Source organism: Bufo gargarizans, chromosome 2 (assembly GCF_014858855.1).
Source record: "Bufo gargarizans isolate SCDJY-AF-19 chromosome 2, ASM1485885v1, whole genome shotgun sequence".
NCBI classification, from domain to species: Eukaryota; Metazoa; Chordata; class Amphibia; order Anura; family Bufonidae; genus Bufo; species Bufo gargarizans.
In genome coordinates this window covers 61,067,268-61,139,356 of record NC_058081.1, presented here as the reverse complement: position 1 = coordinate 61,139,356, position 72,089 = coordinate 61,067,268, and the positions used below count along the sequence as shown (strand labels likewise).

At 43.6% G+C, this 72,089-nt stretch overlaps 2 pseudogenes; both read left to right on the top strand.

Moving 5' to 3' along the window:
* Positions 1-36,542: 36,542 nt before the first annotated feature.
* On the top strand, positions 36,543-39,028 carry LOC122925628 (annotated as a pseudogene).
* Positions 39,029-53,979: 14,951 nt separating this feature from the next.
* LOC122929420 lies at positions 53,980-68,470 on the top strand (annotated as a pseudogene).
* Positions 68,471-72,089: the final 3,619 nt, after the last annotated feature.

Sequence of the window (72,089 nt, the reverse complement as noted above, 5' to 3'; positions counted from 1 at the left end):
CAGTAGTAAATATATCTCCTTGGTCTATCCTCTCCTAGCCAGTTTCTTAGACTCAGACTTGGGGGTCCGAGTCTGTATTCATTTTGGGGTATAAAAAGGGGGTTCTCTGCTTTACCTGTGTGTGTTATTAAAATGTATTAGGTCAGAGATATATCAATGGGCAGGCCTATGTTAAAGGATTTTGTTTGCCGCTTATCACACCACTTCTCATCGCTTACCAGATGCCATCGTTAAAATTTAGGCAAGCATGCTATAGAGGGGTTATACAGTGTAAAGATATTGATGACCTATCCTCAGGATAGGTCATCTATACCCGATCAGTGGGGTTCTGACTCCCGGAATCTCGTTTGTAGAGGCGACAGTGTAGTTACTACTACTTGTCCCGTTCAAGTCAGTGGGATGAGGCCATCAATATACAGTTGCAAGAAAAAGTATGTGAACCCTTTGGAATGATGTGGATTTCTGCACAAATTGGTCATAAAATGTGATCTGATCTTCATCTAAGTCACAACAATAGACAATCACAGTCTGCTTAAACTAAAAACACACAAATAATTAAATGTTACCATGTTTTTATTGAACACACCATGTAAACATTCACAGTGCAGGTGGAAAAAGTATGTGAACCCTTGGATTTAATAACTGGTTAAACCTCCTTTGGCAGCAATAACTTCAACCAAACGTTTCCTGTAGTTGCAGATCAGACGCGCACAACGGTCAGGAGTAATTCTTGACCATTCCTCTTTACAGAACTGTTTCAGTTCAGCAATACTATTGGGATGTCTGGTGTGAATCACTTTCTTGAGGTCATGCCACCCAATCTCAATCGGGTTGAGGTCAGGACTCTGACTGGGCCACTCCAGAAGATGTATTTTCTTCTGTTTAAGCCATTCTGTTGTTGATTTACTTCTATGCTTTGGGTCGTTGTCCTGTTGCAACAGCCATCTTCTGTTGAGCTTCAGCTGGTGGACAGATGGCCTTAGGTTCTCCTGCAAAATGTCTTGATAAATTTGGGAATTCATTTTTTCTTTCGACGATAGCAATCCGTCCAGGCCCTGATGCAGCAAAGCAGCCCCAAACCATGATGCCCCCACCACCATACTTCACAGTTGGGATGAGGTTTTGATGTTGGTGTGCTGTGCCTCTTTTTCTCCACACATAGTGTTGTGTAGTTCTTTCAAACAACTCAACTTTAGTTTCATCTGTCCACAGAATATTTTGCCAGTACTGCTGTGGAACATCTCTTGTGCAAACTGTAAACGTGCAGCAATGTTTTTTTTGGACAGCGGTGGCTTCCTCTGTGGTATCCTCCCATAAAATCCATTCTTGTTTTGTGTTTTACGTATCGTAGATTCGCTAACAGGGGTTGTTAGCATATGCCAGAGACTTTTGTAAGTCTTTAGCTGACACTCTAGGATTCTTCTTCACCTCATTGAGCAGTCTGCGCTGTGCTCTTGCAGTCATCTTTACAGGACGGCCACTCCTAGGGAGAGTAGCAGCAGTGCATAACTTTCTCTATTTATAGACAATTTGTCTTACCGTGGACTGATTAACAGCAAGGCTTTTGGAGATACTTTTATAACCCTTTCCAGCTTTATGCAAGTCAACAATTCTTAATCATAGGTATTCTGAGAGCGCTTTTGTGCGAGGCATCATTCACATCAGGCAATGCTTCTTGTGAAAAGCAAACCCAGAACTGGTGTGTGTTTTTTATAGGGCAGGGCAGCTGTAACCGACACCTCCAATCTCATCTCATTTATTGGACTCCAGCTGGCTGACACCTCACTCCATTAGCTCTTGGAGATGTCATTAGTCTAGGGGTTCACATACTTTTCCCACCTGCACTGTGAATGTTTACATGGTGTGTTCAATAAAAACATGGTAACATTTAATTCTTTGTGTGTTATTAGTTTAAGCAGACTGTGATTGTCTATTGTTGTGACTTAGATGAAGATCAGATCACATTTTATGACCAATTTGTGCAGAAATCCATATCATTCCAAAGGGTTCACATACTTTTTCTTGCAACTGTATGATAAACCCTGATTTTGATGGCAGGAACCTTCTGTAAGCTTCAAGGATCCTTTACCCCTGTTTTCAATAAAGCTCTGCTATGTTTCACTGGTCTCCATGGCAATGGAGGATTCTGGGTAATTTGAATCATTGTCATGCAGCAGATGTTAGTGGTCACCAGATCAAACATGAAACCACAGATTGTGATTGCAAACCTTCTTCATAATAACCCTCAGGCCTCTCCCAAAGATTGCGGCTTTTTTTTTTTTTTGTGAATTCAAATGTTTTTCCAAAATGATGGGCTGCACAAAGAAAATTGACCCATTCACTTCCAAATATGGCTGCTAGTGTCATCACTGTAGATGAAGTCAGAAGCAAATGGATATGTTTATCTCTGATGATTATGTTTTTTAACATACTGAAAAATTTAGTACTATTATTTTCTGCATTAATGTAATTATCCCATATTATTTGTAATATCATGTAGAAAATAAACATAGGTTTAAAAGGGGTTCTTTCAAGAAAACCCCAATCCGCCACCAAGGTCACATAATAGGCCGGGCACACAGATCACATGTTCTGAAGGCCTCCACTACTCAGGACCGGTGCAACAATATAGGCGAACTAGGCGTTCGCCTAGGGCGCCGGCCTGACTGGGGCTGCAGCCCTGGGCGAGCGGCTCTTGAGCCGCCCCCAGCGCAGTTACAGGGGGGCCAGCAGGTGGAGGTTTTTCTTAAATATGGCAGAGCAGGCATCTGCTTACCCTGATAGCAGGTGCCTGCTCTGCCAGTAAATTACCGGAGGAGAGGAGGCGGGCAGCAAGGAAGGCTGTTCTAGCAGCTCCCCACTCCTCCCTCGTGCGCCCTCTGTGATGCCGGAATATGACGTCATTCCAGCACCGGCATACTAAACGGCGCGCTGGAGGACTGAGGAGCTGCACCACACTGGACACCAGGGAGGAGAGTGTTTAAGTGTTTGACTGAGTGAGTGTCTGCCTGTGTATTTATGTCAGTGAGTGAGTGTATGTCTGTCTTTCTGTCAGTAAATGTATGTGTGTCTGTCATTGAGTGTCTGTGTGTGTATGTCAGTGAGTGAGTGTATGTCAGTGAGTGTGGGTGTCTGTCGGTCAGTAAGTGTCTGTATGTTTGTCAGTGAGTATATGTGTGTGTTTGTCTGCCAATGAGTGAGTGTCTGTCAGTGAGTTTCTGTATGTGTGTGTGTGTGTTTCAGTGGGTAGGTGTATGTCTGTCAGTGAGTGTCTGTCAGTGAGTGTGTGTCTGTATGTCAGTGAGTGTACGTGTGTCTGTCAGTGAGTATGTCTGTCAGTGAGTTTCTGTGTACGTCATTCAGTGAGTGTCTGAGTGTGTGTCTGTCTGTGAGTGTATGTGTGTCTGTCAGTGAGTGTATGTGTGTCTGTCAATATGTGTATGTCATTCAGTGAGTGTCTGAGTGCGTGTCTGTCTGTCAGTGAGTGTATGTGTCACCGCCAGATCTCTGAGAAGTTCTGATAGACGTTCTTCAGTACCTCCTGCATGATGTTCTTTTGTTTTGCTTTCGCTTTGACATCTCTCCTCCCTCTCCCAGCTGTCATCAATTAGCAGTGTTTGCCTCCCTATATATCTCCTCCCATACTGCCTCACTTTGCAATTTTTACTCTTCCTGGATTGTGTTCTCTGCTTGAAGTTGCTACAGCTGGTTCTTCAGATAACTATTTCTGTATTTGTTGTTTTCCTGTTGGCTTGATTCAAGGTGACCCTGACTCCCTCCATATTAAGTGCAGGGAGCCGGTGGTCGTGTCCCCTCACTATTATAGGGTTTGCAAGTGTCACTCGGTCTAGGTACGTGGACATACAACTTTCTATCATTGAGATCTTTGCATGGGCTGAGAAGACAGGGAGAGCTTCAAGGCTTTAAAGGGAGTCTGTCACCAGATTATAGACCGCTTACATAGCGCTCTAGCATAGCAGTCTATGATTCTAATGGTACCTTTGATGTGTGCTTCTGAAGTTCCCCTAAGGCAAAAACGGACTTTTATTCAAGGGATCGCAAGTGCCCAGGGCGGGGTTCACCTTGTTGGAGCCCAGGCTGTTCTGCCTCTTTTCGCCATATCCCCGCCCCAGCCTCTTCCTCTGCCCGCCCCGCTTTTCCTTTGCGTCCTCTTTCTCTGCAGCCGGATCCCGCGCCTGCGCTATCCATTGCTTGACCGGGGCATGCGGCATCGCAGTAGCTACTACGCATGCGCCGGCCAACGGCGAGAAACAGCGGCGAGGAGGCGGACCAGATACACCCACAATGGGCATCGCAGTGCGCATGCCCCGGCCAAGCAATGGATAGCGCAGGCGCGGGATTCGGCTGCAGAGAAGGAGGACGCAAAGGAAGAGCGGGGCGGGCAGAGGAAGAGGCTGGGGCGGGGATATGGCGAAAAGAGGCAGAACAGCCTGGGCTCCAACAAGGTGAACCCCGCCCTGGGCACTTGCGATCCCTTGAATAAAAGTCCGTTTTTGCCTTGGGGGAACTTCAGAAGCACACATCAAAGGTACCATTAGAATCATAGACTGCTATGCTAGAGCGCTATGTAAGCGGTCTATAAGGTCACAATCTGGTGACAGACTCCCTTTAAAGGGCTTCTGTCACCCCACTAAACCTTTTTTTTTTTTTGCTTACTTATAATCCCTACACTGCGATTTATGCCTACATAATCTAATTAATAATTTTGGTCCAGTAGATTTTGTTTAAAACATGCTTTGAAAATATGCAAATTACCTTGCTACCAGCAAGTATGGCGGCTACTTGCTGGTAGCAGCCACATCCTCCGATCCTAAAGACGTCTGTCAGTGAGTGTATGTGTGTCTGTCAGTGAGTTTTTGTGTGAGTGTCTGAGTGCATGTCTGTCAGTGAGTGAGTGACATGAGGGGGTGGCAAAATGGATCTTTGCCTAGGGCGGCAAAAATCCTTGCACTGGCCCTGCCACTACTTATGGACCTACAAAGGATCCTCCGTCACCCATTATCTTTTATGGCCATGTGTAGATTCTAATCACATGCTTAACCAAATCTCCGGAATGTCTTGAAGTCTTGAAAAAGGGTATGCTCTACTTGGCCCCTGGGAGTGGAGGAATTGGGGAGAGGTGAGTAACTGAACATCTGGTCTAAAGTCTATAAAGGGGAAGGACAGGTCTGGGGGTCTGTAAACAGAGTAGAGTCTTCCGTAATGTACAGGTGACTTCCAGAAAAAAGGAGGAGATCTCCAGCAATGGCCGGACTGAAGGGGGGCAGAGCCCTTGAGGGGAGGCCCACATGACGGGGGGTTTGGTTTAGGGAGCCCCGGAAGGTATAGGATTGGTGGGAAGGGGGAGAAGTGGGTTGGTTAGGGGACCGTGAGGGAGTGGATTGGATAGTATAAGCAAGGGGGTAAAATACAGGAGGGAGGGAGAAGAAGGTAGCCATTTTGGTATAAGAGAGAAGCTCCCACCCACCCTACCTATTTTGGGGAGATTTGAGATGGGGTGGACGTGTGTGTATCAATGGGGTTGTGCATGTCATGGCGGCTGTGGCGTGGGGGGGGTCCTTGGAGTTGGTTAGATTGGAACTTGAGGACATTGGGAGGGCTCCATGGTTGGGGCTGGACTCCCATGGTGGGCGAGCTGTTGTGGTGGATCGAGGGGGCCATTCTGTGGTGCTTCTGAGCTGGGGTAACGGCTGGAAGCAAAATGGCTCACCCCGGTTCGGCAGCTCGGGTTTTTGGGGCTTCAAGGTTAGGTTGTTCTTGGTTGGGAAGTTATGGTTATTTATGTTATTAAACAGCTGCTGTGGCCAATACATTTCCAGTTGCTTGTCAGTCTTATTTGGGGCTTATGGGGGATAAAGTGTATAAGGGGAGGAGAGACGTATTGGTGGTTATTGGTTGAGGTTAATAATGGGATGTGTAAGTAGGAGAAGGGGCGAGCGGCATATAACCAATACCCCCATCATGCAAATCTCCTGGATAACCCACATACTCCTCTCCATCTTCCTGCACTTCCTTCTGCTCCTGGGTGCTGCTGCAGATAATATCCTGACATTGTCAGTGGTGGCCCCTGGGAGTACAGAGAGATGCAAGAATGGGGAGAGGTGAGAACTTGTACATCTGGTCTGAGATTTGTAAAGAGAAGGGGTCTGGTCTTGGGTCTGTAAAGATAAATGGTTTGTAAATGGGGGAGTGTCTGGTCTTGGGTCTGTAAAGAGAAGGAGTCTGGTCTGGAGTCTGTAAATGGGGGAAGAGTCTGGTCTGGGTCTGTTAAGAGGAGAGGTTTGTAAGTGGAGAGGAGAGTCTGGTCTGGGGTTTGTAAAGAGAAGGGGTCTGGGGTCTGTAAACAGGAGGAGACTCATGTCTGGGGCATGTAAATGGGGGAGAGTCTGGTCTGGGGTTTGTAAATAGGGGGAGAGTCTGGTCTGGGGTTTGTAAAGAGAAGGGGTCTGGTCTTGGGTCTGTAAATGGGGAGAGTCTGGTCTAGGGTCTGTAAAAAGAAAGGGTCTGTATATGGGGTGGGGAGAATTGAAGGAGTGTTGGTCTGGTTTAGTGTGTGGCCTGTATTTATTTTGGGCTGTGCCGAGGAAGGTCATTTGGTTTTTAAATGCTGTAGGTTTTGGGCATGTCCTACATAAATGCGTGGACATTTTATTCCCCTCTTCAGAACCTCCCTGATGTTCTTTTCAAAAGTTAGCAGTTATCCCTATGCATCCAAGAAGACGCTAGGAGTTGCCATATATGAGAGTGACTCTATTATAGTATAAGTATGTTGCTGGCTGCACTGTCTCCATAATCTGTAGACTACAGAGACACACAAATGCATGGCGACTTCTCTTATATGTAACTATAAGAAGAGTCAGATCGAGTCTGGAACAAATAGTGGGGAAATGTGAGCTCCCTCCATGTTTTTTCTCCACCAGCCTTAAACCAGCTCTGCAGCCACACAATAACCGATCAAATTAATGAACCACAAGTAATACATAAGTACAAATCCAGGGCTCCATGTACAAATCAATGGGGCCAATAAAGTAGTAACAGAAATTTAAATCTATAATGGGACAGCAGCTGCACACATGATCCCCATAGAAGACATTCTGTCCACCCCACCACCAAATACTGTACTTCTGGCAGTGTGCATGCTGTATCTGGCTTCTTAAAGGGCTGGCATGTGCCAAGGCAAGCCGTGTTCAGGCTGAACATCTTGGGTTATCTGGGAATCAGGGCCTTCTTTTTGCCTGAGGAATAGAGTCATTTGGTTGCAGTAAGTAGCTACAGTCATGTGAAAAAATTAGGACACCCTTTGAAAGCATGTGGTTTTTTGTAACATTTTTAATAAAAGGTTATTTCATCTCCGTTTCAACAATACAGAGAGATTAAAGTAATCCAACTAAACAAAGAAAACTGAAGAAAAGTCTTTTCAAGATCTTCTGTAAATGTCATTCTACAAAAATGCCTATTCTAACTGAGGAAAAAGATAGGACACCCTCACATGTATTCCCTCTTAAATTGGCTCAGATCTCACACAGGTATATCACACCAGGTGCACATAATTAGTAGATCGTTACTCTGCATGTTGAATGAGGCTTGCCCTATTTAAACCTCAGACATTTAGTTTGGTGTGCTCCTGACTGTTGAAGTGAGAGTGAGCACCATGGTGAGAGCAAAAGAGCTGTCAGAGGACTTCAGAAAAAAGATTGTAGCAGCCTATGAGTCTGGGAAGGGATTTAAAAAGATCTCAAAAGATTTTGAAATCAGCCATTCCACTGTCCGGAAGATAGTCTACAAGTGGAGGGCTTTCAAAACAACTGCCAACATGCCCAGGACTGGTCGCCCCAGCAAGTTCACCCCAAGAGCAGACCGCAAGATGCTAAAAGAGGTCTCCAAAAACCCTAAAGTGTCATCTCGAGAACTACAGCAGGCTCTGGCTACTGTTGATGTAGAAGTACATGCCTCTACAATCAGAAAGAGACTGTACAAGTTTAACTTGCATGGGAGGTGTGCAAGGAGGAAACCTTTGCTTTCCAAGAGAAACATCGAGGCCAGACTGACATTTGCCAGAGATAAAGTTGACAAAGACCAGGACTTCTGGAATAATGTTCTTTGGACAGATGAGTCCAAAATTGAATTATTTGGACACAACAGCAGAGGACATGTTTGGCGTAAACCAAACACAGCATTCCAAGAAAAGAACCTCATACCAACTGTGAAGCATGGAGGTGGAAGTGTCATGGTTTGGGCCTGCTTTGCTGCAGCAGGACCTGGTCAGCTCACCATCATAGAATCCACGATGAATTCTACTGTGTATCAGAAGGTGCTTGAAGAACATGTGAGACCATCAGTTAGAAAATTAAAGCTGAAGCGGAACTGGACCATGCAACATGACAATGACCCAAAACATACTAGTAAATCAACCAAAGATTGGCTGAAAAAGAAGAAATGGAGAGTCCTGGAATGGCCAAGTCAAAGTCCAGATTTGAATCCCATTGAGATGCTGTGGGGTGACTTGAAAAGGGCTGTACGTGCAAGAAACCCCTCAAACATCTCACAGCTGAAAAAGTTCTGCATTGAGGAGTGGGGTAAAATTTCCTCAGACCGATGTCGAAGACTGGTAGATGGCTACAAGAACCGTCTCACTGCAGTTATTTCAGCCAAAGGAGGTAACACTCGCTATTAGGGGCAAGGGTGTCCTATCTTTTTCCTCAGTTAGAATAGGCATTTTTGTAGAATGACATTTACAGAAGATCTTGAAAAGACTTTTCTTCAGTTTTCTTTGTTTAGTTGGATTACTTTAATCTCTCTGTATTGTTGAAACGGAGATGAAATAACCTTTTATTAAAAATGTTACAAAAAACCACATGCTTTCAAAGGGTGTCCTAATTTTTTCACATGACTGTAAATTACATTTGTCTCAGGTCCCCATCATCTGCTACCAAGGGTGGCTATTTCGGGAGAGCGAACCTGAAAATTCTCTCCAGGAAAGTCCAAACCTTTTATTTGTGGTGAAGTGATTGGCCCTGATTCATCTGGGTGCTATAATAAATATGTGACACATCTCAGAGTTTTCTTCAAGATGTTCCCTTCTAATAAGTAACCTGTGATCACTGCTAAGAATCCAAAGTTCAGATGCCTAAAATAGAGGGATCAGCAAAATAACCTAGAAGATTTCTACAGGATAAGCAGTTTTGGGGGTTTATTTAGGCAATGAATTGCTCTTAATATAGGGGACTGCTCCTATGGACTAGTGTTGATCGAATATCGGCACTTCGAGAATTCGCGAAGACGTAGAATATAGTGCTATATATTGGTAATCGCGAGTATTCTAGATTTTTCTTTCATCAGTAACCTCCCTTCCTGCTTGTGGGCCAATGTGAAGGCTGCAATATCTTTGTCTGAGCATAGCAACATCCCTAGCAACCAATAGGAAAGTTGCCTGCCCCTTACTATATAAGAACCTCCCCAGCAGCCATTTTCTACAGTTTTTTGCAGTTCTGAGAGAGACAGCAGTGTCATTACTGTGCTCTGTGCTTTCATCTGGATCCTATTCCTTATCCAATTACATTAGTTAGTTAGCTCATATATATAATGCCGATAGTTAGTGTGTGATAGTCAGATAGTGATATAGTGTAGCTGATAGGAATTACTGTGCACACATCTGTGTTACATACATGCTACAGACATAGTGCTAAGACACAATACTTAGTGCAGCAATCAGTAATATCTAATCAGACCTGATAAAATGTGAAGCTTTTTTATTTTATGCACTTATATAGCTTTACTATATTCCGCAGAGCTTTACAGACATTAGCATCCAACTGTCCCCAATGGGGCTCACAATCTAAGGTCCCTATCAGTCTGTCTTTGGATTGTGGGAGGAAACCCACACAAACACGGGGAGAACATACAAACTCCATGCAGATGTTGTCCTTGGTCGGAATCGAACCTACAACCTCAGCGCTGCAAGGCACCAGTGCTAACCACTGAGCCACCATGCTGACCATGTTGCATGTATTGCGCCAAAAATATGCGCATCATTAGTGCCGATTTGCGCAATCGCGAAAATAATGACTGTAGATCACGAATTCTAGAATTCGCTAATTTATTGTGAAAAATTTGTGAAATAACGCAAAAACAAATATTACCTATTCGGCTCATCACTACTATGGACCACATACATGTGTACTAAATACTGTGAGGACATGGAAAATAAAGTAGCATGGTGTCTCCCTCTAGTGGCAGACTTGCAATATTACACTCCAGGTTTCTGCAACAGAACTTTTCTGCTTATTATTCTAAAGAGTTCCAAAAATAACCCTGGAATGACACCTCCAATTTACAGGTACTTCAGATAAAATATTAGGAACCTGTATAAATATAAACCCCCTAATAAATATCTGTGATCTTATGTCATGCATTTCATTGCTCCCCTTTTATATACCATATATACACTGAACAAAAATATAAACGCAACACTTTTGGTTTTGCTCCCATTTTGCATGGGCTGAACTGAAAGATCTGAAACATTTTCTGCATACACAAAAGATCCATTCCTCTCAAATATTGTTCACAAATCTGTCTAAATCGATGTCAGTGAGCACTTCTCCTTTGCCGAGATGATACATCCCACCTCACAGGTGTGGCATATCAAGGTGATGATTAGACGGCATGAATATTGCACAGGTGTAGAGAAAAAAGACAATGCAACAGCACTCTGCAAACCAGATCAAGTACAATAATGCCATAGTCACAAAAAATATTATAGTGCTAATGCTACGCTTATTTATAAAGTGAGATGCTTGGCAAATGCATTTTGTATAAAACCATCTGAGCCCGTCTGCCGAACGTCAAGGTGATCTCTGTAAGACAGGAACCTAACACTAAATACTACCTGTTATGCACCTTAATGGCCGCCATAAAGTTCAGGAAGTGTTGGTTCCACATGTATGCTGGATCCACTCTGCTTTTTACCATTTTTGGTGCCAAAACAGCCTCCATTAGTTCCAAGGGATGCAGGTACCAACATGCGTGCTGAGCCCACTCCATACCTTTCCTTGTGCCAGACGGCTTCCAATGAATGTAGTGAGAGCAGGCCACAGCTTTGTACTGAAACTAATTAAAATCAGTCTATGGGGCAGACAGGCTAGTCAGGAGTGCACGATTCGCCGGAGTGCCACACCTCCAGCGCTGTAAATCTGCAAAGAAAAAGGGGTTAGTCAGCACCTCCCAATGTGCAGGTGCACACTGCCATGGCTGAAAACAGAGAAAAAAGACAATGCAACAGCACTCTGCAAACCAGATCAAGTACAATAATGCCATATTGCACAGATGTGCCTGAGACTGCCCACAATATAATGCCACTCTGAAATGTGCAGTTTGATCGCACAGCACAATGCCACAGATGTTGCAACGTTTGAGGGAGCGTGCAATTGGCATGCTGACTGCAGGAATGTCTACCAGAGCTGTTGCCCGTGCAATGAATGTTCATTTCTCTACCATAACCCAGGGCCGGACTGGGACAAAAAATAGGCCCGGGCATTTTTGACTGAGCAGCCCAATCACATGACCCCCAACAGGCCCCACCCCCTTGCAGTCTAGAGGCGTAGCCAAACCCAGAAGCACAATTGAGGGGCAGGGCCAGCCACCAGTAAGATAGGAAGGCTTCAGCCAACACACAAGCTTTGCAACAACCAACATACAGATCTTGCAACAATATAGGAAGCTACAGAAAAGTCTTATAATATCCTCAGTGGATCTCAACCTCCCCATCCTCCACACCCTGTACAGGTCAGTGCCCCAAAAATTGCACTCACAGTTCTCCAGCAACTCTGGCAAATACCACCTATTCCGTACAGGGTGGGTTTACATCTGCGTTATGCCATTCCGTTCCGTTTCAAACGGAACTAAACGGAATGGCCAGATGGAATGCAAAACGGAAACCTTTAAGAGGCATTACGTTTTGCTCTGTCCTAATAGAAGTTTATGAGAAAGCAGAACGGATCAGTCTGGGTCCCCTTATGCAAGACGGAAAACAAAGTCCTGTCGACAGGACTTTGTTTTCCATCTTGCATAACAGGAACCAGATGGATCCGTTTTGATTACCATAGACTTTTAAGAGGACAGAGAGCAAACGGAAAGCCTCTTGCAGAGTCCGCACTGTACGAGAGAGAGATAGCAGTGGCTGTGAAGGGAAAAGTTCCAGAGCACAATGACCGCCACAGAGCCTTTCTGCTGCCTGACCCACCGTATGCTGCCACAGCGCCAGCCTGCAGGACATCAGAGAGGCCTGGGGGCCACATTATAGCACCACTACATTTACTTATTATCAAAAAGCATCATACATAACCAAGCAAAAGCCAGAATATAATAAAAGACAAAAACATTAAACTACATTTATAATAAAACAATTTACTTACAAAAGAAGCTATTCAGTCGTCTGCTGTGCCGTCCTCTGCTTGCTTCCACTGATTATTTGCCCTCCTTTCTGTCTCTCCTCAGTGCGCAGGCGCACTGTTATGGGGGCATCTGTGGATGACACACTGTTATGGGGGCATCTGTGGATGACACACTGTTATGGGGGCATCTGTGGATGACACACTGTTATGGGGGCATCTGTGGATGACACACTGTTATGGGGGCATCTGTGGATGACACACTGTTATGGGGGCATCTGTGGATGACACTATTAATGGGGCATCTGTGGATGACACTATTAATGGGGCATCTGTGGATGACATTATTAATGGGGCATCAGTGGATGACGCACTGTTATGGGCATCTGTGGAGGACACTCAAGTGTTATGGGCATCAGTGGATGACACACAGTTATGGGGGCATCTGTGGATGATGCACTGTTATTAACAGTGCGTCATCCACAGACCCCCACCCCATAACAGTGTCATCCACAGATATCCCCTTAATAGACTGTTAAGGGGATATCTGTGGACTGCATGGCACTGTTATGGCGGCATCTGTGGATGATACTGTTATGGGTGGCCGGGGAAGATCTGTGGATGACACACATATATGGCAGTGCAAGCATCTTGTGCTATATATATATATATATATATATATATATGTGTGTGTCATCATCCACATGATCCACAGATATCTCCCCCTCCCATAACAGTGTCCCTCCCTATTGTAAGACAGACCGCGCCGTTCCTTATGTAAGTGAGCTATTGAGCTTGTAAATAAACTTGTGCAAAGTATATGAGTAGTTAGTAACTACTCATATACTTTGCACAAGTTTATTTATTTACAAGCTCAATAGCTCACTTACATAAGTTACTATCTAATAATCCATCACTATCACTAACTTACTGCCTTGGACAGTCAGTGGGCATGGGCAGCCACAGCCAGTTGGGCACTACTGGGGCGGGCAGGCAGAAGCTGGTGGCTCCAGTCCCGCTCTTCAACATTCAAACTAGGCAGCCGGCGGCAGCGTAACGTGACGTGACGTCACTCACTACGTAACGCCGCACGCGCATGCTCCTCCCACTTTATTAATGAAGGCGGAGCAGGGGCGTGATGTCGGAGTGAGCGTTTCTCACTGATAATCAGGCTACCTCAGATATCATCACTAAAGGCAGATCCAAGTCCCTAGTCATTATGTCCCTCCTGAGGAGGCTGGTATGGTTGTCTCTGCAAAATAGCTTCAATATAGCCTGTTCGTTCATCCCTGAGAGGGGGAACACTGCTGCAGATGCACTGCCACGGTTTAATTTCCCCCTTTTTTTCCAACAGCATCCAGAGGCAGACGTTACAGCCACTCCGGTGCTACCTTTCTCTCTGCTATTTCTGGACTGACCTCTCATTGGGCCACCGCCTGCCACATCATTGAGAAGTCATTATCCGAGAACACAAGGAGGGCTTACTCCTCAGCATGGCTCAGGTTTCTAGATTTTCAGGAGAGGTACCCGAGACTAGACTCGGGCAACATCAAATACATACTGTCATTCGTATCGTATTGCCACACCAACCTGGGTCTTTCACATAGTACTATCAATCTGTATTTAGCGTGGGTGCAGCATCACATGTTCCTCCAGGACCCCGACAGGCCATCTCTCTTTTCAGCGCATCCTGTGAAGGCCATACTCAGGGGAATCCAGAAGCTGCAGCCAGGGCCAAGAATCACCCGCCTTACCGTTACGGCCGGCATTTTCCGGGATCTTGATCGAGGGCTGTCGCGGGCACCTTTTGGTATACTGCCCAGCCTGGTTTTGAAGGCGGCAATCTACTTAGCCTTCTACGGGTTTCTAAGGCCCGGAGAGTTCACGGTTAACAGGCGGCAGGGTCACGCTCTTGCCAGGAGACAGCCGGTTCATCACCCCACCTTCTTTTCACTTTGTTTGGAACACTCGAAGACACTGCAACCTGGCAAAAGCGTGGAGGTCAAGTACTTCCCTTCACAGAATGCATGTGTCCAGTCAGAGTTCTGGACCAGCTACTTGCTGCTCTCGGTCATGCCTCTCCAGACAGTCCCCTGTTGCCTTTCTCAGGAGGTCCCCTCAGTTCCGCACATTTTATTAGACATGTCCACATCCTCCTAGCTAACAGGAGGTCTCAACCCCAAGCAATATTCCAGGCATTCCTTCAGGATAGGGGCAGCTTCTCCGGCATCCAGGCAAGGTGTTCCAGTGCATGACATTAGGCAGTTGGGAAGGTGGAGTTCAGGGTGTTATGCTAGGTATGTGCCTGATCCACAGCTAGAAATGGCACAGGCATTCTCCAAACTTCTGCTGTAGTTGTTGCTTTAATAAATGTATCCCCTTTCCTATTGAGTGGTTTTTGCCCCCTTATTTTATACTGACCATAATGACCGTGGCACACCTCAGGTCAAGGTTAGGTAGGGTCATCACCTGCATGTTACAGGTACGAATCAGTGGGGCTCAGACAACAAGTTTGAGGCCAATTATTGGCCGGATTTGTGGGAGGAACCCCGCACATTTAAACCCCTCTGGTTCCCCCACTCACCTGTCGGGACGATCGAGTCATCCCACCCTCCCGTACCCCTTCCAGCAGCATTACTTTGAGTATGCCCCCTTATTGCATACTGACCGTGGCACACCTCAGGTCAAGGTTAGGTAGGGTCATCACCTGCATGTTACAGGTACGAATCAGTGGGGCTCAGACTACAAATATTTTTGTTGAGTGTGTATTGTGGGGATTCGCTCTGGTAGTTGAGACTAGCGTATGCAGTATAGAGGCAAAGTACACAGTTCTTGAATCAAACAGCGGTGTTTATTCACACATTGGTGTATAACAAAATGCAGATAAGGTGTATCGCAAAACGCAGGTGGCTTGGTGTTTGTTCACACACAAGGAAAGTCCATAAACAATAAAAGTCACCTTTTCTCCTGGCTCTTAATTCACACCCTGTTAGCAGTTCAGCCTCATCAAGTCCCAAGGCGGCCTGTTCGCCTTTAGAGGGGCCTGAGTCCTCCAGCCCGGCTTAAACCTCAAATCCCAGCACAGCCCTCAGTTAACAGCACACAGACTCCTGAGCTCTACTGTCAGAGGGAGGTAAATCCACCACACCTGGCAGTGCTGGCTAGTTTTTATGCCTGGCAAAACCCGGCCTGGAACATGGGGAGTAGTCACCCACCCAACACTTTGACTACTCCCAGTAAGAGCCGTCCCAGATCAGCTATGACAGCCATGCTAAATATCAAGTTGTCAATTAGCAATAGCTGCTGCTGACACATAAAATATCGGCTCTTACTTCACCGAGGCCAGGAACCTCAGTGACATATACCTTCCATCCAGGATGATTCCAGGTATCTTCTTACAATATATATAGGAATGATAGGCGATAAGCTTATAATATATCCTACGTACACACAGCCACCCAACATGGTGGGGAAACCATTTAAAATAATCAGTCCTTGGAAATGACCAATTGTCACAGTAGGTGAGGGAAGGGAAACAAACCAAATACAACAAAACACCAGGCAGGCCCCAAAGCTAGGGAACAGGGAAAGGTCATCACCTGACAATCCCTGAGCCTTTCCCTGACTGCTGACAACATGAGAAAATCCTTAGGATGAAAGTGTTCATGCGCTGGAACCTAGGCCTAGCTGAAACTGAAACAAACCCTCAGCTAGGGAGCTGGAGATAAGACAACCGGTTCCCAGGGCAAGGTGCAGGAACCAGCATCTTCCTGAGGCCTAGCCAGAACACACAACAAAAGGGAAGGAGTAGGACTTCTCTTAAGACGGACGGGGAGCAGGAGATCCACCAAACACCAGCCGAGAACTCCACAAGCAAATATAAATCGCAAGGGCTATAGTGAGAGGCGGGTATAAATTGCACCACTAAATAGCTAATGAGCAGAACCTGTGGGGAGGTGGGATCCTGCCCACAACCGCAACAAAGAGAAACAGAACAATCTGTCAGATAGACTCACCTGTAGCAAGTCTGTCAGATCTTCCTAGGCCCCCCCTTCTACTGGTGACCTCCGGCACCCAGGAACAACCTTATCCGGGTGTGCCCTGTGAAAGGCCTTCAGAAGGCGACTAGCATTGACATCAGTCGCCGGAACCCACATTCTTGCCTCAGGGCTGTATTCCCTCCAATGCACAAGGTACTGAAGGGAGCCACGAAGGACACGCGAGTTGAGTATTCTGGAGATCTGAAACTCCAGATTACCATCTACCAACATACTTCTTCAACAAAGACCTGTGAAACACATCTTCCAGGCCTGCGGAAGTTCCAGACGTAACGCAACCGGATTAACAATAGCCAAGATCTTTTAAGGACCAATAAATCTTGGGCCCAATTTCTAAGAAGGTACTTTCAACTTAATGTTCTTAGTGGACAACCACACCAAATCACCCACACACAGGTCCGGACCAGTCATACGTCTCTTGTCAGCCATCCATTTATATCTTTCACCCATTTTTTGTTTCAAATTAGTTAGAATCTTCCACCAGATAGAAGACAACGAAGAAGAGAATATCTCCTCTTCAGGTATACCAGAAGATTCAGTCCCAGAAAAAGTACCAAACTGATAGTGAAAACCATATGCGCCAAAAAATGGTGACTTATCAGTGGACTCCTGTCTATGGTTATTCAAGGAAAACTCAGCCAAGGACAAAAACGAAGACCACTCTTCCTGATTCTCGGTGACAAAACATCTCAAATAAGTCTCCAGTTTCTGGTTAGTGCGCTCAGTTTGTCTATTCTACTGAGGATGGAAAGCCGAAGAGAAAGACAACTAAATACCCTTACGAGTACAAAACGCCTTCCAAAACCTGGAAACAAATTGCGTCCCCCTATCAGACACAACATCAGAGGGGATGCCGTGTAATTTCACAATGTTATCAAACACCTGAGCGAGAGTTTTAGCATTGGGCAGACCCAACAATGGTATAAAGTGAGCCATCTTACTGAAGCGGTCCACCAAAATAACAGTTTTCCCAGAGGAACTCCATAAATCAGTGATGAAGTCCCTGGACAAATGTGTCCAAGAACGAGACAGGATGGACAAAGGAAGAAGAGATCCTGAAGGCCGAGTGTGAGCCACCTTAGCACGTGCACAGATCTCACAAGCTGCTACATAGCCCTCAACACATTTACGCAAACCTGGCCACCAGAATTTCCGGGAAATAAGATTCACCGTGGATCTACTCCCAGGGTGTACCACAAGGACAGTATCATGATGTTCCTTAAACACCTTGTGTTGAAGTTCAGAAGGAACAAACAACTTCCCTGAAGGACAGGAATCAGGTGCCTCACCTTGAGCCCCCAACACTTCCGCCTCCAGTTTAGGATAAAGAGCGGATACAACCACCCCATCAGCCAAAATCGTAGCGGGATCCTCCGAATTCCCCCCCTCCCTCCAGGAAAGCTACGTGACAAAGCATCCACTTTGACGTTTTTGACCCCAGGGCGATAGGTGACCACAAAATTTAATCTGGTAAAAAACAATGAACAATGACCATCTAGCCTGCCTAGGGTTCAGACGCTTTGCAGGTAAGCCAGATTCTTATGGTCAGTAATTACCATAATCGGATGAATTGCTCCTTCTAGCCAATGAAGCCACCCCTCAAAGGCCAATTTAATGGCCAGCAACTCTCTATTCCCAACATCATAATTTCTTTCAGTAGCAGAAAGTTTCTTTGAGCAAAAACCACACGGGCGCCATTTGCTAGGAGAGGAACCTTGCGACAAGATTGCTCTGACTCCCACTTCTGACGCGTCAACCTCCACAATGAAGGGTTGAGACACCTCGGGTTGCATCAGAATGGGAGCGGAAGCAAAACATTCCTTTATAGCAGAAAAAGCCTGTAATGCTTCTTACGACCAGACTGAGAAGTCCACACCCTTCCTAGTCATATCAGTCAAAGGCTTGACAATAGTGGAATAATTCAGGATACATTTTCTGTAGTAATTAGTAAAACCCAAAAAACGCATCAGAGCTTTCTGATTCTCCGGCCGATCCCATTCCAGTACCGCACGGACCTTTTCAGGATCCATGCGAAAACCTAAGGAAGAAAGTAAGTAACCCAGAAACTGCAGGTCCTGGACAGCAAACACACATTTCTCCAACTTAACATACAATTTATTCTCCAGAAGGATCGATAATACTTGTCTTAAATTATCCTGATGAGTCTCCATATCGGGTGAGTAAATTAGTATGTAATCGAGGTAAACAACAACAACAAACCTCCCCACCAAATGATGAAAAATGTAATTGATAAAGTGCTGGAAGACTGTCAAAGGGCATGACAGGTTGTCAAAGTGGCCCTCAGGGGGTATTGAAGGCCGTCTTCCATTCATCCCCTTCCCTGATTCTTATGAGTTTATAAGACCCTCTTAAATCCAACTTAGAAAACACCTTGTCTCTGACAATCTGATCAAATAAAGCCGAAATCAAGGATCATGGACAGTAATGAGATTCAGTTCCTGGAAATCTAGACATGGTCTAAGGGTCCCGTCTTTTTTTTTTTAACAAAAAAGAAGCCAGCTGCCATAGGTGACTTAGATGGCCTAATGTGCCCTTTTGTCAAACTCTCGGCAATATACTCTCGCATAGCTACTCTTTCAGGTTGGGAAAGATTATATAGCTGAGATTTTGGCAATTTAGCTCCGGGAATAAGCTTGATCGGACAATCATACTCTCGGTGACGGGGTAACTACTAATCTCCACCCTCAGAGAAAACTTTAGCAAAATCAGAAAGAAACAAAGGTAACACCTTAGTGGAAACCACAGAATGAGATGTGCCGAGACAGTTGTCCGTACAAAAATCACTCCAATTACTGATTTGTCTAGTTTGCCAATCAATGGTAGGGTTATGTTTGATCAACCATGGTAAACCCAGTACCAGAGGAGCAGGCAAACCTTTCAGAACAAAACAAGAAATGGACTCAACATGAGAATCACCCACTCTCAAATGATTATCCTGTATAATATGAGTTAGATACTTTTGCGAGAGAGTAGCGGAATCAATAGCAAATACTGATATCCCTTTGCTTAATGCGCTTGTTATAAAACCATGACTCTGAACAAATTGATAAACAACAAGGTTAACCCCTGCACCACTGTCCACAAATACTTCTAACTCAATATTTTCAGAATCTAGCGCCACCATGGCAGGCAGGAGAAATCGGATACTGCATGTAGAATACAAATAGACCTTTTCTGACTCCCCATTCACGCTACCAAGGGTAATGGAACAATTGCCTAATAATTTGATTTATTTTGATTTCTTATCACACAAGTTTTCAAAATATTACTTCTAAAATTAGTGACTTTAAAAAATACCTTTATTTGTGATGATGCGGGTATAGGTATGTATATACCAACAAGTGTACTTCAATTCAAAAGGATTATATATAAATTTATTTTGATAGGGGAGTAGTGACCCCTAGACTGAACATTCACTGGTGACACATTACTGTCTATAGGCTTAACGGTTAGAGGAAGACGCCAAATGAAGGCAGGGTCTGAGAGAGGGCAGGGCAGACTAACACTTACCCTATTGGCCCCATTATCTGCTCAGCCCAGGGTCACCCCCTAATGGTGGGGGTTCCCTGTCCCCGAACCTAAGACTATTTGATCCCTAGATCAACCCTACCCAGGGAAGAAAATTAAATACAAAAAGACGGTTAAAAAGACGATAAATCGTCAGTGGAAGGTGGCTCAGGATTAAGGGATCACCACCTGCCCTCTCAGAAAACCAATCTTTGAAATTACGAGAGTGAAGGGGGTGGTCCAGATTATTGGATGATCATCAGTCCTCTCGTAGATAGTACGCACGTTTTTAGTATACACATCTTAGTATACAGAGCTCGACGCGTTTCACCTGAAACAAGGCAGGTTCATCAGGAGGTAGGTAGACATTTGGACATAGTCCGATCATGATACAGATGTGAACAAAGATACCAAGGCCATAATAAAAAAGAGCAATACTTAGCTAGAGATGTCTCAAAAAGGGAGGTGGAGGTTAAAGGGCTTCTGTCACCCCACAAAAGTCTTTTTTTTTTTTTGGGATAGTTACATTCCTTATAGCGCGATATAGGAGAATATAATCTTGTCACTTACTTTGATGCGGCCGTTTCTTTAGAAAACGAAGTTTTATAATATGTAAATCCGGTCTCTACCAGCAAGTAGGGCGTCTACTTGCTGGTAGCCGCAGCAGAAAACCGCCCCCTCGCCGTGTTGATTGACAGGGCCAGCCGTGATCTCCTCCTCCGGCCGGCCCTGTCAGTATTTCAAAAATTGCGTGCCTCTGTTCATTCGGCGCAGGCGCTCTGAGATGAGGATGCTCGTCTCCTCAGAACTCCCTCAGTGCGCCTGCGCCGATGACAGTGAAGACGAAACATGTCGGGAGGGGTGTAGTGATGTGAACCTGTTTTTAGGCAGTGTGTGAGTGAGTGAGAGGAGTTACTGGCCATACGATACAGGGACATTAGAGAAGAATAGTGAGGCAGAGTGAGATAGAGATTGATGTGGTTGTTCAACACCTACCCCTAGTGCTAAGCAGCGTCACTGCAGGCACATGAACGCTCAGCGGTGTATGTACATAGAGATGTGTCTACACTGACCTCTATAAAACAAATAGAGGCAACATTGTAGCCACTCTAAATTATTGAAATAGTGTGCTACCACAAAAGTGTTTAAACAGGGGAATGGCAACAATGTATGAGTCCCAGCACGACTATAACTGAGACTAGGAGGTCTAAATAAAGGCCTGCTATATGCACCTCAAATAAAACTAATTGTACATTTCAAGTGCTGAGCCCATATTGTGAACTTCATAAGAGTCCATAATAAAGGGTAGGTCCTGCATATCATCGGCCCTCAAACCATACAACTAGGGATGAGCGAACTCGAACTGTATAGTTCGGGTTCGTACCGAATTTTGGGGTGTCCGTGACACGGACCCGAACCCGGACATTTTCGTAAAAGTTCGGGTTCGGTGTTCGTCGCTTTCTTGGCGCTTTTGTGACGCTTTCTTGGCGCTTTTTGAAAGGCTGCAAAGCAGCCAATCAACAAGCGTCATACTACTTGCCCCAAGAGGCCATCACAGCCATGCCTACTATTGGCATGGCTGTGATTGGCCAGAGCACCATGTGACCCAGCCTCTATTTAAGCTGGAGTCACATAGCGCCGCCCGTCACTCTGCTCTGATTAGCGTAGGGAGAGGTTGCGGCTGCGACAGTAGGGCGAGATTAGGCAGATTAACTCCTCCAAAGGACTTGATTAATCGATCGATCTGCAGCTGTGCATCATTGAGCTGCTGAAATTCAATTGCTCACTGTTTTTAGGCTGCCCAGACCGTTTGTCAGTCACTTTTTTCTGGGGTGATCGGCGGCCATTTTGTGTCTTGTGCGGTGCTGCGACCAAGTGCATCCAAGCTGCGACCAAGTGCATTTAACCCTCAATGGTGTGGTTGTTTTTTGGCTAAAGCCTACATCAGGGTGAAGCTGTCACACCAAGTGCATTTAACCAGCAATAGTCTGTTCATTTTTTGGCCATATACTACATCAGGGGCAAGCTGCGCCCGTCACCAAGTGCATTTAACCCTCAGTAGTGTGGTTGGTCAAGCTGTCACACCAAGTGCATTTAACCAGCAATAGTCTGTTCATTTTTTGGCCATATACTACATCAGGGGCAAGCTGCGCCCGTCACCAAGTGCATTTAACCCTCAGTAGTGTGGTTGGTCAAGCTGTCACACCAAGTGCATTTAACCAGCAATAGTGTGGTTATTTTTTGGCCATATCCCAGTCTAATTCTGTCACTAAATCCATACCTAAATCCCGCTAAATCTCTCGTTACCGCTGTCCTGTTGTGGCTGGGCAAGTTATTTAGTGTCCATCAAAGCACATTTTTTGTTCAGGGTTGAAATACAATTCCCAATTTAGCAATTTCATAATTTAGTGGTTTCTGCTATATCAGAGCTATTTGAAATCTATCCCTAAAAGGGTATATAATATTCAAGGTGCACATAGGGTCATTCAGAATAACTTCACACACACGCTATTGTGCATTTCCAAGTCTAATTCTGTTAGTAAATCCATACCGGTCACCCAGCGCCTAAATACTAGGCCTCAAATTTATATCCCGCTAAATCTGTTGTTACCGCTGTACTGTTGTGGATGGGCAAGTTATTTAGTGTCCGTCAAAGCACATTTTTTGTTCTGGGTTGAAATACAATTCCCAATTTAGCAATTTCATAATTTAGTGGTTTCTGCTATATCAGAGCTATTTGAAATCTATCCATAAAGGGTATATAATATTCAAGGTGCACATAGGGTCATTCAGAATAACTTCACACACACGCTACTGTGCATTTCCAAGTCTAATTCTGTCACTAAATCCATACCGGTCACCCAGCGCCTAAATACTAGGCCTCAAATTTATATCCCGCTGAATTTGAATACAATACATTGGGCCAAATAATATTTTTGTTGTTGTGGTGAACCATAACAATGAGGAAAACATCTAGTAAGGGACGCGGACGTGGACATGGTCGTGGTGGTGTTAGTGGACCCTCTGGTGCTGGGAGAGGACGTGGCCGTTCTGCCACAGCCACACGTCCTAGTGTACCAACTACCTCAGGTCCCAGTAGCCGCCAGAATTTACAGCGATATATGGTGGGGCCCAATGCCGTTCTAAGGATGGTAAGGCCTGAGCAGGTACAGGCATTAGTCAATTGGGTGGCCGACAGTGGATCCAGCATAGTGGAGTTTCAGCTGCAGCACGCACGGGTCAGTCGCACTACAGAACAGCACCACTTCACCACCAATGACTGGGCCTCCATGTGAGACCTGTGTGCCCTGTTGCGCTGTTTCGAGTACTCCACCAACATGGCCAGTGGCGATGAAGCCGTTATCAGCGTTACAATACCCCTTCTATGTCTCCTTGAGAAAACACTTAGGGCGATGATGGAAGAGGAGGTGGCCCAGGAGGAGGAGGAGGAGGAAGAGGGGTCATTTTTAGCACTTTCAGGCCAGTCTCTTCGAAGTGACTCAGAGGGAGGTTTTTGGCAACAGCAGAGGCCAGGTACAAATGTGGCCAGCCAGGGCCCACTACTGGAGGACGAGGAGGACGAGGATGAGGAGGAGGTGGAGGAGGATGAGGATGAAGCATGGTCACAGCGGGGTGGCACCCAACGCAGCTCGGGTCCATCACTGGTGCGTGGCTGGGGGGAAAGGCAGGACGATGACGATACGCCTCCCACAGAGGACAGCTTGTCCTTACCCCTGGGCAGCCTGGCACACATGAGCGACTGCATGCTGCAGTGCCTGCGCAACGACAGCAGAGTGGCCCACATTTTAACCTGTGCGGACTACTGGGTTGCCACCCTGCTGGATCCACGCTACAAAGACAATGTGCCCACCTTACTTCCTGCACTGGAGCGTGATAGGAAGATGCGCGAGTACAAGCGCACGTTGGTAGACGCGCTACTGAGAGCATTCCCAAATGTCACAGGGGAACAAGTGGAAGCCCAAGGCCAAGGCAGAGGAGGAGCAAGAGGTCGCCAAGGCAGCTGTGTCACGGCCAGCTCCTCTGAGGGCAGGGTTAGCATGGCAGAGATGTGGAAAACTTTTGTCAACACGCCACAGCTAACTGCACCACCACTTGATACGCAACGTGTTAGCAGGAGGCAACATTTCACTAACATGGTGGAACAGTACGTGTGCACACCCCTCCACGTACTGACTGATGGTTCGGCCCCATTCAACTTCTGGGTCTCTAAATTGTCCACGTGGCCAGAGCTAGCCTTTTATGCCTTGGAGATGCTGGCCTGCCCGGCGGCCAGCGTTTTGTCTGAACGTGTATTCAGCACGGCAGGGGGCGTCATTACAGACAAACGCAGCCGCCTGTCTACAGCCAATGTGGACAAGCTGACGTTCATAAAAATGAACCAGGCATGGATCCCACAGGACCTGTCCGTCCCTTGTCCAGATTAGACATTAACTACCTCCCCTTAACCATATATTATTGGACTCCAGGGCACTTCCTCATTCAATCCTATTTTTATTTTCATTTTACCACTATATTGCGAGGCTACCCAAAGTTGAATGAACCTCTCCTCTGTCTGGGTGCCAGGGCCTAAATATATGCCAATGGACTGTTCCAATGTTGGGTGACGTGAAGCCTGATTCTCTGCTATGACATGCAGACGAATTCTCTGCTGACATGAAGCCAGATCCTCTGTTACGGGACCTCTCTCCTCTGCCTGGGTGCTGGGCCTAAATATCTGACAATGGACTGTTGCAGTGGTGGCTGACGTGAAGCCTGATTTTCTGCTATGACATGCAGACTGATTCTCTGCTGACATGAAGCCAGATCCTCTGTTACGGGACCTCTCTCCTCTGCCTGGGTGCTGGGCCTAAATATATGCCAATGGACTGTTGCAGTGGTGGCTGACGTAAAGCCTCATTCTCTGCTATGACATGCAGACTAATTCTCTGCTGACATGAAGCCAGATCCTCTGTTACGGGACCTCTCTCCTCTGCCTGGGTGCTGGGCCTAAATATCTGACAATGGACTGTTGCATTGGTGGCTGACGTGAAGCCTGATTCTCTGCTATGACATGCAGACTAATTCTCTGCTGACATGAAGCCAGATTGTCTGTTACGGGACCTCTCTCCTCTGCCTGGGTGCTGGGCCTAAATTTATGACAATGGACTGTTGCAGTGGTGGCTGACGTGAAGCCTGATTCTCTGCTATGACATGCAGACTGATTCTCTGCTGACATGAAGCCAGATCCTCTGTTACGGGACCTCTCTCCTCTGCCTGGGTGCTGGGCCTAAATTTATGAAAATGGACTGTTGCAGTGGTGGGTGACGTGAAGCCTGATTCTCTGCTATGATATGAAGACTGATTCTCTGCTGACATGAAGCCAGATTCTCTGTTACGGGACCTCTCTCCTCTGCCTGGGTGCCGGGGCCTAAATATCTGAGAATGGACTGTTCCAGTGGTGGGTGACGGGAAGCCAGATTCTCTGCTATGGGACCTCTCTCCAATTGATTTTGGTTAATTTTTATTTATTTAATTTTTATTTTTATTCATTTCCCTATCCACATTTGTTTGCAGGGGATTTACCTACATGTTGCTGCCTTCTGCAGCCCTCTAGCCCTTTCCTGGGCTGTTTTACAGCCGTTTTAGTGCCGAAAAGTTCAGGTCCCCATTGACTTCAATGGGGCTCGGGTTCAGGACGAAGTTCGGATCGGGTTCGGATCCCGAACCCGAACATTTTCGGGAAGTTCGGCCGAACTTCTCGAACCCGAACATCCAGGTGTTCGCTCCACTCTACATACAACAAGAGATATTCACTGTATTGAGCCAGATACAAATACATTGCTACAAAAGGTTGCAAAAACCAGGCAACCAGGCTTACTAATTATTGTCTCATAACTCCTTACCACTGAGAGTTTTAACCAATTTTTCTTTGTTTTTTCTCAAATATATGTCTGTTAGTAAAAATTACAAATAAAGTTATGATTTTAACTGTCAAATAGGGATCCCTAAAGGGATTTTTTGGTCCTACAGACCAATAGAGCATTATAGATTTATATCCCGAGGATCTCTAAAAAGGGACTGTGGAGAGAAATCATACAAAGAAACAAAAGGGGAGGTGACTATGTCAAAGAAATGTCCAAAATAGAGGCAAAATTGATATTTAATATGTATACTCTAATGCCTAATGGCTTAAACGCAGAAATAGAGCTGTTCGGCTTTGAATGATGATTAGCATTGGACCTGTGCAAAAATGGCAGAGAAGGGGTTAATACTCTGGACTACAAACGAGCGCATAAATAGAGAGAACATGAACAGCCTTGTAACATTCCCTGATGAAGAACAGTGTCTGTTCGAAACATGTTGGAGTAAAGATACCTGGAGGCGAGGCTACACACTGACCTGAACGCGAACTTGCACGAGACCTGAACTACCTTATTCCCCGACTCCAGCATTGAGGATTCGGTGAGCAACAAACATTCAATCGGCTACCTCTGATTTTCAGGAAGACGCATCAGCACACTAAATACAAAAGTACAAGCAGGAGGATCAATTTACAGACAGGATAGCTATGCCACTGGCCTAAATGCTGGCTTTTATCCTTGGTAATTAATCTTCCTCCCGTATTAATCCTTGCACTCACTTTATAGTTCCTCTGCCCATCAGCTTACTTATCTTAGCTGGTTCCACTGGCACAGCTTGGATTGAGGGTAACTGCAGGTTTCTCCCAGGAGGCAAGTTCTTCTACTGGGGTGATTCTTCTGAGCTAAACTTAGACTCAGGAACTACAGGCTGACTAGGCTACACTTCTAGCCACCTGGACTGAACTCACTCTTCCTTGTCTGGGCCAAGCTATATATACTCTAAGGGCTTACTAGTTCCCTCTAGTGCATAGGAGGCTAAACTACACCCTAACAGGCCTGACACCCAGATAACACAGGGAAAAATTAACATAACACATCACATTAATGCAACAGACATATTAACCCTTGTGTAGTGCCTACCTTTACCTAGTGGGACACTACAGAACCAGCGTCTTCCTGAGGCCTAGCCAGAACACACAACAACAGGGAAAGAGTAGGACTTAGCTCAAGACAGACGGGAGCAGGAGATCCACCAAACACCAGCTGAGAACTCCAGAAGCAAATATAAACCGCAAGGGCTATAGTGAGAGGCAGGTATAAATTGCACCACTAAATAGCTAATGAGCAGAACCTCTGGGGAGGTGGTATCCTGCCCAAAACCACAACAAAGAGAAACAGAACAATCTGTCAGACTCACGTGTAGCAAGTCTGTCAGATCTTCTCAGGCCTCTCACAGGGCAGGACTTTGATACCAATGTGCTGGTAAGAAAAAATTCAATTTTTGCTGAATGGAGATGATGCCTCATATCCTGTAATTCACTAAACCCAACAAATTTTGCTAGTCAGGACCTTGCTTGCTTGCAAAATGGAGACCTATCCTCTGATGTATTAAGCACCACATTAAGGTCACCCCCTAATAGTTTGTAGGACATTGGATCATCCATTACCCACTTCTTTATCTTTGCCATAAAATCTTCTGGTGATAAATTTGGGTCGTATATGTCACATACTCTAATCATTTTACTAGGAAACTTCAATAGAACCCAAACGGGTATACCATCGTCCCATGTCTCCACTTCCATTAGTTTGCATTCCAATTTTTATGTGCAATAGAACCATCACTCGAGGTTTTTTATCAAAGGGGTTTTCCCATGACTAATGTAAGAAATGAAAAAAATATATAAAAATCATATAGTACATGGCCATCTCTTTCAAAAAAACTAGCACCAGCCCTGTACCTCACATGGATCCAGAGATCTCCCCATTCATTGCTCTACTAGATTTATATCAAGGTAAATTAACGTGGATAGCTCACCACCTTTCTCTATATGGCGAAGGTGCTCTAGTCTAAAACTGATCACCCAGTCAGAATAAATAAATGTGAGACTGGCACTCGCTATGTGGGTCACATCCACAGCATTTAATCTCAATAGAATAAAATTTGAACAGCAAGTATAATCGCACTGTAAAAGATATATTCACACTATAAAAATATCACACTGCTGAGAGCTGCTGAACTTTCCTTTTTCTTCATAATTTGCAAGTCAGGATTGCGTGCACTCCCTGCCTCAGCTGTTTCAAGCGGTTTTTACAAGGGTGTGTGCTATGGCACATGTCTCGCTGAGTCCATTGGAGGACGATGAAGATAGACTACAGCGAATGAATGCTATTTATGATGCACCCAACAAATCCATCCAGGAGAATTTACAACTTACCATGTCAATGTCTTCACTTGAAAATCTTATGTCTAGAGAGCTCCGTACATGGTGGGATCTTACTTCCTTGAAAAAATATACGGATTATACGGATAAAGGAATGATCCCTAGAGGGCTCAGACTAAAGAAAAAAACATACCACCATATATCCGGATACCTTTTTGAAGGAGTGGGAAGTCATTTTGTCAGAGTGCTCTCCGAAACTGATGGACTTAATCATAACTAATGAGAGTCAAGCTCTTGTGGAATACAGGGCAAACATCAAAAAAACGCAAGAAACCCTGTGCGTACACATCAATAATCCGGAATTCATTAACCTGGATAACAAGTTAAAAGATGATCTTCAAAAAAAGGGAGGACGATCTCATTAAATTCAAGCAAAGGAAATATAACCGCGATCTGCTTGACTATCAGTCCGACCAGGTGTATACATGGACAGATTCTAAACAGAATACACCTCGTTCAATCTTAAAAAAGCTGCGTAATAAAAAGAAAAGAAATAATCCGCAAAGGGTCTCCTTCAGTTCAACGGATTTGGATTCCGCCGATTCTGAACAGGAGCTTATCTTGTCATCGATGCAGGCCGCACAAAGTCAAGAGACTGTTTCACACAAAGCGGTTTCAAAAAACGGAGGGCGGGTTGAAAACATGGAAAACCGCTGGTATCCAATAAGATACAAAAAGGACAGGATGAACTTGAAGTAATTAATTTATCCGCCTCCATATTGTCAGCTGATATCAGTATACTCAAGAGAGGTTTAACCTTTTCTCCTACCTGTCAATTTGACCTGTACAGGACGCTTCTGGATGTCAACGGGCTGGCCCGCGCCCTCACTCTCCGTCGGCATTTTCAGGTGAGTGGTGATGATGTCTGTGCTGCGAAGGGCTGGGGACGCTGATCACCCTGTGGCGTCCACAAGCGATCCCTCTGTCTGTGTAAGTCATTTATATAATAGACACATGAGCTTTCATGAAATGATGCATGTATGTGAACTTCAGGAGTGGAACACAGTCCTGGAGGATCTGGATTTGTATAATAGGTCCATACAAAGAATCTGGATTTTTATCCGATTCAGTCCAGATCTCCAGCACTGGATCGATACCAGTATTTGGTGGAACACTATTTAGTTTTGCTGCATGGGATTCTGTCACCAGGTTTCACCCCTGTCAGCTAAAAATATGCTGATGTTCAGGGCGTCTTCACGATTCCTAATGTGGGCTTATAAATGTCATCTGTGGGCTTATTTAGCTAAAAAACAGCTATTACTAACCTGTCAGTCAAACAAATAAGGTGCCCAAGGAGATGTTAATGGATGCAAGGTGCCGGCTGCACCCGCCGCCGTTCGTGCCCAGCGCCGCCTTTCCAGACTTCTGCGCAGCCTCCTAATCCTCTGTGCCGCCTCTCGCCCTCCCTCCCCCCTCCTCCTGCTGTAAGATCTCGCGCATACAGGGGTTGAGCGAAGTGCCGGCGCATGCGCACTTCGCTGTAAGAAGCCAAATAGAGAAGTCCGCACGGGCGCATCAGGCAGAGCCCTGTGCGCAAGCGCGAGATCTTACAGCAGGAGGAGGGAGGGGGGAGGGAAGGAGAGCGAGAGGCGGCACAGAGGATTAGGAGGCGGCGCAGAAGTCCGGAAAGGCGGCACTGGGCACGAACTACGGCGGGTGCGGCCTGCACCTTGCATTCCTTAACATGCCCTTGGGCACCTTATTTGTTTGACTGACAGGTTAGTAATAGCTGTTTTTTAGCTAAATAAGCCCACAGATGACATTTATAAGCCCACATTAGGAATCGTGAAGACGCCCTGAACATCAGCATATTTTTAGCTGACAGGGGTGAAACCTGGTGACAGAATCCCTTTAAAGAAATTACTGTTTCTAGCTGCTGTGGACTAGCAGCTAGAAACAGTAATTTCTTTGTCATGTTATTTAGCCTGAGCCCTCAGCATGCTTAGCCAGTCAGTAATTTTCATAGTGCTGTTATGATTTATGGACACAGCTCTCAGCATGCTTAGCCAGCCTTCTATCTGGCTCAGAAACAACCTGTGGACTGTGACTCTCAAGATGCAAAGCCAGATAGAAGGCTGGCTAAGCATGCTGAGAGCTGTGTCCATAAATCATAACAGCACTATGATTGCCCGCTCTTCCAACTGGATGAAGTTTATCTGATACCTGCAGCCTCCAAAAGCTGCTGCTGTCTCACGGGCTGGTGTGGCTGAGCGCTGTGGGCCGTGTGCTGATCGAAACTGCTGAGCAGGTTGTACACAGCGCAGTGTGCAGGAGGGATAACCGCGGGCGCACTGAGGTCATATCCGGTGAGCCGGCATTACAGGAACTGCACCAGCTGATCTGACGTCCTGCCGCCGGATATCCTGTGACGTATATCCGGCGGCATGACGTCAGAGCAGCGATATGATGATCCCCACCCTCCGTTCCTCATCACCAGAGGAATGGGGAAGTAGGCGAAAATGGAGTTTGCAAGCCTCTCTAAAACGCACAAAATTCTCACTACCCCCGGAGAACGTATCCGGGAGCGAGATCTTAGGCTCAGAACAAACTCCATGAACGCAAGCTGAACCGGTCACTTGAAACTGAGAAAGAGTCTTACGGAGATCTGCTACCTCCAATGAAAGACCCTGCATGCGTTCAGTCAAAAGGGAAACCGGATCCATGCTTGAGACGGTTTTGGCGGTTTTGCAAGCGCCCGACTGTATAGGGAGGGTGATTAGGGACTGATGGTCACCCCATCGCCCCTTTTCCCCCTCAGGGCATTCAGTGAGCTGGCCCCGCATGTTAATAGTTAAATAAGGTGGTAGATCAGGGGGCTGTTAAGGGTTAATTCTCTGGGGGATCCGCCTTAGACAGGATCGGGGCGGTGCAGGAATCCTGTTAGGTTACATATACCCCTCCCCTGTTCCGGCACTTCCTCTTGCAAGTGGAAGCAAAATTGGCCCTCCCTCCCTTTGCGGTTATCTCTGAGAGGCGGGCGAGGTGCTCGGTTGTGATCAGTTATGGATACTTGGTTATTCTGTTTTGTTTTTTCTATTTTCAGAGCCCCCGCTGGGAGTCCAGCAATTTGGATATCGCTCCGTGGATTTTGGCTTTGGAGAGTCGCAAGTTCTGGTTGAGTCTATGAAGTCACAGTTGGCGGCATTTGAGTACAGCGGAGATATGGTGGGAGCAGATGGCGTACTTGCCCGCTGGGAGTCCAGCTGTTGGCATACTGCTCTGATGATTACGGTTTAACTTGCCCGCTGGGAGTACAGCTGTGGGCATACTGCTCTTATGATTACGGTTTAATATGCTCGCTGGGAGTCCAGCGGTGGGCATACCGCTCTGATGATTACGGTTGAACTTGCCCGCTGGGAGTCCAGCGTTTGGCATATTGCTCCGATATTATGGTTTATTATGGTTTGCCGCTTTAATAAATAAGCTGTGGCCGATCACTATCCAGCAATAAAAGTGACACATTTGTCGGTGTTGTTTGTTATGGGTCAAGGTTGGGTAAAGGGGCCAGGGGTTAGTAAAGGTGTTGCCCCTTCCCAGGTTTCCCTGAATACCAGCAGTCTATAATGTCATGGAAGGTGTGCAGGAAACTAGAAAACACAAAATGAATATACGACTGACTGGATCCAAAACTAAGGAACAAAAAGGGAGAGCCCTGCATCAGACCTGGCTCTCTCCCTGGCTGCTCAGCCTATGCGAAAATCCCAATGGTAGATGATCGCATATCCTCGTACCTCGACTGTATAACACCTGAACACATTATAATAGTGAGGGGACACGACCACCGGCTCCCTACACTAGATACGGAGGGAGACAGGGTCACCTGGGATCCAGCAAACAGAAAAACACAAATGAATGAACAAAACTTATCTTGTAGAAGACTCAGAAGTAGGAACAGCATACACACACTCCAGGAAGTTGTATAAACCGCAAAGTGATGCACTATGGGAAAGGATTTAAAGGGATGCAATCAGTGCAACTACATGACAGCTGAGAGAGGCTAACGAGATGAGAAAATGAAAGCAAAACAAAGGAACCTCAAGTTGGAGGTTCTAGACGTCTGTCAGAGCTTCTCAGATGTCTGGTGGTGACAAACAGCAGCAGCTGAAAACTATCCCTACACTGATCAGAGCAGAGTGACGTGCGGCGCTACGTGACTCCAGCTTAAATAGAGGCTGGGTCACATGCTGCACTGGCCAATCACAGCCATGCCAATAGTAGGCATGACTGTGATGGCCTCTTGGGGCAAGTAGTATGACGCTTGTTGATTGGCTGCTTTGCAGCGTTTCAAAAAGCGCCAAGAAAGCGCCGAACACCGAACCCGAACCCAGACTTTTACGAAAATGTTCGGGTTCGGGTCCGTGTCACGAACACCCCAAAATTCGGTACGAACCCGAACTATACAGTTCGGGTTCGCTCATCCCTACACTTTAGGTCTACCTCAGTGTCGCTTCAACTGCAACATGCCACCCATGCCCTCTAAAAACCATATAGTGCTCCTTCCCTTCTGAGCCCCTACATGTGCCACTAAAGCAGTTTACAAGCACATATGGGGTGTTTCTATAAACTGCAAAATAACAGTAATCAATGTTGCGGTTAACCCTTGATGTGTTGCAAGGAAATATGGATTAAAATGGAAAATCTGATGAAAGAATTTTTTATTTTTTTTATTTCACCTCCATTTTGCTTTAATATTTATGGAACACCTAAAGGGTTAACAAAGTTTCTAAAATCAGCATTGAATAACTTGAGGGTGTAGTTTCTAAAATTGGGTAATTTATGGGACGTTTCAAAGACACTTCAGACCTTAATTGGTCCTTAAAATGTTTGAGAAGTTTTCTTGAAAATTTGAATAATTGGTTGTAACATTCTAAGTCTTCTAACATCCAACAAAATTAAGGACATTTACAAAATGATGACAACATAAAGTAGACATGTGGTGAATGTTAATAAATGATTACTTTGTGAGGTATCACTCTGTCTTAAAAGCAGAGACATTCAAATTTTGAAAAAAAATTCAAAATTTCCTTAAAGTTTATAATTAAAAAAAAACATACTGATGCAAATTTACTACTAAAATGAAGTACAATATCACGAATAAACAGTCTCAGAATAGCTTGGATAAGTAAAAGCATTCCAACTTTATTGCCACAGAAACTGACACATGTCAGATTTGTAAAATTAGGCTCTGTCCGGAGAGAGGCTCAGTCTAGAAGTGGTTAAGTATAAAATAAAATACCAGTAACAAGATGTTAAAATGTATGAGTACAAATTTAAGTACAGGCTCAGGCTACATATATACTGCCTGTCCCAAAAAAAAAAGTCGCCACCTGGATTTAACTAAGCAAATAGTTATGAGCCTCCTATTGGATAATTACTGCATGGGCGATTATCTTTCAGCTGGCAACAAGTTATTTAACCCCAACTGGTGCAATGAGTTGCTGCTCATTTCTTAAACAACCATGTCGAAAGACACATCTCTTGGTCGTAAAAAACATGTTAGTCTGTTTGAGGGTCAAATCATTGGCATGCATCAAGCAGAGAAAACATCTAAGGAGATTGCAGAAACTACTAAAATTGGGTTAAGAACTGTCCAACGCATTATTAAAAACTGGAAGGATAGTGGGGACCCATCGTATTCGAGGAAGAAATGTGGCCGGAAAAAGATCCTGAATGATCGTGATCGGCGATCACTTAAACGTTTGGTGAAATAAAATTCAAGAAAAACAACAGTATAACTCAGGGCTATGTTTAATAGTGAAAGTAAGAGCATTTCCACATGCACAATGCGAAGGGAACTCAATAAATTGGGACTGAACAGCTGTGTAGCCGTAAGAAAACCACTAATCAGTGAGGCAAACCAGAAAAAAAAGGCTTAAATTTGCTAGGGAGCATAAAGACTGGACTCTGGAGCAATGGAAGAAGGTGATGTGGTCTGATGAGTCCAGATTTACCCTGTTCAAGAGTGATGGGTGCATCAGAGTAAGAAGAGAGGCAGATGAAGTGATGCACCCATAATGCCTAGTGCCTACTGTACAAGCCTGTGGGGGCAGTGCTATGATCTGGGGTTGCTGCAGTTGGTCAGGTCTAGGTTTAGCAACAGTATGTGCTCCAAGAATGAGGTCAGCGACTACCTGAACATACTTAATGACTAGGTTATTCCATCAATGGATTCTTTCTTCCCTGATGGCACGGGCATATTCCAAGATGACAATGCCAGGATTCATCGGGCTCAAATTGTGAAAGAGTGGTTCAGGGAGCATGAGACATCATTTTCACACATGGATTGGCCACCACAGAGTCCAGACCTTAACCCCATTGAGAATCTTTGGGATGTGCTGGAGAAGGCTTTGCGCAGCAGTCAGACTCTACCATCATCAATGCAAGATCTTGGTGAAAAATTAATGCAACACTGGATGGAAATAAATCTTGTGACGTTGCAGAAGCTTATCGAAACAATGCCACAGCGAATGCGTGCCGTAATCAAAGCTAAAGGCGGTCCAACGAAATATTTTTGGGGGCGACTTTTTTTTGGGATGGGCAGTGTATATTATACTATATTATTTTTATTATAATCAACCATTTATTTTATTATAATAAGCAATTTCTTATTTCACATAAAATTACTAATTGGATACCATTTTAATAATTTTTTTCTAGCTCTATAAAATCTGGACATGACAATTTTATATAGATAGATAGATAGATAGATAATTGATAGTAGATAGATAGATAGATAGATAGATAGATAGATAGATAGATAGATAATTGATAGATAGATATGATCTAAAAACTTTAACAGTTCACTTTTAAAACATTATGGCAGCATTACTGCAAAAAATACAATTTATTAGCTGTGTTCTCACTCACAAAAGTATTTTTTAATTCTCAAGCAAAGTTTTACAGACATCAAAGGAGACTTTTCTTGCATGAACAGGTATTTATGTCACCTGATGACTTGCTTCATTTACATAAGACTGTAGAAGAGGTGTCTATTGTGGCCTTGACCTTTGTTGAGTTTATATACATGAAAGGTCAAAAGGTGTTAACATGGAGACTTTCGATCCATAGAGATATACGTTAAGAGAACTCTCAATACCTCACTTCATTCTTGGAGAAGTTCTGAGCACTGGCGTAGCTATAGGGGTCGCAGCGGTCGCAATTGCGACCGGGCCCCTAAGTCAGGGGGCCCACGGGGGCCCCCTCAAGCCAGGAGAGCCACAGTAAAGCCGTACCTAACTAAAATCACATAGGGGACGGAGCGGAGGCTGAGAGGTGAGCCCTGCATGCACTGTGCAGGGCAGACGAAGTGAGGAGGGGGGCGCGGCTTCAGGTCAGGAAGAGGAGTAAGCAGCTGTGTGCTGACCGGGTTTAGGGGGCTGGTGAGAGGCACTGACTGGGGGCTGATGGAGATGCATCTGAGGTCTGATTGGGGGTCATTCATATTAGGATCTGAGTTGAGGTGTTATCTAAGGTCTTATTTACATTGGGGATCTTATTGGGGCTGTTAGCCGAGGTCTGATTAACATTGGGGGTCTGATTGGTGGTCTGACCTGAGGTATAATGAAAAATATTTTTTTTCCGGAGCAGCTTGGAGAAAAAAGACCTCATAGTCTCCCACACTCCTTCTGCCCGGCCAAGCCTGCCAGCACACCTGGGGTCAAGCCAGCCAGCACCCCTGAGGCCAAGCCAGCCAGCACCCCTGAGGCCAAGCCAGCCAGCACCCTGAGGCCAAGCCAGCCAGCACCCCTGAGGCTAAGCCTGCCAGCACTCCTGAGGCCAAGCCAGCCAGCAACCCTGAGTCTTCAGAACTGTAAATTATATATAAGGGGAGCTTATATATATAGCGCAAATTCCAGTTTTTGTGTATGTTTTATGTTGCACTGAATTTTCTGCGCAATATATTTTTTTTTTTCTCAGGACTTGACCCCTGGAGTGGTCCCGCAGTCTGGGCGGCAGTTCTGACTAGTTCTACTTTAATACACAGACATTTAGATTCATACATTTCCTACACTGGCACAAATGCGTTGCCAGTGACCAACTGTCTATGCTCAGTCCTACGCGTAACCGTCGCAAGTGCATGAGGAGCTGCGGATGTGGCGGCAAGGTCCGAGAGGTATGTGGGGGTGGGAGATCCGGGGGCGTTTGGGGCCCATACATTTTTTTTGCTATGGGGCCCAGTCATTTCTAGCTACCCCCTTGGTTCTGAGCAACATCTTCTGAGAGACATTACAGAAGATCTGTGCACAGATGTCTTGGTTGACCTCCATTCTACACTTCACAATCATCTCCGTGGTTCTGGGAATGCCTTCTTCTATACCATTCAAACAAATAAGGAATCCTCTTCAACATTCAAACCTTGGTTTGAATACTTCATCCAGTCTACATGGAAGAGCAGACTCCCAGAACATCATGTACTCTCCATTCATGATGCAGCTCTATCAGACCCTCATCATAAGGAACATGACAGACCTATCCAGCCTGAAGCACTCCGTTCTTCAAGGTTCTGACACCATATTAAGCTTCTCTGCTAAAAGTAAGTCTTTATTGATTATATTAAGATAATCTCTTCCGGGTGTAGGGCTGACATCATCGGCGCAGGCGCACTGAGGAAGGAACAGCCAAGCGAGCGTCCTTCTCTCAGAGCGCCTGCGCTGAATGAGGACCGGTACGGCGCAGGTGCGGGATTTCAGCTGCAAACAGGGCCAGCGGAAGGAGGAGAGCGCTCGCTGGCCCTGTCAATCAAGTGGAGGAGGAGGCTTTTTTTTACACTGAGGATGCGGCGGCTACCAGCAAGTCCGCCCAACTTGCTGGTAGTGAAGAAATTTGCATATCACAAAAGTACTATTTTTAAAGAATTTAAAGCACAGCCAGAGGTAAGAGGGGTATATATGGACCCTGCATACATTAGCAATTATATTAAGTCCAATACTGAAAATTGCTGTTTGGGGGTGACAGAAGCCCTTTAATTGTTCCTGGTTTTACTAAATACTTAATGTCTTATAGTTGCTACCCTATAGAGAATATAACATTAAATGCATTGTATTTGGCAAAATTAGTGATCATGTAGCACAGTTGTTGACCTTAATTTGCTTTTATTGCTTCCAGGTTGCTCTCAACTGAAAAATCATTGGGTGTTATCCTTTCATATGTCTTCCCTCACAAGCAACAATGAAATACAATTGGCAGAGTTGAGGGTGCAGCTTTCTTTTACTGAGAGAAACCATGATGTGACCCTTGACATCTATCATAGTGTTAAAGATGTGTGAATTTTATTCTATATTTTGTATATCTAGGATTGTAATGAGTTAACTTTTTCTACTTCCAAGTGCCCACCCACCCCCCTCTTTGTTTCAAGACTGGAGAGGAGAGAGAGGGGGGCAAAGAGCTGTGCTGTGGGAAGTGTCTGATTTCTCATCTTTCTACAGGTGTCCAATAGAGTGTGGTGGAATGCGTAGGCCAATCATATGGCTTGATGATATGTATATATTATTCACTGCCTATAGAGAAGCACCTCTTTGAAGTGTCACATATGACGTAGGCAGTATTCTTGTTAGAATAAACTCCATTACAAAATGGTGATGGTAACCAGATGTTTACATTAGTTCACATTCCAAAGTAGGGCCCAGTGCGCAGATGCAGATGTATTATCTCCTCTCTCTTATCTCTTCTTCCTTTTTGACCAACGAAACAATGTTTTAGCCTCAGTGAGGACTGCCCTCTTCTGAAAATGTATATACGCTTATCCCCATGTAATTAAAATTTAGAGATTGCTTTGACCAACTTCTGTGTCAGTGTCCAGTCTCTCAGCCACACGTGGATATTAACCCCTGGGGGGTACATTGATCTGGAACACCAGAGTGTATCTAAAATGCTCTAATTTAGGGTGGTTTTAACAATAGTGAAGAAGACAAAGGGAAGATCTTTTTAGGGTCAATGAAAGTCGATCTTAGTAGAGAAAGTGGATCGACTTTGAAGTCAATATCACCAGAATGATGCAATCTTATTTCCATCAAGAAAAAAATTCTAATAATCAAAAAGACATGAAGAACAAGGAAATGTCCAAGAATGGTCAAGGAAACATATGCACAAAATTTTCAACTGAAAGAATTGTGTTCGTGGTTTTTACCAAGGACACTGCTTCTACTAACCTCTATGGATATCCCAACCTCATAAAGAATGTCGAGTCTTCTAAATATGTGATGCCCCCAGTATCTGGTGCTAGGATACTTAAGAAAGGCAGAAATGCAATGCATGGCATGATCATTGCCAACTTTCCCACCAAACCTATTGAAGACGGAAGACCCTTGTGCAGAAGAGTGGATATGATTGTGGACTTCGAAAAGATTGGATGGGGAAACCAGATAATCTATCCCAAGAAGTTTAAAGCATACAGATGTGAAGGAGCCTGTCCCACCCCCCTAAGTGAGATCTTCAAGCCAACAAACCATGCTTATATTAAGGTAAAAAAAAAATCTATACACTTACCTTATATTTATCAACTTTACCATTACATTTATCCTTGCATGATAAATTAACATTTCTTGATAAAAAAAATAATATACTTTATTTAATTTTTTTAGAGCTTGGTGAAATTCTACAATCCAGACATGGTTGGTTGTTCCTCATGTAACCCAGTGAAGATGAGCCCATTATCTATGCTGATGTATGAAGAAGGAAAGGTGGTCTTGAAGCACCATGAAGATATGCTTGTTGAAGAATGTGGATGTCATTGAGAGAACATAACAGAAATTTCATACTTGCCATAGCTGCTATAATTGAAGTATGTTTTAACAGATAGTGGTCTTACAAGAGACCTTCCAGGCATCCACATAGAAATGCTTTAGAGTGTAGCACTGTACAGCAGGGTTATAACTATAGGAGGTGGAAAGGTTGCAGTCGACCTAAAAGGCCCCTTTATCCCATATGAGAAGACCAAAGCTATCAAAGATATGTAATATTTGGGGACCGTATAAAAGAGACAAAACTAAAGAAATCAATCAAATATATAAATTCTAAATATTTAATCTAATTCCTAAGGTAATATGTATATAAATATTGTATATTGTGAGAGGTGTAATAAAAAAAGAATTTTCAATTCTGTCTTGAGTGTTTTTGTTTTGGGACTTGGCTATACCTGTATATATCTCTTATATATATAAAAATTAGTTTTTGTCTGTCTGTATGTTTAGACATCTGTAGCAGTTTGCAGGTCCTTAAATATTCTGTCACGGGGCGCCAAAGGCGCACTTGGTCTTCCATCAGCCGCAGACCTGCTGCTTAGCTTCGGGAGCGAGGATCTGTGTTTGGCCTCGTTCCCAGGGCGGCTTTGCTAGCTGGGAGGCTCCCTGCTCCTAGGTCTGCCTTGAGCGCCGAGCTGATCACTCGGTGCTCGACTTGTCTGTCTATCGGTCATGTGACTCTGGCCACGTCACATGACCCTCAGACCCCACTATAAATACAGGCAGCCTGCTGGCCACAGGTTGCCTTTTAATTCTAGGTTCCTGGCTTTTTGTTGGACTACTGAATACTCACCTGATCCTGTTCCCTGACGATCCTTTGCCTGCTCCTCTTGTACTGCGCATCCCTCCTGGTATTGTGACCTCGGCTCCCACCTGACTACTCTTTGCAGACTCCTCTGGTACTTCTCTACTCTCCTGGTATTTGACCCTGGCTTCTCCTGACCATTCTTTGCGTAACCCTTTGTACTGCGTAGCTCTCTTGGTTCTGACCCGGTCTGTTCACGTTCCGTATTTTGTCTTGTCTGTCTTCCCTGCACATATCCTAAGTAAAGGACTGTCGTCCAGTTGTCCCCTGTCATCAGGACTCGGGAGGCAAGTAGGCAGGGCCAGGGGTGAGAGTGGAGCGCAGTGGTCACTATCCTTCCCCCTGTGTGTGTGTGGACGTGACCGTTACATATTCATTCATATGACGTATGATGGCACAAATACACTGCTACATGCATGAGGGGCAGGGGCCACTATTAAACGAGCAGGCGATGTGGAGTTTACTGTTAAAGGGGCGGGTACTGTGGAGGTCACTTTTAAAGGCGTGCACTGTGGAAGTGTCACAACCAGACAGCTGAGAAGCTCTGACAGAGGCCTTTCAGAACCTCCTCCTTGAGTTCTCTTTGTTGTGCTGTTCAGTTCCTCATCTCGTTAGCCTCTCTCAGCTGTCATGGAGTTGGACTGATTGCTTCCCTTTAAATCCCAATCCCTCCCCATGGTGCATTGCTGGGCGGCTTATACTTCCTCTTGGAGTGTGTGTGCATGCTGATCTTGTTTTCCTGTCTGCTACAAAGTTAAGTGCTGAACATTTATCTGTTATTATCTGTTTGCTGGATCCCAGGTGACCCTGACTCCCTCCGTGTCTGGAGTAGGGAGCCGGTGGTCGTGTCCCCTCACTATTGTAGGGTGTTCAGGGGTATATAGTCGAGGTACGTGGATATGCAAACCTCCGCCTTTCGGATCTTTGCATAGGCTGAGCAGCCAGGGATAGTCTCAGGTCTTGTGCAGGGGTCTCCCTTTTGGTTCCTTAGCTTTGGATCCACTCAGTCATATATGCATGTTGCTTTGTCTTGTTTCCTGTACACCGTCCGTGACAGGAAGTCACTGTTAAAGGTGCGGCCTTTAACAGGAGGTCACTGTTAACCCCTTAGGGACCGAGCTCATTTTTACCTTAAGGACCAGGCCATTTTTTGCATATCTGACCAGTGTCAATTTATGTGGTGATTACTTTAAAACGCTTTGACTTATCCAAGCAATTCTGAGATAGTTTTTTCATCACATATTGTACTTCATGACACTGGTAAACAGACACTGTGGAAATCACTGTTAAAGGGGTGAGTACTGTGGAGCTCACTGTTAAAAGGATAGCCACTATGAAGGTCACTGTTAAAGGGGTAGTCAATGTTAAAGGGGTGGGCACTGTGGAGGTCATTGTTAAAGGGGTGGGCACTGTGAAGGTCATTGTTAAAGGGGTGGGCACTATGGAAGCCACTGTTATAGGTGCAGGCACTGTGAAGATCACTGTTAGAGGGATAGTCAATATTAAAGGGGCGTGCACTGTGGAGGTCACTGTTAAAGTGGTGGTCAATGTTAAAGGGGTGGGCACTATGGAGGTCACTGAAAAAGGGGGGGGCACTGTGGAAGTCACTGTTAAAGGGGCGGGCACTGTAAAGGTCACTGATAAAGGAGCAGCCACTATGAAGGTCACTGTGAAAGGGGTGGTCAATGTTAAAGGAGTGGGTACTATGGAGGTCACTGTTAAAGGGACGGGCACTGTGGAGGTCACTGTTAAAGGGACGGGCACTGTGGAGGTTACTGTTAAAGGGGCGTGCACTGTGGAAGTAACTGTTAAAGGTGCGGCCACTATGAAGGTCACTGTTAAACCCTTAGGGACCGGGCTCATTTTTACCTTAAGGACCAGGCCATTTTTTGCAAATCTGACCAGTGTCAATTTATGTGGTGATTACTTTAAAACGCTTTGACTTATACAAGCAATTCTGAGATCGTTTTTTCATCACATATTGTACTTCATGACACTGGTAAAATGGAGTAAAAAAAAATCATTTTTATTTATAAAACAAAATACCAAAACTACCCAAAATGTGAGAAAATTAGCAAATTTCCAAGTTTCAATTTCTCTACTTCTATAATACATAGTAATACCTACACAAATAGTTATTACTTTATATTCCCTATATGTCTACTTCATGTTTGGATCATTTTGGGAATGACATTTTTTTTTTGGGACATTACAAGGCTTAGAAGTTTAGAAGCAAATCTTGAAATTTTTCTGAAATTTTCAAAAACCCACTTTTTAAGGACCAGTTCAGGTCTGAAGTCACTTTGTGAGGCTTACATAATAGAAATGCAGCCAGCCAGACGCAGGGGGTACACGTGAGGTTCACGGTAGACCGATGAAGGGTTAAATGATATAACACACAGTTCATCAGTTTACTCACAGTTAGCAGATAGCCTCCCTGGGCTGGCAGCACAGTGTTGAGGTGGACAGCACGAAATCCTCTGGGGCACGCTCTGTGGTAGGAAGCATCAGCCAAGATGGTGATTGAGGTGCCCTTGATGTTAAGGGTGCTTAGGGTGCTTGTTGCGGCTGAGTCCTTTGATGTTTTTTGTCGTGACGCCAGTACCATTAATGGTGGTACAACCATAGGTAGTAATAATGAGGTAGACAGTGGTAAGATGCAACTTACAACTTTTACTTTAGAGGTTTTTCAGTTGCTGTAGTACAATTATGCAGTCTTTAGATGGTACAGAGACAATACTGCAAATCCACTGTTTAAGGCTTGTCAGGTTGTTGGTTGGTTTTGGAGCAGTGGGTTAGGTGCACCTGGTTCCTTTAGATGGTTTGGATCCTATTCCTTGGCTTTCCCTACAAGCTAAAAATTAGTAGACAGGAAAACTCAACTGTCCCTAAGAAGGTTGGTGTGGCTGCCTGAAGCTATAAACCTCCACCATGCAAAGGTGTCTGTAGCCCTAAATAATGGCTCTTATTACCGATGAATTCCTAGGAATGCTTGTTTCTTTTCCAGGGAGGCAAACTCTTCTCCTACTGGTCAGGGATGCAAGTCTATAGTCCAGCTACAGAAGGAAAACTCTCTTCTGCGCCAAAACATCTGAGTAAACACCTTCTAGCGAAGTTGGCTCCACTCACTAATCTGTGTTGCGAAGTCTTCACTCTATCTTTCCTTCCACTAACTTGATCTGACTACCTCAGATCTGCTCACTTCTGAACTACATCCTAGTTAATCTGATCTGCCTTGACTAATCTGTCTCACTAGGCCTGACCTCAGTATTTATAGGACCTGAACTTTATCCCCATCTAGTGGCGGGATGTATAAATTGCACCTAATAGGCCTGTTAACAGGGATTTTGCAGTTACACAAATGCAAAGTTATACATAACCACCTAGTGTTTGTAATAATATAAAAAATGCTTTTAAGCAGTGCCCACACACGTAGTGGGACGCTGCAGAAACCACCCCAAAATGACCCCATTCTAGAAACTACACACCTTAAGGTATTCAAAACTGATTTTACAAATGTTGTTAATTCTTTAGGTGTTCCTCAAGAGTTAATGGCAAATGGAAATGATTTTTTGGTAAATTTTCCATTTTAATCCATTTTTTCCAGTAACAAAGCAAGGGTTAACAGCCAAACTGAATATTTATTGCCCTGATTCTTTAGTTTACAGAAACACCCCATATGTGGTCGTAAACTGCTGTATGACCAAACTGCAGGGCGCACAAGGAAAGGAGCGCCATATGGTTTCTGGAAGGCAGATTTTGATGGCCTTTTGTTTTTTGCACCATGTCCCATTTGAAGCCCCCTGATGCACTCCTAGAGTAGAAATTCCATAAAAGTGACCACATCTAAGAAACTACACCCTCAAGGTATTCAAAACTGATTTTACAAGCTTTATTAACCCTTTAGGCGTTCCATAAGATTTAATGAAAATGGAGATAAAATTTCAGAATTTCACAAATTTCACAAATTTTACACAATATCATTTTTGAAACAAAAAAAAATCATGTTTTAGTGTCTCCATACTCTGAGATTCATTGTTTTTTCAGTTTTTGGGCGATTGTATTACGTAGGGTATCATTTTTGTGGGATGAGATGATGGTTAGATTGGCACTATTTTGGGGGCATACGACTTTTTGATCGCTTGCTATTACACTTGTAATGTGGTATTTTTATAGAGAAGGTTCTTACGGATGCGGCGACACCTAATATGTCTACTTTTTTCTTTTTTTCTTTACGTTTAACATAAAAAATCATTTTTGAAACAAAAAAAAATCATGTTTTAGTCTGAGAACCATAGTTTTATTATTTTTTAGGCCATTATCTCATGTAGGGGCTCATTTTTTGCGGGATGAGGTGACGGTTTAATTAGTACTATTTTGGCGTACATACGACTTTTTTTATCACTTTTATTACCTTTTTTGGGAAGTAAAGTGGGCAAAATTTATATTTCATCGTAGTTTTTATTTTTATTTTTTTATGATGTTCACCGTGCAGGGAAAGTAGCATGACCGTTTTATAGATTAGGTCGTTACGGACGTGGTGATATCAAACATGTGTAGGGAATTAATTTTTTTAAATTTTTATTCAGTGATAAATGTGTTTTTTTATTTTGACCCAGACCCACTTGGTTCTTGAAGATCCAGTGGGTCTGATGTCTGTATAATACAGTACAGTAATCTATATAGTCTACTGTACAGTATGTTCACTTTACAAACTCTGATCAGACTTCTGTCTTTAGCAGAAGTCTGTTCAGCACCATGTACAGCAGGAAGCCTATGAAGGTGTCCAGTTGTCATGGTAACCATCACTCGCTGCCACAACAGAGCAGTGGGTGATGGGGTGGGAGGGGGGCCACCTCCCTCTTTGATCCCGTCAAGACTCGGGGGCTGAAAAGGCACAGTAGCCCCCGATGGGAGAGGGAGGGAGCTCCCTCCCTGTTAACCTCTTCCATACAGCGGTCCCTACAGACCGCGGCATGGAAGGGGTTAAAAGACTGACAGCTAAAACACTCTGCTAAAACCGTTCGGCCATTCTGAGAGAGAGCCCCTCCCGCCTGCACTGCCGCACCGCCCTGCACCCCCCCCCCCCCATAAAATAAAGGCATTTTAACCACCTCCGGACCGCCTAAAGCACGGATGCGTCCGGAAGGTGGTTGATTAAGTCCTCCTGGACGCATCCGTGCGTCATCTTGCGAGACGCGAGATTTCGGTCACAGCCATGCGCATCGCGGGCCGGCAAAAGTTAAAGGAGTATTTTGTCAGCAAACTGCCATCCAATGATTGCTGATTTTTAAAAAATCCAATCAAAGGCCAGATAACAGATCATATTAGTAAATATGATCTGTTATATGGCTTCCCTGCTCCTCTGCTGGTCCTTTTCGTCGGTTGGATCCAGCAGAGGAGCAGGCTTCACATTGAGTACACCAAACACTACACTTTAGCCCCAGATCACCCCCCTGCACCCCAATTACCCTTTGATCACCCCTTTGTTCGCCCCTGTCAATCACTAGTGAAAGGAAAAAAGTGATCAGTGCAAACTGTCACTTTTTTCACTGGTATTGACTGTTAGGTTTTAGGATAGTTTAGGCCCCTTGGTTAGGTAGTTTAGGGATCAGTTAGCGCCCAGCCCACCGCACCGCAGTCCCTTATTCGCCGATTAGCGTATCGCTAATCAGCATTTGTACTTTTATAGTATCTGGAAGTGATCAAAACTGATCACGGTCAGATCTATAATAGTATTAGTGTCACTTTAGTTCGCCCTCCACCCAAAACGCAGTGTTTGCCAGTGTTTGCACATTCACTTTATACGCGCTGCGGCGATAAAAAAAAAATCCGTTTTGATATTTTTTATCAACCGCAGTGGCCTCTGGTACTTCGCTAGCCTCCCATTTGTAAGACAGGCTTGCTTTTTTTCTTGGGTAGTCTCAGGGAATACCCCTAAATTTAGTTGCCCAAATGTCAAACAGGGGGTATTCTTCTGAAGAGGCCTACAGGCTTCTGACCCATTCGGATGAGGAATGGGAACCCTCATCTGATGAATCTAGCGGGTCAGAATATGAACCTGTAGAAAGCAGTGGCTCTCTGACCCAAAGTTCGGATGAGGAGGCTGAGGTCCCTGATAGCACCAGGCGTACCCAGCCCCGTGTCGCTAGACCGCAGGTTGCGCAGGATCCGCTTCAAGAGCAGCAGAGTGGGGCTGGTGCTGTCGGATTACGTGGTGAGGCATACACCAGCAGCGCAACCCTTCCTGGACCTAGTACCAGCACTGTCGTAGAACATGGTGAAGTAGCGAGCACCAGAAGGGCAGTTGAAGCTGGTACGGTGGCACGTGCAGTAGTTACCCCGTCGCAGCCACCGCAAAGACGTGCCCATAGAGCCCCTAGAATCCCTGAGGTGCTGGCAAACCCTGATTGGCAGTCCCCAACTTCAGCCGCACCTGTAGTTCCCCCTTTCACCACCCAGTCTGGAGTTCGGATTGAGACAGCTCAGATCGGTTAGTCCCTGGGATTTTTTGAGCTGTTCTTGACTGCGGAGCTCTTAGACTTAGTTGTGGCAGAAACAAATCGGTATGCCTCACAATTTATAACCGCCAACCCGGGAAGCTTTTATGCCCAGCCTTTCCGGTGGAAACCAGTCCAAGTTTCCGAAATTAAAATCTTTGGGGGCCTTCTCCTCAACATGGGTCTAACTAAAAAGTTCATCACATGCCCATGTTCTCTGCTGCTATGTCCAGGACACGATTTGAGACCATCCTGCGTTTCCTGCACTTTAGCGACAACACCACCTCCCGTCCCAGAGGCCACCCAGCTTTTGACCGGCTTCACAAAATTCGGCCCCTCATAGACCATTTCAACCAGAAATTTGCTGATTTGTATACCCCAGAGCAAAACATCTGCGTAGACGAGTCCCTAATACATTTTACCGGGCGCCTTGGCTTCAAACAATACATCCCAAGCAAGCGCGCCCGGTATGGGGTCAAATTGTATAAGCTCTGTGAAAGGGCCACAGGCTATACCCACAAATTTCGTGTCTATGAGGGAAAAGATCAGACCCTGGAGCCGGTCGGTTGCCCTGACTACCTGGGGAGCAGTGGGAAGACAGTCTGGGACTTGGTGTCACCCTTATTCGGCAAGGGGTACCATCTTTATGTGGACAATTTCTACACAAGTGTGGCCCTCTTTAGGCATTTGTTTCTAGAACGGATTGGCGCCTGTGGCACCGCGCGAACTAGTCGCGCGGGCTTCCCCCAACGGCTCGTTAGCACCCGTCTTGCAAGGGGGCAGAGGGCTGCCTTGTGTAACGAAGAACTGCTCGCGGTGAAATGGAGAGACAAGCGTGACGTTTACATGCTCTCCTCCATTCACGCAGACACGACAATACAAATTGAGCGAGCAACCCGTGTCATTGAAAAGCCCCTCTCAGTCCACGACTATAACCTTCACATGGGAAGGGTGGACTTCAATGACCAGATGTTGTCTTCGTATTTAGTTTCCCGCAGAACCAGACGCTGGTATAAGAAGGTGTCTGTATACCTAATTCAATTGGCTCTGTATAATAGTTTTGTTCTCTACAGTAAGGCTGGGAGAACACGATCCTTCCTCAAATTTCAGGAAGAGATCATCGAGAACCTCCTGTATACAGGAGGTTCCGTGGCCCCATCCACCAGTGTAGTTAGCCGTCTACACGAGCGACATTTCCCCAATGTCGTTGCCGGTACCTCAACCCACCCGTCACCCCGAAAAAGATGTTGTGTCTGTAGCAGGAGTGGAATAAGGCGTGACACCCGCTATTTCTGTCCTGACTGTCCTGACCACCCTGCCCTATGCTTAGGAGAGTGTTTCCGGAAGTACCACACACAGGTACACCTAGCATAGGGATCACAACTCACCAGGACAGGCACACAGGGCTATTAGGGCCCATTCACTCACACAGCTGCTGCAAACCTCTCCTTTCACCTGGGACCAAGTGCATAACGCACTTCGCCACATCTTTGGGCGCTTTGCACATTGACCCATGAGGAAGGAGAGGTTTGTTCTATAAAGGTAAAAAAAAAAAAAAAAACACCAGTAAGCAAAAAGGTTAATGTTTAGTTCAAAAAGTTAAAGTTTATTTACCTGTATGCTCAATATAAGGAGAATAGCAGAAACTCCTAATGCTGGCCATACATGTAATGATTGCGGAGACCCTCAAATGCCAGGGCAGTACAAACACCCCACAACTGACCCCATTTTGTTTTAAAATAGTTTTTATTGTTTTCCAACACGAAATAAAGCAACAACATAAAGGTCATCACTATCTCAAATCCCTGAAAGTATACACACACCCTGAGCATACATCCTAAACGAATAATCGTATAGTTGCACATATCAAATACTCACAAGCACATTGTTTTCCAAATGACATCCTCTAAGAAAAACATCTCTGTTCATCATAATCTATCAGGTACATGCATATCCACTATAAATTTTAATGCACTGACCTTAAATATAAACCAAAAAGAAACAAAGACAAGGACAATGGGAAAAAAAAAGGGAGGGGGGGGGAATTAGCTTTGTAAAAACACGGAATTCCATCAAGGCAGGCACAAAGTGCAATGTCTAGTGTTAACTCCCACCAGGAGTAATCAGTGTGAGTGTTTACAACCGAAGGAGACCCGTTCAAAGGAAACCAGCTCAGAAGGAGGAGTCCCACCATCGCAAAAATATTCCTCTCGCAGTAAAAACTCAAATCCCAGAAAAATTCCTAAATGTTTTCCATGGATTCCAGATATTTTCGAACTGCATAGGGGTGCGAGCATCCCAGTGCGCGATTTGTTCTAGACGGTATAATTGATCGCATTTGAGGATCCAATTTTGAATAGTTGGCGGGTTTGGTTGTTTCCATGCTATTGCCAACATAAGTCTAGCTGCTGCTAATAATGTGTTACATAACAGGCGTCCATTTTTGGGGCACTTGATTTCACCCAGAACACCTAAAAGGCAAACTTTCGGGGATATAGGCACTTCCAGGCTACAAATGTCAGATATAAGTTTGCAGATCTCTTGCCAGTAAGAGGTTATCTTGTCACACTCCCACCAGATATGTGTATGTGTGCCTATCTCTAGGCTACACCTCCAGCACACAGGGCTACATTCAGGAAACATGCGATGAAGTCTTTGAGGTGTGTAATACCATCTTGTTAGAACTTTATAGCTGTTCTCTTGCAGCTTGACGCACCTGGACACCCTAAGAAACGCTCTGAGTGCATGTTTTACTTCTAAGGGGGATAATTGAATCTTCAGCTCTGCTGACCATTGCTGAATAAATATAGGGGTTTCTGACCCTTGAATTGAAAGTAGTAACTCATATAGTTGTGAGATTTTCCCTTTTGGTTCCTTTATTTGTAAAGCTAATTTTTCAAATGGCGTGTGAGTTGTCACTATCGGAAGTGATGTTAAGTGCTTTTTAATCTGTTGGAGTAAATAGGCCAGATGAAAAGTGGAAAGGTTAGTCAGCGCCGGAAGAGAACGCAAATCTTCGTATGTAAGAACATCCTCATCTATACCTAGGTTTAAAATAGGTGTTGTAATAGATTTTGCCCTAGTAGGTAGGGTGTCTAAAAACTGTGTAGGTGCTTGAAATAATATATCCCTTGCTTGCATTAGTGTCAGATAATTTGGGGTTAATACTGAAAGCCATTTAGATTCTGACCATGTTTTTAATGAGTATATAGTTATGGAGCTAGCTGTCCTCAATGTCTTTCTAGCCACTGTACCTTCCATAAACAACAAAGAGCGCAAAGGGATGTTAGCCATGCTGGACTCAATTGAAAGATCTAAGCGATTAGAATAACTTCTCAACCATTCCAAGCAGCGCAAGCACATCACTGCTTTGTGGTATAGATATACATCTGGTACCCCCATTCCTCCCTTAGCTGTCCGTTGCTTGACCTGTTTAAAAGGTATCCTAGCCTTTTTTGCACCCCATAAAAACTTTAGAAGGATGCTTTGGATTTTCTTAAAGAAGGCCCTGGGAATTGGAATAGGTAACGCCTGAATGTAATACAAAACCGTTGGCATTAGAATAGCTTTAATCAGAGTTCTACGACCAAACCACGAGACAAATGGGATATCCCAGGAACTTACGAGATCTTCTATACGTTTCGGAAGAGTGTGGAAGTTCTCGTGATATAACCGGGAAAAGCTAGTGGTCAAATTAATTCCCAAAAAAGTGATATGGTCCGTAGTCCAATGAAAGGTCGCAGTGGACTTTAACCTCTCCATAGTCGCCACCGGTAAAGATACATTCAAGATCGTAGATTTAGATAAATTTACTAAGAAATTTGACAATTCAAAGAAGTCATGGAGTAACGACTCAATCTCTTTAAAGGCCGTATCAGGATTTGTAATAAACAATAACACATCATCCGCAAAAGCTGCAGTCTGATGGTTCTCTGCACCAATCTTAACACCTTTAATTGCGGTATTGATCCGAAAAGCCTGCATGAGGGTTTCTATCACCAACACAAAGAGCAATGGGGAGAGAGGGCAGCCTTGTCTCGTCCCATTTGATATACTGAATGACGGAGACAGTGTGCCATTCACCAGAACACGCGCGGTAGGCTTTTGATACATTGCCATTACTTTCGAAATAAAAGAATCTGGGATTCCGAATTTGGCCAGGGTTTGGGTCATGAATAACCAATCCACTCTGTCGAACGCCTTTTCTGCGTCCATGCTGAGAATTGCTAGAGGGACTTTCGAATGTTGAGCCCATTGCATCAGTTGGATAACCCTAATAATGTTATTTTTCCCCTCTCTACCTGGAATAAACCCAACTTGCTCCGCAGATATAAGATCTGGCAAGTAAATTTTTAGTCTATTTGCTAACATCTTAGCATACAATTTAATATCGTTGTTGAGGAGAGAGATAGGCCTATAGTTCGCACAGAGTGAATGATCTTTATTAGGTTTGGGAATAATAGTAATTTGCGCTGCAAGCATATCACTGGTGAATGACCCCACCCCCTCCACCCCATTGCAAACCTTGAGGAAGCGTGACAGAAGTATATTTTGAAAAGTGATGTAATAAATAATTGGGAGGCCGTCAGGACCCGGGCTCTTATGAAGTGGGGAGTTTTTTAGAGCAGATTTAAGCTCCGACATAGTAAATGGGGAGTTCAGAATATCCGTTTGCTCAGTTTTTAATTTGGGTAGGTTTAAAGTTTCTAGCCACTGTTTTATGCGTTGGGTCTTAGATGCTATTTGTGAGGGGGACAAAGTGTCTTGTAAATTATACAGTTGACTATAAAATTTACAAAACTGATCCGCAATAAGATCTGTTTTATGAATAATCCGATCCTCTCTTGTTTTAATACATGAAATAAACGCCGCCAATTTCCGTTTTTTAGTCTGAGCAATTAAAACCTTTGAAGCCTTATTGCCGTGTGCATAGTATTTATACTGATTCGCCAAAAATAGCTTAGCTGTATTATTATTCAATATGTTTTTTAGTTCCGAACGTAGGGTGTCCAGGCGCGCCAAAACGTCTTCTGATACCAGCCTCCTATGTTGTTTCTCTAATTTAGAGATCTCTGCAATGAGATCCTCTATCTTCTTCTGTTTTTGTTTCTTTACCTGAGAACCCAGAGCTATAAGATGACCTCTTATCACTGCTTTGTGCGCAGCCCATATGTTTACTGGAGATGTATCCTCCACCTCATTTAATCGGAAATACTCCTCAAGTAGCTCTGTCACTTTCGGAATATTAGATCCGTTCAATAAGGTCTCATTTAATCTCCATCTGAACTCAGTTCTGGGTAATGTCGACACTGTATATGAGACGAAAACAGGAGCGTGATCAGATAGAAGAATGTTTCCGATTGTAGAACTAACACAGTGTTGGAGATTATTTGCACCTAGAAAAACGTAGTCCAGCCTCTGGTAGGACTTATGGGCCGCTGAGAAGTATGTGTAGTCCTTCTCGTTGGAGTGCATTGCTCTCCACACATCAACTAAACCTTGCTGGGAAAGGGTCGAATTTATTTTGTCTAACGCCACCCCAGAGAGTGAAGACATGCCGGTGGAAGAATCTAGGGGAGGGTTCAAGGTAACATTGAAGTCACCTCCTAAGAAACTAATACCGTCAGCAAAACTCCCAAATCTACTAATGGTATCTTTGAGCCAATTAGCTTGTGCCGAATTTGGAGCATAAATATTCCCAAAGGTAAATAATTGCGAACCTATATTGCCTTTCACAAAAAGATATCTTCCTTCTTCATCTCTCAGCGTGTCCTGGTGTATAAACGGTACGTTTTTATGAATCGCAATACTTACACCCTTTGAAGCAGAGGAATTTGAGGTGCTATGAATCCAATGGTTATATAACAAGTGGGACATTCTAGGGACATGATTTTTGCGAAAGTGGGTCTCCTGCAAAAGAGCAACTTGGACCTTCTTTTTATGTAAAAAATGACAAATCTGGCTCCTCTTAGTAGGGGCATTAAGACCTCTAACATTGTAAACACAAATTTGTATACTAGACATTACTATATAAACATACCACCTCCATGCGTACCAGTCTCCGCCTCAATGGAATCCCGAGCAAACTTCGAGGGAATGGATGTAAGAGAGTAGGGGAAAAGAACATAATTCGGGAAGAACCTTAAAGGGAATAAAATAAAATAAACAACTGCAATTAACTATACAGTTATAAAAGAAAATAATTTATATAGAGCACGTGAGCCCACGTACCGTCCCTATATGGGGAGAAAAGAAAAGAAAAGGAGGGGGGGGGAGGTCGTCACAACCGACCGAGACCCTAATTGAGCCTGCTATCTTGAATCATATAAAACTTCTTAAATAAAGAAAAACCAGAAAGTAAGTATATTCTTAGGGAGCCACCTCCACCACCACCACTAGGTGCCGCTCCACCATCAGTAAAGACCTTGATAGGCCACATCCAGGAACCTATAACCCTTTTCTATTGTTAGTGCTTATAAAGAAAAAGGTACCAAAAGAAAAACAGAAAGTAAGAATATTCTTAGGGAGCTACCACTACCACCACCACTAGATGTCGCTCCACAATCAGTAACACCTTTAATAAGCCACATCCAGAAACCTGTAACCCTTTTCTGTTGGTAATGCTTACAAGGAGAAGGTGTAGAAAGTAAAGAAAAGAAAAGAAAAGACGGAGCGGAAAAGATGGAATACATGTAGAAAGTTTTCATATATATAAATATAACTCAATACCAGGTAGGTGTGCAATAACTCAAATCCCTCTCTCCTAATGGCAAGCCCTAGTAGCCAAAAGAACGTATAGGCTAATAGGTGAGACAGAAAGAGCAAGTAAACTAACGTCCACTTAATATAGATCTTCTATCTTCAGGTGGGGAATCGGCTAGATTTCCTGGGTCTTTGCTTCTTTGGCGGGATTCCACGCCATTCTTCTCTCACCGGCAGTGCAGGTAAATCAGCTAAGTTCTGAACAGGGCACCAATCCGGTAACTCCAGGCCCTTGATGTCCAAAACTTCACATACTCGGATCAAGTCTGCATGACTCCGTATGACTTGTTTGTGTACCGGAGTATTAATTAATAACCCGAATGGATGGAGCCACCTGTAGGTTAACTTTTTCTGTATTAGAATCTCCAATGACGTCGCTTTCTCAATGTCATTGGGGAAAGATCCTGGTACAGTGCGATTATGGAGCCCTCAATTTCCTCCGTTTTGTTGGAACGGGCAGCCGCCAGGATAGCTTCTTTAGCCGCAAAACTGGTTAGCCGGCAGATCACATCCCTGGGGGGATCTTGGGGTCTAGGCACTGGACGGAGAGCTCTGTGGATTCTGTCCATAGCGAATAGTTCAGTTTGGACATCTGGAGCTAAACGTACAAACAGTTGAGTCACCTCTTGTAGCAGCGCTTCCTGAGACACTGATTCCGGAACTCCTTTGAGGCGTATGTTATTTCTCCTTCCCCGGTTATCTTGATCCTCCACCAGGGAGTAGATATAATTGACATGTGCTTGCGTATCATCCAGGCTGTGTGAAACCTTTTCACCAAAGCAAATTATAGCCTGTTGCGCCGTCTCCACTTCCTCTACTCTGTCATGCAACTGACGCATATCTTGCTTTATCTCTGACAGATCGCGGCGGAGCGGCTCTAGAGATTCCTGTAAAAGATCTTTCATGAAGGACCTTGATATAGGTAAGTCCTCAGGCAAGCTGTTCTCTTCTTGATCGCTGTCTCCTTCACCTTCAGATTCAGCTTCCTTCTCCTCCAACAAGCCCGCGCGCCGCACAGGCGCCATCTTGGATTCAGATCTAGTGTCCGTTCTTCTGACAAATTTGTCTAGATCGCTCTGGCTAGCTGGTATTTTCAGCTTACCCGGCGTGTCCTTTGGTCTTTCTTTGCCAGTCTTACCCATTTTTAGCTGTGAAAAATGCTTATAAACGCTCAAGAAGGGCTCGGTCTACAGCAGAGCTCCTCACACAGCCTGCATCCGACTCGGCTGCAAGACTCCGCCCCCAACTGACCCCATTTTGGAAAGAAGACACCCCAAGGTATTCGCTGAGGAGCATATTGAGTCCATGAAAGATTTACATTTTTGTCCCAAGTTAGCGGAAAGTGAGACTTTGTGAAAAAACAAAAAACAAAAAAATTTCCGCTAACTTATGCCCCAAAAATTTTTTTCTATAAACTCGCCAGGCCCCTCATTGAATACCTTGGGGTGTCTTCTTTCCAAAGTGGGGTCACATGTGGGGTATTTATACTGCCCTGGCTTTTTAGGGGCCCTAAAGAGCCAGAAGAAGTCTGGGATCCAAATGTCTAAAAATGGCGAGTTCCTAGAATTTTTTATTTTTTGTCGCAAGTTAGTTGAATATGAGACTTTGTAAGAAAAAAAAAATCATCATTTTCCGCTAACTTGTGACAAAAAATAAAAAATTCTAGGAACTCGCCGTGCCCCTCACGGAATACCTTGGGGTGTCTTCTTTCCAAAATGGGGTCACTTGTGGCGTAATTATACTGCCCTGGCATTCTAGGGGCCCAGATGTGTGAGAAGTACTTTGCAATCAAAATGTGTAAAAAATGGCCTGCAAAATCAGAAAGGTGCACTTTGGAATATGTGCCCCTTTGCCCACCTTGGCAGCAAAAAAGTGTCACACATCTGGTATCGCCGTACTCAGGAGAAGTTGGGGAATGTGTTTTGGGGTGTCATTTTACATATAGCCATGCTGGGTGAGAGAAATATCTTGGTCAAATGCCAACTTTGTATAAAAAAATGGGAAAAGTTGTCTTTTGCCAAGATATTTCTCTCACCCAGCATGGTTATATGTAAAATGACACCCCAAAACACATTCCCCAACTTCTCCTGAGTACGGCGATACCAGATGTGTGACACTTTTTTGCAGCCTTTTGCAGACTTTTTTGGGCAAAGGGACCCACATTCCAAAGTGCACCTTTCGGATTTCACCGGTCATTTTTTACAGATTTTTTATCGCAAGTTAGTGGAATATGAGACTTTGTAAGAAAAAAATAAAATAAAATAAAAATCATCATTTTCCCCTAACTTGTGACAAAAAATAAAAAGTTCTATGAACTCACTATGCCCATCAGCGAATACCTTAGGGTGTCTACTTTCCGAAATGGGGTCACTTGTGGGGTTTTCTACTGTCTGGGCATTGTAGAACCTCAGGAAACATGACAGGTGCTCAGAAAGTCAGAGCTGCTTCAAAAAGCCGAAATTCACATTTTTGTACCATAGTTTGTAAACGCTATAACTTTTACCCAAACCATTTTTTTTTGCCCAAACATATTTTTTTTATCAAAGACATGTAGAACAATAAATTTAGCGAAAAACTTATATATGGATGTCGTTTTTTTTTTGCAAAATTTTACAGCTGAAAGTGAAAAATGTCATTTTTTTGCAAAAAAATCTTCAAATTACGATTAATAACAAAAAAAGTAAAAATGTCAGCAGCAATAAAATACCACCAAATGAAAGCTCTATTAGTGAGAAGAAAAGGAGGTAAAAATCATTTGGGTGGTAAGTTGCATGACCGAGCAATAAACGGTGAAAATAGTGTAGTGCAGAAGTGTAAAAAGTGGCCTGGTCATTAAGGGGGTTTTAGCTAGCGGGGTTAAAGTGGTTAAAGGGGCGGGCACTGTGGAGGTCAGTGTTAAAGGGGTGGTTACTGTAGAGGTCATTTTTATGGCGGAAACTGATTGATATTTTTTTGTGACACACGGAAACATAAAATAAAATAGATGAAATATACCCGTGTGAAGCCGGGTCCCTCTGCTAGTATACATATGTATATTAGAGAAGGGCATTTAGTCTGCACCATTGCATTCATATAAGTGGCCGGCTCCAACCAATTAATCTTGGGAAATTATTTAAAGCAGTGATTTGCAACCTAATAGACAGGTTATATTTCTGTTAATAACTCCTGTCAGACATTTATGGCATATATTGTTGATAACCCATAAGTGTCTCAAATTGGAGCGCTCCTTTAAGTTTTATTTCGAACTTTAGAAGTGATTCACTCTAACAATGTGACGACTGGACCAGAGATGCCAATGTTTTATGGTAGCTATAATGAATGATAGTTAATGGACCAAATTATCCAGAGTGCTTGAAGTGGCAGACAAGCTACATACCGTATTTTCCATAGCATCATCACGACGGCATACAAGGAGATTGACCCCTGACCTCTGTAGGGGCAGGAACAGAGAAAGGTTAAATACCCCCCTCCCACCACCAACACCAGTGTTTCCTGTCCCTACAGAGGACACGGCAGAGAAAGGTCTCCCTGTATGCAGGGAGATGAAGCTAGGAACTACAATGTTTTCTTTATTACCTGACAAAATCGCTGGCATCCTGCCATGGCGTCCCCCTGCCCTCCCGCAGTCCCTGTACTAACGCTGGGCAGGGTGTTATGGGAATACTTGCTCCGGTCATATCTGGGGCCTGCTCCCAGGGCGACGACTCCCTCCTGGCCTACCGAGGCTTCAGCAGGGTTGCGCGCCCTGCACCTGTGGCTCATAGGTGATGACGTCACGTCCGGCGCTCCGGTGTGACGTAGGCGGCATTCAGCACCCGGCCCGGCAAAGCCGAGGCCCCGACATTTAATGGATACTCCTGGCCAGAGAAACTGGGGCCCCTCACCTGCCTCTCCCGCTGACCTATCGGGGAACTGAGAGGGAAAAGTATCCTGCCACGATGTCTGAGACGGACACACGCTCTCCTAAGGAGACCGGACCTCCGCTAGGTCTGTTAACATCCGTTATCCCAACAGTTCCCTGGTGCCAGATTCAATTCAGAGTCTTCAATCTTGGATCCTGGGCATCTAGAACAGGCGTCAATCCTCCCTGGATCATCAAGTAATCCTACCAATTACAATCGATCAAATCCCAGTAGTCAAACTTCAGGAAACTGAGAGCAGTCTGGGAGGTATTGAAAGCAGCAGAGGGAATACTACGTTTTCACTATATAAGAGTGCTATCAGACAGCACTAATGCCATCGCTTACCTCTCCCATCAAGGGGGAACGAGATCAGCAACTCTTCAAACGCTGACAACGAAAAAAAAATTCATGGGCAGGGCAGAAAGTGGCCTCCATCTCTGCAATTCATCTGAAGGGAATGCTGAAGCTGGAAGCGGATTTCCTCAGCCACCACAGGATCGATCATACGGAATGGTCCTTAAGCTCAGAGACATTCAGGTTGGTGGTAGACAAGTGGGGGATGCCCGATGTGGACCTAGTCGCCACCCAGGTAAACCCAAAGGTGGAGACATTCTGTTCCTTAAACCCCAGGGACAGACCTCATGCCTTGGACGCCTTCGCCATCCGTTGGCATTGGAAGCTATGCTATGCTTTCCCTCCACTTCCTTTATTTCCGGAAATTCGCCAGGACAAGGCCACAGTAATCGTGATCGCTCCCCTATGGCTGAAGAGGAGCTGGTTCGCATCTCTCCAGAGATACTCCCTCCAGGATCCCGGGCCCCATCCTATACGGGGGGATCTATTCCATCAGGGTCCGATTCTACACCCAAACCCACAGCTTCTGAAACGAGAAAAAAAATATTTTAAACCAAAAGGTGTGCTTTGAACTAATGGTGGCCTGTGGATGACGCTATTATGGGGGATCGGTGAATGACACTGTTATGGAGGGGATCTGTGGATGACACTATTATAGGGGCATCTGTGTATGACACTGTTATGGGGGATCTGTGGATGACACTGTTATGGAGGGGGGATCTGTGGATGGCACTGTTATGGGGGATCTGTGGATGGCACTGTTATGGGGGATCTGTGGATGGCACTGTTATGGGGAGGGGGTGGCACTGTTATGGGGAGGGGGATCTGTGGATGACACTGTTATGGGAGGGGGATCTGTGGATGACACTGTTATGGGGGGATCTGTGGATGACACTATATAGCATCTTATTCTATATGTGTCATCCACAGATCCCCCCCCCCCGTAACAGTGTCCCCCAATACACAGGGCCCCACCGCTCAGTATACATATCTGAACAGTAATTCTTAACCTCGAGTAACTTTAACTTTAAAGCAGCGCTATCCTGCTTGCTACTTACAATCAAGCTCTGGTAACAGGCAGAGCGGGCGGCAGCGTAACATCACTTACTCACGTCACGCGCCAGCTCCGCCTGCTTCATTCATAAAGTGGGAGGAGCAGGCGCGTGAATTGAGTGAGTGACGTTACGCCGCCGCCAGCTCTGCCTGTTACCGGAACTTGATTGTAAGGTGGTAAACAGGATAGCACTGCTTTAAAGTTAAAGTTACTCGAGATTAAGGATTACTGTTTAGATATGTATACTGTTGTGAGTGACGGGGCCCGTTGTAAGAGTACAGTGACTGCACTGGGCCTGCCGCGAGTTGCCGGCCTCCAGCCCCTCCTCCCTCCCCGCTGATACATCGCTGCGCTGTGCAGCATTGCAGCCAGCGATGTATCAGCGTTAACGATGTAAAAATGACAGCATAAGTGCGTCTTATGGGGCAAAAAATACGGTATAAAGCCAAATCTGTATGGTAGATTTGGTATCCTGTATCTAACTGTACAATAGAGCTGTCTTCTGTCGTTATTATGCTACCCTCTAATAATAACGAGATGACTTTGCTGACTCTATCCCAGTCTATATTGTAAATCTGAAATTCTGTGTAACATAGAACAGGAAAAACAGCTTCTTGTGTGTTCCACTGGCCAGTGTAAAATCTTGACTGTCTAAAGGCCCTTAAATATACAGGGAGTGCAGAATTATTAGGCAAATGAGTATTTTGACCACATCATCCTCTTTATGCATGTTGTCTTACTCCAAGCTGTATAGGCTCGAAAGCCTACTACCAATTACGCATATTAGGTGATGTGCATCTCTGTAATGAGAAGGGGTGTTGTCTAATGACATCAACACCCTATATCAGGTGTGCATAATTATTAGGCAACTTCCTTTCCTTTGGCAAAATGGGTCAAAAGAAGGACTTGACAGGCTCAGAAAAGTCAAAAATAGTGAGATATCTTGCAGAGGGATACAGCACTCTTAAAATTGCAAAGCTTCTGAAGCGTGATCATCGAACAATCAAGCGTTTCATTCAAAATAGTCAACAGGGTCGCAAGAAGCGTGTGGAAAAACCAAGGCGCAAAATAACTGCCAATGAACTGAGAAAAGTCAAGCGTGCAGCTGCCAAGATGCCACTTGCCACCAGTTTGGCCATATTTCAGAGCTGCAACATCACTGGAGTGCCCAAAAGCACAAGGTGTGCAATACTCAGAGACATGGCCAAGGTAAGAAAGGCTGAAAGACAACCACCACTGAACAAGACACACAAGCTGAAACGTCAAGACTGGGCAAGAAATATCTCAATTTTTTAAGGTTTTATGGACTGATGAAATGAGAGTGAGTCTTGATGGGCCAGATGGATGGGCCCGTGGCTGGATTGGTAAAGGGCAGAGAGCTCCAGCCTGACTCAGACGCCAGCAAGGTGGAGGTGGAGTACTGGTTTGGGCTGGTATCATCAAAGATGAGCTTGTGGGGCCTTTTCGGGTTGAGGATGGAGTCAAGCTCAACTCCCAGTCCTACTGCCAGTTTCTGGAAGACACCTTCTTCAAGCAGTGGTACAGGAAGAAGTCTGCATCCTTCAAGAAAAACATGATTTTCATGCAGGACAATGCTCCATCACACGCGTCCAAGTACTCCACAGCGTGGCTGGCAAGAAAGGGTATAAAAGAAGAAAATCTAATGACATGGCCTCCTTGTTCACCTGATCTGAACCCCATTCAGAACCTGTGGTCCATCATCAAATGTGAGATTTACAAGGAGGGAAAACAGTACACCTCTCTGAACAGTGTCTGGGAGGCTGTGGTTGCTGCTGCACGCAATGTTGATGGTGAACAGATCAAAACACTGACAGAATCCATGGATGGCAGGCTTTTGAGTGTCCTTGCAAAGAAAGGTGGCTATATTGGTCACTGATTTGTTTTTGTTTTGTTTTTGAATGTCAGAAATGTATATTTGTGAATGTTGAGATGTTATATTGGTTTCACTGGTAAAAATAAATAATTGAAATGGGTATATATTTGTTTTTTGTTAAGTTGCCTAATAATTATGCACAGTAATAGTCACCTGCACATACAGATATCCTTCTAAAATAGCTAAAACTAAAAACAAACTAAAAACTACTTCCAAAAATATTCAGCTTTGATATTAATGAGTTTTTTGGGTTCATTGAGAACATGGTTGTTGTTCAATAATAAAATTAATCCTCAAAAATACAACTTGCCTAATAATTCTGCACTCCCTGTAATTATATTATAATCCTAAATGTATATTTAGAGTAAAAGGTAGTAATTAAAGTGTAACTGTCATTCTATTTTTATTTGTGTAATGTGTAGGGGCAGTGATGCAGACCATTTCTAAAATATACTTTAATTACTGAAATCATACATTTCTATTTAAAAAATTGCTCTAAAGTGGCCCATTTTGAACCTTAGCAACGCTTCTCTATCTTCTGTTTACATACCACAGTCAGCGTTAGCAAGTCTTCACTTTTATATAAACAGGAGACAGGGGGGCGTTGCTAAGGCTTAAAATGGGCTACTTTAGAGCTAATTTTCTAATTAAAGTATATTACAAAAATGGTCAGCATCACTGCCCCTACACATTACACAAATAAAAATAGCATATAGAAATCTGCCATTTTAGGCAATCTCATGTGTATGTCCAGATTAAGGCACAGTCTCAAAGAGAAAATTAGAAGATAGACTACCTGTTTGAAAAGACCACCACTGATTGACAGTAGACCAGATTTTTCCAAGAAACATTTGTTGTTTTTTTATATCCTTGACCCTCTTCTTTTCTAAGAAAACCCCTCTACAATACCTTCTTGGATAAAATATGCAATCTTTTCTATACTGTTTATCGGATTATTGATAATGTCCTCTGGCTATTCACTAATATAGTTCCGATCTGTTTTTCATTGTCAGAATAGGTTTCTGTCTTACAGACATGAGATGTATTTTTGTTATTTTAACAGGTATTTCTCTCACCAAATGACTCCCCCCATTAACATAATTTAGATGTCCATTTGGAAATTGACTTTGTCATTCTTTGAAGTTGAGGTTGTTTAGATGAAAGGTCAAAAGTGTGAACATGGAAGCTTTTGATCCAACCATAAGATTTGTGGGGAAATCTTCAAGACTCACTTCAGTAATACAAATGTTCCTGAGACATAGGAAGAGAACCCAGAGAAGATATCTACAGATATGTCTTTGTCTCATACTTCCCAATATTCTTATTTTTTATAAGTAAGCTTTCCTCTTGGCTAGGAAGAGAATCCAATATTCCTCTTTAGCGCCTACCTATGAAGTAAACTTTCCATTAATTCCTCACAGACAAATGTACTCAACTTATATGAAATACCTTGTATATATGATGCCCTTCTACATAACTCTCATTATGGAGAATGAGACAGATCTATCTGGTGTTGTTTCAGGGGCATACACAGATCTCATAGAGCCATGTAGCAACATTTAGGGCCTCTCACCTCCGATCCTCATAAGGTTTCTCACAAAATTATTTTTAATTAAGTGGATAAAAAAAACAGTTTTCCACTTCACTGACTGTCTGAGTTCTGTGTAGGAGAAAGTGGATCATGAACACCATATTTCTCCATGTATTTATGCCACACAATTTGCATAACTACATTGATAAATTTCCTCTTGGTTCTGTCTCCTTTCCCTCATATAGTATCTGTCTGTCTGTAGTCACCACTAAGGGGAGATCAGTACATAGAAATGTATACAGCTACCATTAGAAATAATGGAATGGAAGGTATAAATATCTCTTTGCACTATCAACCCCCTAGTAATGGTGTGGGGTCTGGGTCATGAAGCCACATTATGGTCATCTGCATGAGGCCTGACTATGTGTGACCAACTTGAAGGATTAAAGAGCTCTACATGAGGAAGTTTATGTTTCTTCAAAAACCTATCATACAGGTCAATACCACATACAAGCTCATATTACCATAGAACAGATCATTTGTCCCCTCACTTTGAAGTAAGTGGCTGAACTTGGATAAAAGGTCCCAAGTGTGAAAATAAGATATTCAAATGAATAAACCTATCCTACAGGTCAATACCACACACAAGCTCATATTACCATAAAACAGATCATTTGTCCTCTCACTTTGAAGTGAGTGGCTGAACTTGGATAAAAGGTCCCAAGTGTGAAAATAAGATATTCAAATTAATAAACCTATCCTACAGGTCAATGCCACATACAAGCTCATATTACCATAAAACAGATCATTTGTCCCCTCACTTTGAAGTGAATGGCTGAACTTGGATAAAAGGTCCCAAGTGTGAAAATAAGATATTCAAATTAATAAACCTATCCTACAGGTCAATGCCACATACAAGCTCATATTACCATAAAACAGATCATTTGTCCTCTCACTTTGAAGTGAGTGGCTGAACTTGGATAAAAGGTCCCAAGTGTGAAAATAAGATATTCAAATTAATAAACCTATCCTACAGGTCAATGCCACATACAAGCTCATATTACCATAAAACAGATCATTTGTCCCCTCACTTTGAAGTGAATGGCTGAACTTGGATAAAAGGTCCCAAGTGTGAAAATAAGATATTCAAATTAATAAACCTATCCTACAGGTCAATGCCACATACAAGCTCATATTACCATAAAACAGATCATTTGTCCCCTCACTTTGAAGTGAGTGGCTGAACTTGGATAAAAGGTCCCAAGTGTGAAAATAGGATAGTCAAATCAATAAGGGCTATTGGACAAAGCACATATTGTATTGAAGACGATCAGAGTCTAGGACATTTTCCCTCCCTTATCATCCTCTACAGGACCAAAACTTTTGGGCACCCCCTTTTTTCTATCTTATTATGAGACACCTTCTATTCTACCTACTTAAACTGAGTCTTTCACCTCCAAAATCTGTTTCAAAGTAAACATGCTGCCATGTAGGGTGGGTGCCTTGAAACATAACCATACCTGTCCTGTTAAAATCCAGTCCTCTAATCTTGAGAAATGCTTTTTTGTAGGTGATTGATCCTCTTTAAGGAACTGTAAACCTGTACCTAAACAATATTTCAGCCTTAAATCCAACTTAACATCAACCACCAATGGCACCATATGTGTATGTCCACAGTCACCTGATTTCCCACTAGAGATTTGCTGAAAATTGCGGGACAGCTGATTGGTCCCAGTACTTCAGCATCACACGACTCAGTGACATCCTAGGACATCGAAGTGTGTTGACGGCCCTGCGGGAAGTAGAGTAAAAGGCACTAATCAAGATTTAAGCTTAGATATAATCTCAGCTGAGCCCACCAATTTCATGAGACTGAACAACCATCTAATTAATATGAAAGCCTCCCAACTTTTCTCTGATAGCAGATGTAAGGTGAAATGAGCATTGGGCGGTCGGCTTTCAACCGTCCAAGGGTGAACACTGAAGGAGGCACCTGAATAACTCCATTAGGCTTCTTTCATACAATCTATATGGATTGTGTCAGGATCTGTTAAGGAATAAACTGATAGTTTTGGACACAAGTTCAGTCAGTTTTGTCTGTAATTGCATTCAGTTTTTCAGTCTTTTCCACGGGAGCGCAATCAGTTTTTGATGCGTCTTTTAAGTGCGTAAAATTTTTTTTTAATAACTACTTGTATCTCCTAGCAAGCATCAATTAAAAATGCTTTGCATCTTTATTGTATCTGGTCTCAATGCTTTTTTAACACAAGCCCCATTCACCTCTATGAAACCAGAGCAACTTGAAAAACCCAGAATTCAGAAATGAACACAGAAATGATGCATGGAAAACTACGCTCATGTACACGGACCCATTAAAATGAATCAGGATTTTATTCGGGAAAGTCTGCAAATGACATTCACACTGAGATGTCACAAACACTAGGGGAGAAGTGTCCTCACTATGAATGTCCTTTCCCTGATGAAACAAAAACTTAATGATGGCCCGTAACTCAACAGACGTGAAATTTCTTTGTGCCTCTGCCATCTCAGGTTCTACCTGAAATTAAAAATAGTTATAACAATCGTAAACATCTGAAATTTGCACAGTTACATAACAAGATATCAAGCTGTCAAATGTATTTTTCAATTCCAACTGGAAGGGGGCAAAGCCAAGAACTTCTCCTCATCCCCTAGTATATTTTCCTCAGACCTGTATAACGTTTGGTGTATTATACCCTTCTGTTTTATGTTATGACAATTGTGCAGCATTTAGGACAATTTAAATTTTTTAAATGTTTTTAAGATTTTTAATGTGATGGCTTTCTACTTATGATTTATGTATATATTTAATAAAGGATTTTTTGCTGGTACATACTACCTAATGGTTATTGTCTATTTATTTCGAAGCTGAAAGCGCAGATTGCGGTGCAAAGGTTATAGCTCATAAAAAAATTGGCTGCACAACATTTTACATACAAACAATAGAGCTGAGAAATGGGGATCATTCTAAATTAAAGTGGTATTATACCTACTATAAATGGAAAAATAGCTTTTTGGGCACATTTTTGATCAAACATGTTTGACCAGGCTTTATTTAATCAACCATGTTTGCTTGATGGATATGCATCTGTGACTATGAATACGAATGTGCTAGTCTAAATTTTCTTGTACCAATGGTTATAGCTCTCAGAAAATGACAACTCAAAAAGATTATTTTTTTTAAATACTCATATTGTGTAAAACTGAAAAAAAAAGTACATTGTGTATCGCCGCATATAAAAATATCAAATGATCTATCCCATCAGGACAACTATAACAAAACACTTCGCCTCCCCAAAAAAATATGATCAAAAAGTATTAGGTACCCGAAAATGGTACCCATAAAAACTACACTCTGTCCCGCTAAAGGCAAGCCCTCAGAGACCTATGTGGCCAGAAAATAAAAATGTTATGGATGTTAGTATTTGGCGATGCAAAATATAACAAATATTTAATAAAAAAATGATTGTATGATGCAAAATTAGTAAAACATAAAAAAAAAAACTATATACATTTGGTTTCGTCATAATCTTATCAACCAACAGAATAAAGTTACTATTTCATATATACTGTATGGTGAACCCCATAAAAAATTATAACAACCACTGATAGAATTGCACACCTCACCTCCCAAACACTGAGAATGAAAAATGAGAAAAATAGCCAAATGTACCCCAAAATGGTGCCAATAAAAACTATAGCTTGTCCCACAATAAATAAGCCCCCGCATAGCTCAGTCAACAAAACATTAAAACCGATTTGGCTCTTAAAAACAATTTTCAGACTCCACTCCTTCCATTCTGAGTCCTGCTATATCCCCCAAACAGCAGTTTGCGACCATGTATGGGATATCGCCATATTCAGGAAACATGAGTCTTAAATGTGGGGAGCATTTTCTCCTGTTGAAAATTAAAATCTTATCCAATGGCTTGGATAAGTAAAAGTGCTCCAAAATTATTACCAAATAAAGTGACACGTGTCAGATTTGCAAAATTAGGCTTAGTCAGTAGGAAGGCCCAATCTGGAAGTGGTTAAGTATAAAATGTAGATTGTAAGCTCTTGTGAGAAGGGCCCTCATTCCTCTTGTTCTAATTATTGACTTGTCTGTGGCTAAGCTATTTATGACTTTTTATAAATGAACTTTGGAATTATAAAGGGCTGCAGAATATGTTGGCGCTATATAAATAAAGATTATTATTATAAAAAGTAATACAATAACAAGATGTTAATATGTATACAAGTAGAAAAAAGTTAAAAAATACAGGTTTAAGTAAAGACTCAGACTACATATGTATTATACATAGTTTTTTTTATTATTTTTATTATATTCAACCATTTATTTTTATTATAACGAACAATTTCTTATTGTTACTAATATCTAAAATTACTGATTGGATAACATTGTTGTCATTTTTCTAGATCTTTAAAATCTGGATATGACAAATTTTAAATTAGATTTAAAATATATATTTAAACAAAGTTTCCTATTTATTACTATATATATATATATATATATATATATATATATTGAATGATTAGTAACACAGACATAACTGGAGGTTGTAGAATCTATAGCTATCTTCAAACACTAATGACATTATTGCAAATCTATAGATAGAGAAATAAATAGATATGAGGTAGGTAGATAGATAGATAGATAGATAGATAGATAGATAGATACATAGAATTGGGAAAATATTACAATTTACTTTTTAATACATTATGGCAGCATTACTGAAAAAAATAAAACTTACTGGATGTATTCCTCCTAACAAAAGTTTTTTAAAATTCTCAAGCAGAGTTTCTGTTTTATCAGACATTAAAGGTGATTTTTCTTGTATGAACTGGTACTTATATCACATGATGACTTGTTTCATTTACATAATAATAGAAGTCTATTGTGGCCTTAACCTTTGTTGAATTTACATAGATGAAAGGTCAAAGGTGTTAACATGGAGACCTTTGATCCACAGATATATAAGTTAAGAGAACCTTCAAGACCTCACTTCATTCTTGGAGAAGTTCATATCCTGAGAGACATTACAGAAGACCTGTGCACAGATGTCTTGGTTGAACTCCATTCTACTCTTCACAATCCTCTCCATGGTTCTGGGAATGCCTTCTTCTCTACCAGGGAAACAAACAAGGATTCCTCTTCAACATTCAAACCTTGGTTTCAAGAATTCATCCAGTCTACATGGAAGGACAGACTCCCAGAACATGAAGTACTCTCCTTTCATGATGCACCTCTATCAGACCCTCATCATGAGGAACATGACAGACCCATCCAGCCTGGAACATTCCGTTCTTCAAGATTCTGACACCATTCTAAGCCTCTCTGCCAAAAGTAAGTCTATATTGATTATATTAAGATAATTGTCATATTTTTAATTGTTCCTGTTTTTTTTCAATAAGACATTGTAGACAACTGGAGCTAAGTATTTTATATCTTATAATTGCTAACCTATAGATGTTGACCTATTTCTAACATGTATGTATATATATATATATATATATATATATATATATAACATTGAATGCATTGTTTTTGGCAAAATTAGTGATCATGTAGCACAGTTGTTGACCTTAATTTTCTTTTATTGCTTCCAGGTTGCTCTCAACTGACAAATCATTGGGTGTTATCCTTTGATATGTCTTCCCTCACAAACAACCATGAAATACAATTGGCAGAGTTGAGGATGCAGCTTTCTTCTACTGAGAGAAACTATAATGCGACCCTTGACATCTATGATAGTGAAGAAGGCCAAAGGAAGATCTTTGTAGGGTCAATGAAAATTGACCTTAGTAATGAAAACGGATCGACTTTGAAGACTGTAAATATCACCGGGATGATGCAATCTTATTTCCATCAAGAAAAAAATTCTAATAATCAAAAAGACATGAAGAACAAGGAAATGTCCAAGAATGGTCAAGGAAACATATGCACAAAAGTTTCAACAGAAAGAATTGTGTTAGTGTTTTTTACCAAGGACACTCCTACTAACCTCTATGGATATCCCAACCTAATCCAGACAGTCGAGTCATCTAAATATGTGATAACCCCAATGTCTGGTACTAGGATACTTAGGAAAGGTAGACATGCAATGCATGGCATGATCAGTGTCTAACTTTCCCACCAAACCTATTGAAGATGAAAGACCTTTGTGCAGAAAAGTAGACATGATTGTAGACTTCGAAAAGATTGGATGGGGAGACCAGATAATCTATCCCAACAATTTCAATGCATACAGATGTGAAGGAGCCTGTCCCACCCCCCTGAGTGAGATCTTCAAGCCAACCAACCATGCTTATATTAAGGTAATTATTATTATTTTTCTATATATTTACTTTAGATTTATTAACTTTATAGCTGCATTTATCCTTTCATGATAAATTACCATTTTTTAAAATAAAAATAATATAATTTTTTAATATTTTTTAGAGTTTGGTGAAGTTGTACAATCCAGACACAGTTGGTTGTTCCTCGTGTAGCCCAGTGAAGATGAGCCCATTATCTATGCTGATGTATGAAGAAGGAAAGGTGGTCTTGAAGCACCATGAAGATATGATTGTTGAAGAATGTGGATGTCATTGAGAGGACATAACAAAAATTTCATATATTTGCCATAGTAGCTATAATTGAAATATAATTTAACCTGTAGTGGTCTTTCAAGACACCTTCCATGCATAGAAATGCTTTAGAGTGTAGCCCTGTACAGCATCGCCGATACGGGGGGGGGGTCACAGGACCCCCCTCGGCATTGACCAAGGGTGCCTGCAATTGATTTCAGCAGGCACCCAGTTCTGATCACCGCCCGCCGGTGATCGGAACTACACAGGATGTACCTGTATGCCCTGTGTCCTAAAATACCAGGACATCAGGGGCATACAGGTACGCCCTGTGTCTCCAACAGGTTAAAGGGGTGGTCAATGTTAAAGGGGCAGGCACTGTAGAGGTCATTGTTAAAGGAGCGGGCACTGTGGAGGTCACTGTTAAAGGGGCGGGCACTGTGGAGGTCACTGTTAAAGGGGCAGGCACTATGGAAGTCACTGTTAACGGGGCAGGTGCTGTGAAGGTCACTGTTAAAGGGGCAGCCATTATAAAGGTCACTGTTAAAGGGGTGGGCACTGTGGAGGTCACTGTTAAAGAGGTGGTCACTGTTAAAGGGGCGGGCACTATAGAGGTCACTATTAAAGGGGCAGGCACTGTGGAGGTCACTGTTAAAGGCAAGTCACTGTTAAAGGGGCAGCCACTATGAAGGTCACTGTTAAAGGGGTGGTCAATGTTAAAGGGGCGGGCACAGTAGAGGTCATTGTTAAAGGGGCGGGCACTGTTGAGGTCACTGTTAAAGGGACGGGCACTGTGGAGATCACTGTTAAAGGGGCAGATACTGTGAAGGTCACTGTTAAAGGGGCGAGCACTGCGGAGGTCATTGTTAAAGGGGCGGGTACTTTGGAGGTCACTATTAAGGGGCAGCCACTATGAAGGTCACCGGTAAAAGGGTGGTCAATGTTAAAGGAGCGGGCACTGTGAAGGTCACTATTGAAGGGGCGGGCACTGTAGAAATCACTGTTAAAGGGGTGGGCACTGTGAAGTTCACTGTTAAAGGGGCAGCCACTCTGAAGGTCACTGTTAAAGGGGTGGTCAATGTTAAAGGGGTGGGCACTGTGAAGGTCACTGTTGAAGGGGCGGGCACTGTAGAAGTCACTGTTAAATGGGTGGGCACTGTGAAGTTCACTGTTAAAGGGTCAGCCACTATTAAGGTCACTGTAAAGGGGTGGTCAATGTTAAAGGGGTGGGCACTATGGATGTGAAGGATGTGAATGTTAAAGGGGTGGCCACTGTAGAGGTCACAGTTAAAGGGGCGGGCACTGTGGAGATCACTGTTAAAGGGGCAGGCACTGTGGAGGTCAGTGTTAAAGGGAACCTGTCGTGGATATTTTATTATAATCTAACTAATTATATACAATCATTAACTACTAAAAAGTACCTTAGATGTATTCACTTACTGGTGTGACAGATGGTTACCTCATAATATACACACAAAGATGCCGCATGCTAATGAGCTGATTGGAGTCCAGCGTGATGTCATTGAGTCCAGTGTATATTTAATTCAGAGCTATAGCCACTCCCCTGCCCACCTGCTGCTGATTCCTATGGAAACAAACTGTCATTCAGCAGCAGGTGGGTGGGGAGAGTCAGGAGCTCATGAATATTCATGACTCATCATGATCAGCTGGAGCTTCTCAATACAAGATGTTGGCAGATTGACTGGGTCAATTAAAGAAAGTGACCCAGCATTTTGCTAAGAGAATCAGTCACTTATTTATGTTGCCCTTAGTTAGGACACCATAAAACTGGTGACAGGTTCCCTTTAAAGGTGTGGTTACTGTAGAGATCAATGTTATGGGGGAAACTGTTGATATCTTTTTACAACGCACAGAAACATAAAATAAAATAAATGAAATGTGTGAAGCCGGGTCCTTCTGCTAGAGTATATATATATATATATATATATATATATATTAGAGAAGGGCATTTAGTCTGCACCATTGCATCCATATAAGTGGCCGGCTCCAACCAATTCATCTTGGAAAATTTTTAAAGCAGTGATTTGCAACCTAATAGACAGGTTATATTTCTGTTAATAACATTTAGAAGTGATTTACTCTAACAATGTGACCACAGGACCAGAGATGCCAATGTTTTATGGTAGCTATAATGAATGAGAGTTAATGGACCAAATTATCAAGAGTGCTTGAAGTGGCAGACAAGCTACATACCGTATTTTTCAACCTATAAGAAGCACCTGCCCATAAGACGCACCTAGGTTTTTGAGGAGGAAAATAAGAAAAAAATATTTTGAACCAAAAGGTGTGCTTTTGGTGGGTTTTGAACTAATGGTGGTCTGTCTGACTATTATGGAGGATTGGTGGATGACACTGTTATGGAGGGGATCTGTGGATGAAACTGTTATGGGGCATCTGTGTATGACACTGTTATGGGGATCTGTGGATGACACTGTTATGGAGGGGGGATCTGTGGATGGCACTGTTATGGGGCATCTGTGGATAGCACTGTTATGGGGAGGGGTGGCACTGTTATGGGGAGGGATATCTGTGGATGACACTGTTATGGGGAGGGGGATCTGTGGATGACACTGTTATGGGGGGGATCTGTGGATGACCATGCTATGGGGGGATCTGTGGATGACACTATGTAGCATCTTATGCTATATGTGTCATACACAGATCCCCCCATAACAGTGTCCCCCAATACACTGGGCCCCGCCGTTCACTGCAGTATACATATCTGAACAGTAATCATTAACCTCGAGTAACTTTAACCTCAAAGCAGCGCTATCCTGTTTACTACTTACAATCAAGCTCTGGCAACAGGCCGAGCGGGCGGCAGCGTAAGGTCACTCACTCACGTCACGCGCCAGCTCCGCCTGCTTCATTCATAAAGTGGGAGAAGCAGGCGCGTGAATTGAGTGAGTGACGTTACACTGCCGCCAGCTCTGCCTGTTACCGGAACTTGTTTGTAAACAGGATAGCGCTGCTTTAAAGTTAAAGTTACTCAAGGTTAAGGATTACTGTTTAGATATGTATACTGCTGTGAGCGGCGGGGCCCGGTATAAGAGTACAGTGACTGCACCGTGCCCGCCGCAAGTTGCTGGCCTCCAGCACCTCCTACCTCCCCGCTGATACATCGCTGCGCTGTGCAGCATTGCAGCCAGCGATGTATCAGCGTTAACGATGTAAAAATGGCAGCATAAGTGCATCTTATGGGGCAAAAAATATGGTATAAGGCCAAATCTGTATGGTAGATTTGGTATCCTGTATCTAACTGTACAATAGAGCTGTCTTCTGTCGTTATTACGCTACCCTCTAATGATAACGAGATGACTTTGCTGACTCTATCCCAGTCTATATTGTAAATCTAAAATTCTATGTAACATAGAACAGAAAAAACAGCTTCTTGTGTCTGCTCCACTGGCCAGTGTAAAATCTTGACTGTCTAAAGGCCCTCAAAAATAATTATATCATAATCCTAAATGTATATCTAGAGTAAAGGGTAATAATTAACCCCTTCAACCCTGGGCCTGTTTTTACCTTCCTGCCCAGGCCAGTTTTTGCAAATCTGACATGTGTCACTTTCTGTGGTGATAACTTTAAAACGCTTTTACTTATACAGGCCATTCTGAGATTGT